The sequence below is a fragment of the Balaenoptera acutorostrata genome, chromosome 20, assembly GCF_949987535.1.
Source record: "Balaenoptera acutorostrata chromosome 20, mBalAcu1.1, whole genome shotgun sequence".
Taxonomy (NCBI): Eukaryota; Metazoa; Chordata; class Mammalia; order Artiodactyla; family Balaenopteridae; genus Balaenoptera; species Balaenoptera acutorostrata.
The window spans coordinates 37,517,170-37,585,619 of record NC_080083.1 but is presented as its reverse complement, the minus strand read 5'-3'; the positions used below and the strand labels follow the sequence as shown (position 1 = coordinate 37,585,619).

Genomic DNA, 68,450 nt, shown 5'->3' with positions numbered 1-68,450 from the left:
GATCCCAATTTACCACCAATAGTTTCTTTCCTTAGTTTAGTGCTGCTTATGGCTAAGCTGCTTTCAGGTCTCCGCTGCAAGACAACAACACTGACAGTTTAAAAATAATAAATAACATAGTTGCCAATATTTTGGGGCACTTACTATGTCCCAAGCCTGTGTTAATGGTCTTACCTGGTTACCCAAGAGGCAGATACTACTGCTACTACTAGTAGCACCACTACTAGTACTAGTACTACCTCTACTACTACTACTACTACTATTATTATTTCTGTTACACAGAAATAATAATAAACCGAGGCAGGTGAGACAGCCAGGTAGAGGCAGAGCCAGAATTCAATCCAAGCGGTCAGACTTCACAACCACGCTTAATTTTTTGATTTACTGTCAAAGAGAAGCAATAACCCCAGGCAATCCGAAGATAATTCTAGTCAAATTTCTCCTGTTTACTTGAGAGAATTGTAATTTATGTAAATCCAGAAGATTTATGTTGAAATATCAAGTATGGAATGAGAATGAGCCTCTCTTGGGCTCATATTAAAAGGGATAGAAAGAAATAATCAAGACTAGGGTTTTCAAACTGCGGGTCATGACTCACTGATGCGTTGTGTAAAAAATTTAACGGAGGGCTTCCCTGGTGGCGCAGTGGTTGAGAATCTGCCTGCCAATGCAGGGGACACGGGTTCGAGCCCTGGTCTGGGAAGATCCCACATGCCGCGGAGCAACTAGGCCCGTGAGCCACAGCTACTGAGCCTGCGCGTCTGGAGCCTGTGCTCCGCAACAAGAGAAGCCGCGACAGTGAGAGGCCCGCGCACCGCGATGAAGAGTGGCCCCCGCTTGCCGCAACTAGAGAAAGCCCTCCCACAGAAACGAAGACCCAACACAGTCAAAAATAAATAAATAAATAAATAATTAATTAATTTTAAAAAATTTAATGGATTGTGAGCAGAACTTTAAAAATTGAAATACAATAATAGATCAGGAAAACACTAGACTGCACAACGACCCAGTACATAGTCTCCCTCTCTCTCTCTCTCGATATACACACATACACACATAATATATCAACACATAATATATATTTATATGTATATGAGAATATACATAGAGGACTGATCAAAAACGTTTGAAAACCGCTGATCTAGCTATCTTCCTGTCTGCCCAGGACTATAGTCAAACCATTTCATCCAGGTGAAGCTGCCTTCTCTTTTGAGACCCCAATAATGTGACTTCCATTTCTCTTCCCTCCTCTTAGTCATTAGTTTTCTTGGAGCGACCCACGCTTCCCGGAAGGTCATCTCGGGTCTAAATTAAATTCCTCAGGCTATAGCCACCCCTCTTCCTTTTTTTGGAGCTAAAGAATTGAGATTTCTTCTTTTTGTGACAGAACCTGTGATTAAAAACAGTAAGTTTATTTTAAAAATCTAATTTGCTTATCCAATCATGTTTTTTTCTCTAAACTTCAGAGGTTGGAGTTACATTGAAAGATGATAGACATTAACTAGCCCCAATTTGTATTTGAGTTTTGGAGAAGTTAAGTAACTTGTCTCAGTTCACACAGCTAATAAGAGAAAGACCTGGGAGTTTAACACAGGACAGTCTGACTCCAGGACAGCAGGCTTTCAACCACTATGTTATGCAAAAGAAATACCCCCTCATCAGCCAGGGCTGAGATCACAGACATGGTGTCTGGGATGCTGATGAATTGGGTAGACAGGAGTGTGTGTTGAGTTGTATTCTAGGAGCTGCTACATTACAGAGATGTTTGAGCTCCAGAGCGTCGGAGGTCCCATGACGATGAGTTTGGAGGTGGGTCCTTGGTGTTTGTGCCTCATCTGTTATGCTGAGGGTAAATGTGTTTCAGTGTGAGACACTGGGCTAGGTCTCAAAACAACTCTGAGATGCTTACTGTCATTATCCTCACATAGCAGATGAAGAAATTGAGGTTCAGTTTGGTCCACAGAGAGTAAATAGCTGAGATGCAAATCAGGTAGTAAAAATTATCATGAACAGTTAACTGAAGTCTCACTGCATGACAGGCACTGTGTTAAACTGCTTGCATATATTATCTCATGTAATTGTCTCAAAGACTTATTCGCTGAGTTTTCAAATTAAGAAAAGATTAATGGGCCTAAGGTTACACAGTTAGTGCAGGCAGAACCATGAGTCAAGCTTTGGTCTGTCTGTCTCCAAAGACCGTGCTCTTCACCACTCTAAGATCTAACCAGGGGGGACTTCCCTGGTGGTCCAGTGGTTAGGACTCGGTGATCTCATTGCTGAGGGCCCAGGTTCAATCTGTGGTTGGGGAACTAAGTTCCCACATCCCACAAGTCATGGAGCTCGGCCAAAAAAAAAAAAACAACAACAAAAGTTCTAACCAGAGAATGTCTGACCTTTTCCTGGGTCACAGACGCAAAGTGAATCTAAAAACAGAAAAAAAAATCATAGCCATAAAATAGTCAGGATGGTGTGGTTGTCAGTACTTAATAAGTGTTGGCCCTTATTGGTTCTAACTACCTATTGCTACATAACAAATTACCCACAAGCTTGGCATGGTTGTTGATGTCTCCTTGCTAATGAAAATGGTATCTAGAGGACAGAGCCAAACCTGGTCCCATAGCATATCACTCCTGAAGGAGGGGGTGGCCTCCCTGTTCTCAGTCCCTGGCCAAATGCCACAGTGCTGGGGGAGGTCATCTCACCCCCAGATCCCTTGGCCACTTGGGGAGCCCCTCAGGATCAGTTGAGTGAACAGTAAAGGGAGTTCATAAACTTTAAGGATGATAGCGCCACCGTCACATCTGATGAGGCTTGCTTTCTCTCTGTGCCTTCCATTCCTTAACAGACATCTCTGATAAAGGACAGGACCTGAGGGTCTACACAATTTGCCAAATGTCAGCAGTCGTCTTAGCAATAAAGGATGTCTCGACCAACAGTTGGCTCCTTCTGCACATTTTTTCAGACTTTTAGGCCATAGTCAATGGTCTAGCCATTTGGTCCAACCAATGGCAGCAACAACAACTCCTTATTCCAAGGTCACCCCCTTTGGGATAAAGAACTCTGGGAATGTTCTTGCTTCACAAATGCCCAAAAACATGATAAGGTCAGACATGTCTCTGCACATACTAGTGCCACAATACAAGGCTTCACCAAGACACTCTTCATCCCCTTCAGAGTTCCTGACATTGAGAATGACCAAGGCATTCATTTCACTTCTAAAAATACATAATACTGCACTCTTGAACAAGGCATTCCGTACAACTTTCACCTCCATAACTGGCTTCAGGCTGTAGGCTCCTAGAGCACCATAATGGCCTACTTAAACGAATTCAAATTTAATTAAATGAAATGACACATTTTAGTTATGAAACATTAAGGGTGAATTATAATCCAGGTGTGATAAGGGCTTGATCATCTTTTCATATGATTATTGGCTCATAATCTGACCAATAAAATAATTCTCAATAAATTTAAAAGGATTAAAATTTACAGAGCATGTTCTCTCCAAAACAGAATTAAACCCAAAATTAATAACAACAGAGCCGATAAATCATCAAAATTTCTGAAAATTAAGCACCACACTTCTTTTTTTTTAAAAAAAAAGCTTTTTATTATTATTTTGGCCGCACTGTGCAGCTTGTGGGACCTTAGTTGCCCGACCAGGGATCGAACCTGCACCCTCAGCAGTGAAAGTGTGGAGTCCTAACCAGTGGACCACCAGAGAATTCACTAAGCAACACACTTCTAAATAACCCACAGATCCTATTAGAAATCATAAAGGAAATTAGAAAATATTTTGAGCTGAATGAAATTGAATAATACAGTTTATCACAATGGGTGGATACAGCTAAGGCAGTGCTTAAAGGGAAATTATAGCATTAAATAGTTTTATTAGAAAAGAAGAAAGGTCTAACAGTAATGCTCTAAGCTTGTACTTTAGAAATTAGAAAAAATAAAGGATCAAATCAAACCCATAGTAAGCAGAAGGAAGGAAATAATAAAGATAAGAGTGGAAATCAGTGAAATAGAAAATGTATAAACAATAGAGAAAAATCAGTGAAAGCAAACACTTTCTTAAAAGATCAATGAGGTGACTTCCCTGGTGGTGCAGTGGTTAAGAATCCGCCTGCCAATGCAGGGGACACGGGTTCGACCCCTGGTCCGGGAAGATCCCACATGCTGTGGAGCAACTAAGCCCGCGTGCCACAACTACTGAGGCTGCATGCCACAACTACTGAAGCCCGTGCACCTAGAGCCCATGCTCCAAAACAAGAGAAGCCACTGCAAAGAGAAGCCTGCACACCGCAAGGAAGAGTAGCCTCTGCTCGCCGCAACTAGAGAAAGCCCACAGACAGCAACAAAGACCCAACGCAGCCAAAAATAAATAAATAAAATAAATTAAAAAAAAAATCAATGAAACTGATCAATGTCTAGGCAGACCGATCAGGAAAAAAAACCAACTGAGATGACACAAATTACCACGATCAGGAATGAATGAGGGTACATCCCTACAGATCCTATAGACATTACAATATTAGGGAATATTAGGAACAACTTTATGCCAGTATGTTCAACAACATAGAATACATGAATAAATTCCTTGAAAGACACAAACTTTCAAAGCTTACTCAAGAAGAAATATATAACCTGAATAGTCCCATGTTCATAAAGAAATAGAACTTGAGGTTAAAAAAAAAAAAATCTTCCCACGAAGAAAACTACAGGCCTAAATGACCTCAGTGGTGAATTCTACCAAACGTTTAGGAAAGAATATCAATTCTACACAAACTTTTCCAGAAAATAGGAGGCAATCCTTCCCAATTTATTTTGTGAGGCCAGCATTGTCGTGATACCAAAATGAGAAAAAAAAAAAAATTAGAAAACCAAACCAAACAACTACAAATCAATAATCCTCATGAATTTAGATACAAAAACCATTAACATTTAAGCAAGTCAAACGCAGTAGTAAATAAAAAGGCTAATACATCAAGATCAAGTGGGGTTCATCCTGAGGATGCAGGGTTGGTTTAACATTTGAAAAATCAATGTAATTCAATTCACTATATCAAAAAACTAAAAAAGATAGAGACATAAAAACCACTTGATGAAATTTACCATCCATTCATGACAAAAACTCTCAGCAAACTAGGAACAGAAGGGAAATTCCTCAACTTGATAAGGAGCAACTAAGAAAAACTTACGTCCGGCATTATACCTAATAGTGAAAGAATGAATGCTTTCCCCATAAGATCAGGACAACACAAAGCTATGTGCTCTCATCATTAGCATAGCACTAGAGGTCCCATGCAGTGAAATAGGCAAGAGAAATAAATAAGAGGCATATAGATTGGAAATAAATAAAGCTGTCTTTGTTCACAGATGAAATGATCATCTATGTTGAAAATCCTAAGGAATCTACTAAAAAAAAATCTACTAGAGCTAAAAGAGATATTAACAAGGTCACAGGATACAAGCAAAATATACACCAACTATATGACCCATCAATCCCACTCCTAGGTATTTTGCCAAGAGAAATGAAAACATCTGTCCACATGAAGGTTTGCAGTTAATGTTTAAGGCAACTTTATTCATAATAGCCCCAAACTGGAAACAACCCCAATGTCCAACATTTAGTAAATTGATAGATAAATTGTGGTATATACATAAAAAGGAATAAATACACCCAGTGACAAAAGGAAACCAATTACTAAACATACTATATGAATAAATCTCAAAATTAGCATGCTAAATGAGAGAAGCCAGACAAAAATACTACATTCTGAATAATTACATTTCCATGAAATTCTAGAAAAATCAAGTTAATAGTGACAACAAGATCACAGATCAATGATTGATTGGGGATGGGTGAGGAGCAGATTGACTGCAAAAGGACACCAGGAAACTTTCTGTGGTGATAGAAACGTTCTGTATCATGATTAGGGATAGTAGTTATGTGGCTATACACATTTGTTAAAAATCATTGGATTATACACTTTATTTATTTTTTAAATAAATTTATTTATTTTTGGCTGTGTTGGGTCTTCATTGCTGCGCGTGGGCTTCCTCTAGTTGCAGTGAGCAGGGGCTACTCTTTGTTGCGTGCGCGGGCTTCTCATTGCAGGGGCTTCTCTTGTTGCAGAGCACGAGCTCTAGGCTTGCAGGCTTCAGTAGTTGTGGCACGCGGGTTCAGTAGTTGTGGCTCCTGGGCTCTAGAATGCAGGCTCAGTAGTTGCAGCACACAGGCTTAGTTGCTCCGCAGCATGTGGGATCTTCCCCAAGCAGGGCTCAAACCCGTGTCCCCTGCATTGGCAGGCGGATTCTTTTTTTTTTTTGTGGTTATCATTTTTTTAAATATCTTTATTGGAGTATAATTGCTTTACAATGGTGTGTTAGTTTCTGCTTTATAACAAAGTGAATCAGCTATACATATACATATATCCCCATATCTCCTCCCTCTTGCGTCTCCCTCCCACCCTCCCTACCCCACCCCTCTAGGTGGTCTCAAAGCAAGGAGCTGATCTCCCTGTGCTATGCGACTGCTTGCAGGCAGATTCTTAACCACTGCGCCACCAGGGAAGTCCCTATACACTTTAAAATGGTGAGTTTTATTATATATAAATTATACTTCCATAAAGCTGACAAAAAAAAATACTGAAGGGCAAAAAAACCACATTCTGTGAATCTGAGTCTCCTATATCCAGACTAAATGACTTGTTATAAAAATAGTTTCAAAATTATACAAAATTAGTCTTTAATTAGCCCAATACACTACCTCAGGATCTTTGCACTAGCTGTCCTCTGCCAGGAACACTCTTGCCTTCTACGCTTCTCCTAGATAACTCTTCACCTGTCCTTCAGGTCTTAGTTTCAATATCATGTCCTTATAGACAACTTCCCTGAACCACCCTTCCAAATTATGTTCCACCATTATTCTCTATCATAGCACCTGGTTCCTTCTTTCTTCAAGCACTTTATGTGACTCTGTAATTAAATGTTGGCTTCTGTGTTAATAAATTTATTTAACATCTATGTTCCCCCAGAATGTAAGTTTCATGAGGTTAGGAACTGTGTCTATTTTTGTTCAATGAAACAAAAGGCCAGGGCTTCCCTGGTGGCTCAGTGGTTTAAGAATCTGCCTGCGAATGCAGGGGACATGGGTTCGAGCCCTGGTCTGGGAAGATCCCACATGCCGCAGAGTAACTAAGCCCGTGCGCCACGGCTGCTGAGCCTGCGCTCTAGAGTCTGCGAGCCACAGCTACTGAGCCTGCGTGCCACAACTACTGAAGCCCGCGTGCCTAGAGCCCGCGCTCCACAACAAGAGAAGCCACTGCAATGAGAAGCCCGTGCACTGCAACAAAGAGTAACCCCCGCTAGCTGCAACTAGAGAAAGCCTGCGTGCAGCAACCAAGACCCAATGAAGCCAAAAATAAATAAATAAATAAATAAATAAATAAAATAAATGTTTAAAAAAACCCCAAAAGGCCATTGTCATCATGGTTGACAGATAAAAGGTTGAAGATTAATATTTACCCAAAACTAAGAGCTCTCTCTAAGTGACAATGAAAAGACCAATGCTTAAAATGAGCTTAGGTTTGAAATAGGCAATTTACAGAACAGCCAATAATCATATGAAAAGATGATCAACAAACCTGTTAACAAACCTGTACTCTCACACCATATGTACAAATAAATCTCAGGTATATATATATGTATCTTTAAAAAATATTTATTTATTTGGCTGTGCCAGGTCTTAGTTGCGGCATGTGGGATCTTCGTTGTTGCATGTGGGATCTTTAGTTGCGGCATGTGGGATCTAGTTCCCTGACCAGGGATCAAACCTGGGCCCCCTGCATTGAGAGGCAGAGTCTTAACCAGTGGACCACCAGGGAAGTCCCAAATCTCAGGTATATTTAAAAAAATAAAGAAAAATAACATTTAGGTGTTGTGGTAGAAAGAATAGTGACCCCACCACCACCACCCCGCACACAAAGATGTCCACACCCTAATTCCTGGAACCTGTAAATATGTTATCCCACACAGCAAAAGGACTTCATAGATATGATTAAGGACCTCGAGATAGGGAGATTATCCTGTATTATCCAGGGAGGACCAATCCAAATACAGATCTTTAAAACTGAAGAATCTTTCCTGGCTGAATCAGAGAAACAAACCAGAGAAGAAGGAAAAGAAATTTGAACATTAGAAGAACTTGACAGGCCACTGATGGCTTTGAAGATAGAGAAAGGAGAGAGGCAAGGAATGTGGGTGACCTCTAGAAGCTGGGAACAACCCTCTGTTGACAGCCAGCAAGGAAATAGGGTCCTGCAGTGCAAAAAACTAAATTCTGCTAACAACTCAAATGAGCAAGGAAACAGATTCTCCCCTAGAGCCTCCAGAAAGGAATGCAGCCCTCACAATGCCTTGCTTTCAGCCCAGTGGAACCTGTGTGTATGACTTCTGACCTACAAATTATAAGATGACAACTTTGTGATAGTTTTGTATGGTAGCAATAGAAAACTAATACAGGTGTCTATATGAACACCTCGTGGAGTGTGGAGAACTTTCTAAATAAAGCCAGACACCCCAATTTCTACTTCAAAAAGATAAGCATCTTTGATCTTATTTTTAAAACACATGGAAAACATACCATAAACAAAATTGAAAATAAGTTGGGGAAGTATTTGCAATGCAGATAACTGACAAAAGGTTAGTAACTATAACACACAGGATATTTTGTAAATTTCTAAAACAGTAGAAAAAGGGGGAAAGTTTTCAGAAAGAAAATATTCAAAGAGCACATCTAAATCATCAATAGATATAAGAAAAGATGGACAGCCTCTCCAATATCCGGTTTAGGCAAATGAAATAAAGAGGGATAACTTTTCTCTATCACATTGGCACATACGATAAAGGATAAAAACACTATTGGTGGAAATGAGAGTTATTGTAGCTATTAAAGAAAGTTGTCTGGTAACAGCTATTGAAATACCCATACCCTTTGACCAGCTCCTAAAAGCAAGCTGGCTGTAAAGTTATGTGCATATATATATATTTCTATCTCATTAAAAAGAGACAAATAAGCAACCAAAGAAAAATTCTGTGTGTATTGTGTGTTTATGTTTGTAAAAGCAAGAGAGAAAGGTATGGGAAAATACAACAATAATTTGTATTATTATAAATCCCAAAATTTATATAATTTTGGGGAAAAAGTGATGGATATTTAAAACACACATAAACTTAAAAAAGGCACAATGCTTGAGTCATAAAATTGTGTTGAAGAGTAAATATATTTTTTATTTTTTTTAAATTGAAGTATAGTTGATTTACAATGTTGTGTTAGTTTCATGTATACAGCAAAGTGATTCAATTCATTCTTTTCCAGATTCTTTTCCATTATAGGTTATTACAAGATATTGAATATAGTTCCATGTGCTATGCAGTAGGCCCTTGTTGTTTATCTATTTTATATTTAGTAGTGTGTATCTGTTAAGAGTAAATATATTTTAAATGAACAGAAGACTCCCCTCTCCTGCCCCCCGCTCAGGTCAGGGGCCTCTGCAGGGTCCCTGGGCCTGTTTCCTGACAATTTGCAAGATGGCTTCTGGCCTCCTCTCTGTCTTCCCCTCTAGAATGTGTGCTCTCTGACTGCAGGACCTGCCTAAGTCTTAGTCACCACTATCCCTCCCAATGCTTAGCAGTTAATGATTTCGGAATGAATTCTTTAATGAAAAAGACTCTCACAGAGGAGGATATCCAAACTGCCAATAAACATATGAAAAAGTGCTCAACCTCACTAATCTTCAAAGAAATGCACATTAAAATCACAATGAAATATCACCTCTTACCCATTAGGATGAAAGCTATTTAAAACAAAACAAAGCAAACCAGTAAATAACAAGTGTTGGTGAGGATGCGGAAAAATTAAAATCCCATGCACTGTTGGTGGGAATGTAAAATGGTGCAGCCACTATGGAAAACAGTATAGAGGTTCCTCAAAAAATTAAAAATAGAACTATCCAGCAATTCCATTTCTGGGTATATACACAAAAGAATTGAAAAGCAGGATTTTAAAGAGATATTTGCACACCCATTTTCATTGCAGCATTAATCACAACAGTCAAGAGGTAAAAGAAACCCAAATGTCCATCAATAGATGAGTGAATAAAGAAAAGGTGGTATATACATACAATGGGATATTATTCAACTTTAAAAAAATAAGGAAATCCTGTCACATGCTGCAACACGATGAACCTTGAGGATATTATCCTAAGTAAAATAAGGCAGTCACAAAAAGACAAATACTGTATGAGTCCATGTACATGAGATATTTAAAGTAGTTAAACTCATAGAAACAGAAAGTAGGATGGTGGAAGGGGGGGGAAGGGGGAGCTGTTGACCAGTGTATATTTTGTGTTATAAATTTTATGTTATAAATTTTTAGTTATTTGTTTTTACTACTTTTTAAAATGCATGCACACACATAGACACATTGCAACATCATTGCAACCCACCAGAATAACTAAAATGAACAAGAGAGATAATGCCAGGAATTGGAAGGGATATGGAGCAACTGGATCTCTCATACATTCCTGGTGGGAGCGTAAACTGGTCAACCACTTTGGAAAAGCGTCAGTATCTAGCAAAGATAAACATACCCCTACCCTATGACCCAGCATTTCTACTCATGAGTCTCTAAGTGCAGGTGTCCATCAAAAAACATGGGCACAAATGCTCATAGCAGTTTTTTTTTTTATAGTACTGGAAACAACCAAAATGTCCACCAAGAGAAGAATGGATAAATATATTGGTATATATTCAACCAATGGAATATGACATTAAATGGAATAAGGCAATAAAAAAGAATGAACTACTATAATACACAGCAACACGGATAAGTCCCACACACATAATATTGAGCAAATGAAGCCAAACACAAAAGAATACATATCATGGGGTTTCCCTGGTGGCGCAGTGGTTGAGAATCTGCCTGCTAATGCAGGGGACACGGGTTCGAGCCCTGGTCTGGGAAGATCCCACATGCCGCGGAGCAACTAGGCCCGTGAGCCACAACTACTGAGCCTGCGCGTCTGGAGCCTGTGCTCTGCAACAAGAGAGGCCACGACAGTGAGAGGCCCGCGCACCGCGATGAAGGGTGGCCCCCGCTCGCCGCAACTGGAGAAAGCCCTCGCACAGAAACGGAGACCCAACACAGCCAAAAATAAATAAATAATAAAATAAATTAAAAAAAAAACTATTAAAAAAAAAAAGAATACATATCATGACTTCGTATATATGAAGTTCAAGGACAGACAAACTTATCTATGGTGACAGAAGACAGAATTATGGTTATTTCTGGGGGCTATTGACTAGAAGGTTATAAGGGGAGGCTGGAAATATCTTGATTTAGGTACACTGTACATATGCAAAAACACAAGGAGCCACACACTTAACACTAGCACCCTTTGCTGCATTATCAATAAAAAATGTAGAAAAATAGACTCATTCATGAGAGCAAACTTAAATTTTGTCATATTTCTATATTCATATTTCTACATTCATATTTAAGTGGCTATAGAATAAAATCACCATTTGGATGCCTTTTTCTCTCAGCAGTGTAAGCTCACCAGAACCTGCGAACTAGTGGAGGATGCAGAGGCAAAACGTAAATCATCCTGCCTGCTCCCCCATTTTACAGGGGAAACAAACTGAGTCCAGGGGTGGGTGGGTGGGGAGGGCTGAAGTTAGTGGCAGAACCAGGCCTAGAACTCAGATCTGAGACACAACTTACATGCCTCCCCCCTCCCCAACCATTTGCAGGAAGGGGCTGGATTATGACTGGGTCCCCAACCCCATTCTGGCTGTGGAGGAAGGCTTCCAGTATGAGGCCAGGCAAGCAGGGTAGCTCCTGGGGACCAGCCAGCTGGGAGTCAGGAAGGCTAGAACTCAGACTGGGCAGTTTCACTGATAATAGGTTAAGCTGAAACCTCTATTTGGGTCTGAGAGAAAAATAACGAGAAGAGCCTGTGGTTTCAGGATGGTCCTCAAGTAACCTGAAGGAGCAAAACACAAAGAAGCCCTAAGGGCTGGGAGGGAAAGTGAAACTTCCAGGCTCTTCCTTTGACCTTGGCCAAGGTCGTTCCCTCAGGGCTCACCTGTGCTGTTCATTCAATGGGGGAAGATCCCATTTACGGCCCAGGGAATAGAAGAAAGGTAGAAGCGCAGCTCTCAGCCTGGTGCCGAACCCCCAGGCGGCCCGAGCCCCAGGCAGGCGGAGCAGCAGGACGGGTGCGCGGGAAGTCGCCCCGGGTGCTGCAGCCAGCGGGAGAAGGGCTGCAACCTGGCAAGGGACTGGGTGGAGGTGAGGGGTCGGAGGAGAAGCCCTCTGCCTGGATCTGTGGCCTCCAGCCGAGAGTCAGGGCGCCCCCTCCTCTTCTCAGACTCCTCAGACCTCGCCCTTCTCTCTCACATTCCCAACTCCCAAAGACAACTTGTCGCTCACTTCAGAAGCCCGGGGCTTCATTCTGTCCCCCAGATTCTGCTTTCTCCCACTTCTTTTGTCTGTTTCTCCATTTGACGGCTTCTCTGGGAAGCGTTCCTCGGATCCTCTTCCCTCTTGTCTGTTAACCGCCCCCCGCCAACCCCGCGCCTTTGCCTTTGCCTCCCCCCCTCCCTCTCTCTCTCTCTCTCTCTCTCTCACACACACACACATACACACACCCTCTCTTTTCTCTGCCGGCCATCTCGGCGCCTTTCCTCCGCGGCCCTGGCCTTCAAGAAGCGCGCAAGGCCCACTCTGGGAACCGCTGCGCGGCGATCCGACAGCGCCCCAGGGAGGGGCAGGTAAGACTGGCGGGATCCCCGCCCGGGCGAACGCGAAGGAAGGTGCCCGGGCCCTGTCCTCGCCCCCCAGCTCGCTGGCGCCAGGGGGACGAGGACGCCCGAGTCCCTTCGCGCCCCCGCGCCGTCGGCGCCGCTGCCCCAGACCTAGACGCCTTGCCCAGGCCTCCCAGGGCGGGGGAGGGGGCGGCGACCGGCAGCAGCCTAACCCCTGGCCCCAGCGCCGTCACCTCCGTCCCTAGGCTCTGTCGCGCCCAAAGCCCCGGGTTCCTGCAGCCTAGGAAGACGAGCGGAGGACGGCGCGGTCCGGAGAGGTAGGTAGACGCTCCCTGCCTCCCACCAGCCGCTGGGGGCAGCGACCACGCAGCTCAGGGCGGCGGCGCGGAAGACCCCTCTGGAGCTGGGCAGTCCCCCAGCCGCACTTTGAGCGCCGAGCGGCCACGGCGGGCGTGGGCCACCCGGGTCCACCAGCTCACCTTGAGCTCCTGACCGATCCAGCCTCCCGGGTGGGACCTGGGGCGTACCCGCAACGCCTGCCCCCCAACCCCTGCCGGCTCCCACCGGACTCTTGCTCTCCAAGCGAAGGTGTGTATAAGGGGGCAGAGGGTCGCCTCCCATCCTTCCCTGCGCAACTCTGGCTCCCGGGAGCTGGGTGCTGAGGGCAGCCTTGGGTCCTCTCCGCCGGGTCTCCCGGCTCACAGCCCCGGATTCCAAGCGGTTATAGCCAGAGAGTCAGGGGCCGGCGGCCCTCAGGGGCCTTGTGGGTGGGCGTCGCTTGGAAAGGGACAGTGGTTATTCTTTCTCCACAGAAATTAGAAATTGGCCTGGAACTCTGCGTACAGACGGGAACCCCCAGGCCCCCAAGGTGCAAAATCAGCTCTCTCTCTAGCGGCCTCCTGGAAGGAATGGAGGGAGAATGTTTGGGGAGAGTCTCTTGCTTCGGACGGCCTTTCCACGCAGTAAAAGGGACCTAGATTTCGTTGCCCTCCGGACTGCGCTGAGGCTTGTGTGGCCTTCTGCCTGGGAGAGCCTGTATCTGAATATGAAGGGATGCCAGGCGCCGCCATCTTACTTGAAACTCACACTCACAAAATGATGCGTGTGCATTTTTGTAGAGGGGCTTGTTGTTTATGGGAGGGGGCAGAAGGCAGGGAAAGGATCTCTATCTGTATGGACTGGGCCAATACAAAATTACTCGCCTTTGAAAAGGCATGTAGAGAGAAGCAGGCATAAAGGGACTGCATGGTGGGTATTTCAAGGTCTCCTAGGAATTAGTAATCCTCAGGAGTCAGATAGCAATCCTGTATCAGGGCAGCTGTGCCTCTCAGAGTATTAAGCAATCGTGTAAAGGTTGAGGATTAAGAATTCGTGAAAACATGCAAAAGAGACAGGAAATTATGTTCTCCCAATTGTGCTCAGTAATGTAGCAGATGGGAAATTAATATTTTCACCTATTACTCTCCCCTTCCAAAGTAGAACAGCAGTACACAGTATATTTCACTTATTCCATGTATGGTAAATGTGGAAACATACAGCACAGAATTGTACTTTCCAGTATCAGTAGAAGCACAAAGACCCATAATGGGGAGGAGGTGTTCCCTTAGAGAAAGTCCTGATCCTTGGAGGAAGAGAGTTTGGTGGAAGACAGACAGCTGGGGGCTTTTCCTGATATGATCTTCCCTCTAACTCCCCCTTTGGAGCTGCAGCTCCTCCCTTTCTCTAGACTCTGGAGCACTCGGCTCCAGGTCCAGAGAGGCCTCCTCACTCCCCCAGCCCAGAAAGGATGAAGCCTCCTTCTACTCCCAGTCACATTGCCCTGGGCTCCCCAGGAGGCAGTTGCCCGCAGCCATCTGCCAGGGTTTAGAACCACCACCCGGACACACACATACACCACACACATGCACTCTGCCCCAGAGGAAATGCAAGGAAAAGCTTTACTAGTCCCAGGTTAGGCACTGTGGGAGACCTCAGAGGCCCTTAAGAAGAGCCCCTCACTCTTCCACACTGCAATTTGGGAGACCCAGACCCCCACCCTCACCCCCAGAGTATGGTTGGCAGTTCTGCCTTCTCACTGCCTCAGAAGCACTGACTCCGTGACTCAGGCAGCTGAGAACTTAGTCTCTCACCCACCCTGCCTCCAGCTTCTCTTCCTGGCCTGATTAAAACAATCGTCAGGCTTCAAATGCTGTTGGATTAGAAAGAGAGTCTGATTGTTTTAATCTGTTGGAATCCTCTCCCTCGTTTTCTCCTCTCTCATCACTCTCTTACTCTTGGGTTTTGTCTTCTCTTTCTCCCCAAACATAGAAAGACAGAAAATCCATGGCTCTTCTGGATTTGGAGGGAAGGGACAAAGAGAAAGGAGGGACTATCTGACCCATCCAGGCAGCACCCAGAACTGTGATCCGAAGCACCAAGTCATCATAGGAGACCCTGCCCTCCAGTGCTTAGAGGTTATTTGATTCCACAATCCCCCCTCACCCCCAGGTCCAATGGCACCATTTTCTTTACGAGAAACTAAGGATTTGGGCCTTCTGCAGTTTTCAAAAAATAGGAAGAAGAAAAAAATGCTGTAGTTATTTGGGTGGCCAGATGTGGAGGAAGCAGGCCTGGGCTCACAGAGAAATGAGTCCTCAGAGCTGACAGGGTTGCAGGGCCAAACCTGCCACGATTGAGACTTGGCGAGGGCAGGCTTGGCCCCTGACCCAGCCGGCAAGGGACCCTGGCCTTTTCACCAGGTGGAAGTGAGATCAGGGGGCTGAGGGTCCAGGTTCCTCTCCTGCCTGGCTGCCCTATGGGCTCCAGAGCCCCCAAATCAGGAATAACTGAAAGGAAAACATCCCTGAAAACATCCAGATTTGTAATCTACTTAGGCACCCAGACCCATCCTGAAAACAGTGGAGAAATCTGCCTCCTTGGCTGACTTTCAACTTTGCTCGCTCCATGTGGATGGGTCAGCTTGAGGTTTCAGATCTTGGGGTCCAGAGCTAACTGTCTAGGGAGCTAGACTGTGGGTTGGGGCCTCTCACCTCCTTTCCTCATGCCCCCCTTGCTTCCTTCTCCTCCCAGAGCTTCTCAGAAGGTGACTTGGGCTTTCTTGTAGAGCCATGAAATCGCACAATTTCAGTCCTTGAATGTTGGGTTAAGAACTCCTATTTGGATTGATCAGAGGAGTTTGCGTGTGGAAAATGCTGAGACCAAATATGGTCTGTTAACATAGGTCTTCACTTTTTCCCACTCAGCTGATACCTTGGTGCTTACCAGGTCCACCCCCTGTGAAAGCACCCAGGCGGCTGTGTTCCTCTCTCACCACTGTCTGTAAAGAGAGGGGCAAAAGCCAGTGGGGCCTGAAAGCTGGGACAAATCCCAAGGAGTGGCTGTCCTCAGCCCACTTCCCATCCTTCCCCTGCCTTCTTCTGTCCCCTCCTCAGCTCCAGTTATAGGAATAACAGCCTTTACCTTGCGGGGGTAATTAAGGCCAAAGCACCCCCAGCCCATCCCATTTTGGGGTGGCTCTGAGTCGCCTCCTTCTCATCCCTCCGCTGTTGAAGTACTCGGGCTACTGTTCAAGGCTGAATCTCAGCTGGAGTGGAGGTGAGGGCTTAGTCCGAAATTAACTGGATAGTAAGTAACAATAATGAGAAACATAGCCATGACCTCCTGAACCTCCACCATCCAGAAAAGTTCCTCCTTAAACTATGGTTGAAGCCCCCGCCCCAGTCGGACTAGAAAGGACTGGTCAGAATGCCCGGAACTCTTACAGAGAGAGGAGTCAATATCCAGAGATCTTGTCCTTTAAAACAATAAAAAGGGAGAGGGTCCAAATTTTTACTCGTTAAACCTCTTACCTCTTCCTCAGTCCGTTAGCTCCTTGCCCCGGGTGAGCCGGGATCCTGGGCTCTGGTGTGAACCGGAGGGAACAAGGCTCCTCTGGATGCTGAGATGTCCCTGACTGCCTTGTGCACTGCAGTGGGACCAAGACTCCTGGGGATTGGGTTGGTTGGAGAAGTCTTGGCGAGGAATTTGGAGCCGTTACACCCCTCAGTCCCCGACTCCGGACGTGCTTGGGACTGCGCGGAACACCGCAGGTCCTGCCTAGGGCTCCCTGGCGCTGGGCCAGCGCGGCAGCCCCCGACGGCGCGCACCCTGCGGTGCTCAGCTGGGGTCAGCACCTTCGCCTCCGGGCTGCGCGTGGAGTGAAGATCTCAGTGCAGGGCGCTGGCCTGGCCGTGGGCAGGAGGACTGGAAGGTCGCCAGGCAGGGAGGCGGCCGCCCCGGAGCCGCAGAGTCGGCGTCCGGAGGAGGCTCAGGGGCACCTCAGGACTCCGAGCGCCTCCAGCCGCAGCTTGGCGCCGCAGGGGTGGGATCTGGAAGCCTGGGAGGGTCTAGCACCGAGCCCCGGCCCTCCGGAGGCTGGAGCCTGGCTGAGGGATTAGAAGTGAGTCTTTCAAACCTGGCCGAGGTGTCGGGAAGCGGCATTTACGGAGCGAAGGGAGGTCGCAATTACAAGGTGACCCCCTTCCCCCCGGACGCCGCAACGCCAAGGGCCTGTAGACTCACAACCTCTGCGGTCTAAGGGGAGGAGATGGGGTGGGATGGGGGCTCCGTCCAGCCTCCAGCGCAGGGAGCACCTCGCCCCAAGCGGGATGTCGGCGAGCGGGGACCACCGGAGGCCAGGGCGGGGCGCCCTTTCCGAGGGAGAGTCTTCTTGCTCTCCTGCTCCGAGGGGGCGTGGGCCCTAGTCTCTGGGTCTCGGCGCTCGGCAGCCCCTCAGGAACAGTCCATTTGCTCCCTCCAGGCCGCCCACGCCATGTGCCCCCATTTCCCCGCCCTGGATTTCCCCTCCCCGCGCCCTTCCTCCCCACAATTAACCAACTGGCGAAACCGGTCAGTTCCCAGCGGAGGGCCACCTCTCTCTTCCCAAACCAGCTGATTAATTAATCAGAGCCTTAAGGAGACCTAGGAGTTGTAAAAGGCAGTTTGGAACGAGGGGCCGCTGACTGGGTCAGTAACCTCTCGGTAAAGATGGGAGGGAGGCGTGCCTGGCCGCCTCCGCGCCTCCTCTAGGTCCTTCTCAGCACGCGGGTTTCGGCCTCTCCACCTGCCGCCCCACTCCACCTCCCGCCTTCCTGTCCGGCTGTTTCACTTCGAACTTTGTCATTCTCCATCTTCTCTCTGGCCGCCTTCGAGGGCCCCTTTCTTTGTGTTTGCTTCTGTCTACCTGTCCAGCTGTCTCTCGCGCCCTTTTCCGCGCCCAGCCTGGGCCAAGAGAACTTTAAGGTCATGGCGAGTGGCCCCGGCTGACGGTCTCGGCTCCCGGGTTTCAGACACTGCACTGTAGGCCTGGCTGGAGCTGAGGGAGCAGGAGATCCGGGGAAAACAGGTCCTCCCCCCACCCCATCCCCCCAAGAGCAGGGCATTCGTGAAGGGAAAACAGATCCTGAAACTTTCGGCTCGGACCAACTCAGGACAAGGCAGCAAATGGCTGAAGACCCAGGCTCCAGTGGAGAAAAGCTCCATTTCATTTTCATTAGAGACACAGAGACCTTGCACATCCCTCTACGTGGGCAAGGGTGCATGAGGTGGGGATTGGGCGTTGTGGGCTGCTTGTCTCAGTCCTGGGGTCCTCAAAACCTGTGAGCAGGTGCCTCTTGTTCCGGAGAGGGCTAGGTGACAGTATCCATGTGACCTTGTGATACACATAATTGTTGGCCGGCTCCTTTAATTTATCTCGTCGGGTACCCAAGTCTGTTTCACTGCCTCCCTCAGCATCACATTTGTGGTATTTGTATGTGAATAGTGAATAAAAAGTTCTTAGCATTTTGGGGATCACTGGCTCATACTTTAAAATCTGATGAAACCTATTGAATTCCTCCTCCCCACGGGGAAAAATGCACTTATGTAGTACTCACCAAATCCCATAATTTCAGAGGGTTTCAGACCCTTTGGAACCCAGGTTATGAACTCGTATTTGGATCAATTAAAGAAGTTGGTGTCTGGAAAATGCTGAGACCAATATGGTCAGTTAACTTAGGTCTTCACTTTTTTCCCTGTGGCTGGTATCTTGGTGTTTGCTAGGCCAGCTTTCACCTTTACGAATGCCCATGCAGCAGTGTTCCTCTCCCCACCACTAATGGTGGGGTCTGGGTTCCCAGTGAGAGTTGGTCTTTCCTCCCTCCCCGGGACCAGGAGGCTTGAGTAAATGGGAAGAGCTTTTTGGGGGTGGGGGGAGATGATCTTGGACCAGCCAAGAGTGGCACCAACTGCTAGAGGGAAATCGGGCATGGGCAGCCTCCCAGGGAATAAAAAACATACTGGAACTCCTGGGAAGGGAAGGTTATTTGGCAACAACCCCCTAGATAATGCTGTCTGTGAGCCAAGCAAATGGGGATCAAGCAACAGAATGTTCTTTTGTGTCCCTTATTGATCTACCTATTTGGTTTCCTCAGATACCCCAACTCTTTGTGGGGCTGGAGACTTAGCCAAGGTTAGAAGCTGGGGGGATACTGAACTCTGGGCTAAAAGGGAAAGATGTTTGCTCCCAAACATTTTTGTAATCTTGTTAGTAGGAGCCAAACAGCAGGTGGCCCCTGACATGCCTGGGGGACCTCCTAGTTTCACCCAGACTCAATGCTGTGGCTTGTTTAGACTTAATTCTTTCTCCACAGCCTAGTAAAAGCTTCCTGGCCTTCTCTCCACTCCTTTAAGTTGACCAAGTTAGACCTCCCAGAGTAAAAGTCAGGTTTCTTTGGGGTCTGAGAAGTGAAGAAACTTTCTTCTTCTTGGACTATGTTCAGACAAATTAGGGCAATTAGAACTTATCTGGCTTTATTGCACCCTCCCCCTACACACACACTCCAAACCCCCTCAATTGCCTACACATTTCAAGCAAATGTGACTGGGGGCAGGAAAGACCCCAACCCATTCCTGGTTGCCCCTCTCTGAGCCTGGCACAACTGACACCTACCAGTGCCAGCAGTTCTGGGCCGTAACAAGAAGCCAGTGGTTGGCTAGTAGTATTCAGACCCCTGCCTGAAAATAAAAAGAAAAAATAAACCATTTTCTGCTTGGGACAACTTAAACTGAATAATTCTGGCTGTGAACACCTGACCTAAATGCTTTTAATCAGAGCAGAATATATGCCCATTTGTTCCCTACTTTACTAATTAAAAAAGCTAGTTGGTGTTCTTAGGAATTTCCGACTGAGGGTCAGGGGCCTGTAGACATCTCTCCTCCCTTCCTCACACCCCTCTGCCCCACCCCTCCCCCCACAAGACTATCCCCACCGTGGAGTTGGCCTCCTTCTGACAGAGGATGGGAGGGAACCATCTTCTGACCATCTTGCTCCTCCCCTGCACTGGGACTTTGGCCCTGAAAAGGCGATGCTGCCATTGGCCAGAAGTTCTTGCCCAGCAGGGTTGTCCCCCTTCCCGGGCCTCTGGACTAGTTTCTGGGAGCAGAGACTTCTCATTGGCTGCAAGTCAGCAAGACTAACTGGTGGGGTGCAGCTCCTGCTGGAGCCCCAGAGCTCAGTCCAGTGCTGGGCACACAGTAGGCACTCAGGAAATGTTTGTTGAATGTGGAAGGAAAGTTCCTACCAGACAAAGGTCTGTGACTTGTCTGGGGACCCTCTGAGGCTGGTGCATGGAGAGCTCCAAGGCCTCCTGGCTGCCCAGGAAATGAGCAAGATCTGGTTTTTCTCAGGCATTTCTCAGATGTTCTGTTTTAATTCCAGCTTTCTGGGGTCCCTATTTCTTTTCTACCCATTCTCTAAGGCAGGCTCTTGCTCACTCTGGCAAAGGGAAAAGGCTCATTGAGAAGCTGGATAAGAATATACCACCAGTCCCCAGACCTTTCCCCCAACCAGATCCAGGTACTTCAGGCTAAAGGGAGTTTGAACCTGAAATGAGCCAGATAATTGCCCCAATTCTCTGTTCCTTATTGAAGAGGTAGTTACAGGCCATGAGGTTCAAGGGGCCTCACTTTTATAGACATGGCTCTAAGTCAAAAGAATACATTATACATAGACAGGCTGAGACACACACCCTCCAACCTAGACTGATTCTCTGAGAACAAAGCAGGCTTCCTCCTCCTTCCCCTTGCCTCCCTCCTCCACCTCTTTTCTCCTCCCCCCCTTGTTATTAATAGTTACTTTTTACTCCGTGTTCATCAGGCATTGTGCTAAGTTCTAGATACATTGTATGTTAATTAATCCTTACAACACACTAAGAGTTAAGACATCCAGATTTTGCTGATGCAGAAACTGAGTTACTTTTCCAGGCATGAAGCCTGCGTGTGTGTGTGTGTGTGTGTGTAAAATAAAGTCGATGTGATACTGGCAGACCTGAATGCTCAAGTGGCATAATGAGGATGGAAATAAGGAAAACTGATAACGAGAAGATCTTAAAAGTTTTTGAAATATGGAATATTTTAAGAGAACGCAGTTCCTCCTGCCCTAAAATGAACAAAGAAGTGCTGCAATTAACTGGCTAATTCCGAGCCCCAAATGCTTTCCCTTGAAATGGGCTGATAATGAGGCCGACAGTATGTTCGCAGTTGAATTCGCCTGATGTTGCTCCATTTTCCCCCCCTTACTTTTGCGAATCGATTGGGCAATCACAGTGAGATGCACAGATGCCCCCGGACATGCACAGACTCACACACACAGGAATGCTGACACACACAGACCCAACTTTATCCTGCCTCCGGAGTCTTTTATGACTCAACCCTGGGAATGAAAATAGAGTTTGGAGCGGAATAATGTGCCCGAGACCGGGTAGGGCGCAGCTGCTCCAGATGTGCGCTTGATATTTAGGCTTCCTCGAGAGCCCCTGCCTGACTGGGAGAGGAGCATCTCCCGGGGCCCAGACCTGGGCAGGCGCTGCATCCTCAGTAACCCCACGGTAGGCACGTGCCCTTTGCTGCCACGGCCCTAGTGGCCCCCTCGCCTCTCTTCTTCCCTTCCTTTCCTGCAGAGGATTCTCTGGGACCCCTGTCCTAAGGATAACTTTGGACAAACTTCTCTTAGAGGGCTCTGAAATATAAAATGATGTCTCTGCCTTGGGGGAAGGGGAAGAGCGACCCGTTTCTCCCAACCTCTTCTTCTCAGGTTCTGGATGTCTCTGAGCTCAGACTCAGAAGGACTGGGTCCTGAGCAAGGCTTCTTTTCCCTTAACCCACCCTATAACTTGACTGGCCCCGTTCAAGCCAAGGAGAGTGACCCAACAGCCTGCCCTAAGGCCCCTTTCTTTGGGGTTTATGGGACAGTCGTATATCAGGTACCTTCTCTTAGCCATGGGGTCTCTTTTACAAAGTATTCAAACCTTACAATATCCCCATCCAGTAGATCGTTTTCATCTGGGCCTTTGAAGGCCTAAAGCACTTGCCCATGATTGCACACAGCTAGGGAGGTTATAAGCAGCTTGAGCTGGCCAGTCCTGGAAGGGAAAGGGCCGGACCTGTCTTGGCTCCCGATCTTGGCCAGCCTCTCCTATATCTGGCTCCAATTCCATTATGTGGCCCCCCAAATCTTAAATCCAGAAAATACCAAACTTCCACCATAGACAACCTCCAAAGGCTGTCGTTCTGGAAATGAATTTTGCTTACAAGAAAGACATTTTTTGCTGGGGTCGTCAGAATTTGGAATAAGAACATTCCATTTGGAGTAGAGGACACGTCCTCCAGCCCTGCTTCACCACTTTTAATAACTACTCTGATCTTGGGCTAACCACTTAATTTCTTCGGGCCTCAGTGACTTCTTTTGCATGTTATGGGAGGGGGTTAAAGATTCTGGCGCTGCCCCTGAGCTGGCTTCTGGAGAGATCAAAGGCGATTTGGGCTGTGGAAGGCTCCCCAGAGTCGGGGATGGGGTAGGGGGTGGGGAGCGCATGGAGCCATGATTAGCTGTGGATTCCTTTCCCAGCCCTCACTCGTTTATCGTGTTTCTCTTGCTTGGCAGAGGGCGCCAAAGGCGACTGCGCGGGCGGCCAGCTCCAGGCCAAGCCCAGTGCGCCTGCAGGAGCCGGCCCCTTCAACCCGGCGCGGGACACAGAGCTGCGGGAGAAGGATCTTCAGCGCGGACTCAACGCCAGGGCGCCGCCTAGAGGTCGGCAGCTGCCCCAGCCTCATCCGCCGGCGACCACAGCTGCTTCCGCAGCCACGGCCAGAAATTGGGGGGGAAAAATCCAGCTCGGGTTTCAGGAACACGGCTTCTGGCACCTTTGACTTGTCTGAGACACTCCCCGCCCTTAATGAACCCTAGGAAGGGACGCTGGCCTGGAAGGTCCAGAAATATTTATTCTTGTGACTCTCACTAAATGGGAGGGGGTGGGGGTGGGTCTCAATTTTGGTTTCTTTGAGGATCCCGTGTTGTGCATCTGTGTCTGCACTGCCTCCTCTCACCATCCAAATTGTCCGGCCTCCTTCAATTATGCTAGAACTCTGCTTTATCTTCAAGGAGGGAAGGGAGTAGGGAAAAGTTGCCCCTAAATCTAACGGCTTGGTCATCTACATTTTCAATTTTCAGAATAATTTGGAAATGGACGTGCTTTTGGAAAAGTATTCGGAAAACTTTTGAGGGTGAAAAGAAACATTGCCTAAATGGCCTTTATTCACTAAGTGACCATTAACTCGTGTATGAGTGACATTCAGGAGTGTGCTTGTTGGCACCAGCGCCCCTGTTGGTGGGTGTCTTGTGCTGAGCATTTGAAAGTTGACTGTGGGGCCAGGTGACCTCGGATGAAAAGGCTGCCGGCATCCATGGTTTCAGGTGCTGGAGGCCCCGTGCAGAGAATTTTATTTGTTAAACTGGAATCCATGGCCTGGGTTCTCAGGATGGGGTAAGGGGAAGCCACAAAACTCCTGAGAAGTGTGTGAAATGTGTGTGTGCTCAGGTGTGTCATTCTAAGGCTGTGGTCTCTTCCTTTTGTTCAGATTCCACAGAGACCCAGGTCAGCAGTGGGCAGGGAGCCAGCACACTGACCTGTGTCTGCCCCTCCCCCAGCCTAGGAGGGCAGGGGTGGGTAATAACACTCTTGAATGGTATGGAAACTGCTGCCCCTCAGGTCTGCCCTCCTCCTGTCACTAACTCCCAGAGGCAAATCCTCTCTGATGGAAGGAGTGACTCTTTAAAAATATATAGAGCAAGATGAAGAGTGAAATGAGGGAACTGGGGCACATAATGGGGAGGGGAGCTGGAGGGGTGTCCCCATGCATATCCTGGAATATGAATGTTGGGATGGCAACAAGCCCCTTCCTGTCTTCCGGTTGTTAATGAGCTCCCTGATTCGTCCTTCTTGGTGAAGGGAAGGGACCAGAGGGCATCCCCCACCCCTTGCCAGCTGAGGCAGAGTGGGACTGCCTGCAACATAGTTAACCTTTCAGAAAATTTGGGAACTGTAAACCACAGCCTAGTATTTTCCCGGTCCATTCCACTTTTTATCCATTTTTTAAAAATTCCCAGTAGTGCTTTAGGGCCTTTTCTTGGAGGGGGAGGTGGTGGAGTTGGCTGGTCACGCAGGTCCACACCTGTGTGTCTGTGTGAGGAAGGTGAGGGTCAGTGCACCAAATTCCCACCTGGGCCTGCAGCTAGGCCTCAGTCCTGTACCCAAGACTTGCCTGAGCCTCTTAGACCCGAATCCTTGGTTGTTTTGTGAAGAACTGGGAGGCATGGTGCAATTCCTTTGCTCTCCCACCCCGAAGCGCACCTAACCAGGCCCCTCCAGCAGACAAAGTGAGCAAGAAATCAATAGCTTTACTCTTAGTTATCTGGAGCCCAAGGCGAAAAGGGATTTTTCTTAGTTTTGGTTCACATGGTCGAATTGCGATTCCAAATCCAGATTCCACAAAGTTTTGTAAAAAAACGAACGGCTCAGAGCAGAAAAGAACTATGGAGAGGATTAGTGGAGGTCCGGGTAGCGGTCATTTTTGTTTGATTTTGAGGCTTTTAAGGAGCCGGAGAGGAGAGTAGACGGTGGCAGAGCTCGGCAGAGGCCAGCTTGGACACTACTAGGCCCTGGCTGTCACTTCCACTTCGGCGAAGACCGGCCCCTCCGTTTCTCCTCTGGGCACCCTTGCCGGGCTCAGCCCCCTCAGACCTTCGGACTCCCCTCTCCTCCCTTCCAGCAAGTACCTGGCAATAAATGGGGCGGGGCAGGGCAAAGATCTGGTGGCTAGAGACGAAAAAGGAAAAAACCCGCTTTCGGCGGAAAGATGCAAAGAACGGAGGTCAGGGCGTGGCTGGCAGAGCCCGAGCTTTAGCAAGCAAGGACCGGGGCGCCTAGCTCTGCCTCGCGAAGAGCTGGGAGCCGAGCCGAGGACGTGCGCGGGCTCGGTGCGTTTTCGGTGCGGGCGGTGGCCTCCAGCCCTCGCGAGCGCCGAGCAGGCCGACCGGGCGGCGGGGAGCGCGGGCCAAGTCCGAGGCCAGGCCGCTTCTCTCCACGCGGACACGGTCCGTCCGGCGAAAGAAAGGGGCCGAGCGGGGCTTCCACGGCTCGTAAACTGGTTTCCCCTTCCTTTAACCCGCCCCCGGCCGTCTTTCTTTTCAGGACAGGAGGGGATGTAAACCGTTTGAAGTTCATCAACACGGTGAAGTTTTATTGTATTTCCTGTCCCCAAGATTTATACCCGGGAGGGGGAGAGGGCGGCCCCGCAGACTCCTCCGCTCCCTCGGACTTCCCCGTCGGACACGTGGCCGCTGGGACCCTCGCCTCCGGGGCGAGGCCGAGAGGGAGCCGGGCCGGGCGGGATGGGACCGCTCGCTCCACGCCTCCAGCCCCTTCCGACGGTCGCTCCCGCCCAGCGCTGCCGCCGCTGCCCAGGTAAGTCCGCCGCGCGGCCCGCGCGGCCGCCGCCGGGTGCGGAGTGTGCGCCGGGGCACCTGTGAGGGTGCGGGGTCTGGAGGGGCGTAGGTGGCAGTAGGGGACATCAGTGGGGGCGGGGAGCGAAGGGCCCAGGCCGAAGGTCCGGAAGGAAGGAGCAAATTTTCCGGTTTCATCTGTGAATTCAGAATAGCTTGTCTTACCTGGGACAGCTCAGCCTCTGTGGAGCCAGGGCAGGGTGACTTCCTGGCGACCGCTCAGGTCAACCCGCTTTCCCTTCCAGTCCTGGGTTTCTGTTTGCTCCCTAGTGTTCCTGATACTTTCTCCCGCTCTGCTTTTTGGCTCCCTCTCCGACTGTCAGTTTTTCTCCGCTCTCTTGTCTATCCCCGGTTCAAAGTTGGGGTCTGATGTAGGGCTTGAAGATTTGGCCTCTCAGAGCTACCCTGGGTGACTCTGGAATAGAGGCAGTAGCCAGATGGTGACCATAGACATACCTTGATAACAGTTTGAAGTTGAGAGAGAAATCTTTTTGGCTGTGGAGACCTCCAGCTGCAGAGACAGAGGCTGAGAGGCAGTGACCAAGCAGGTATATCCCCAGGGCCCTGCCCAGGCCTGAGGCTGGGTCTAGGGTCCCCTCTGACCAGGGCTCCTTGGAGAGAGTGAAAGTTCCTGGAATCTGAGCTGCCAGGACCAGCTCCAGCATGTTTTTGCCTGGAGTCCTGCCTCCAGTTCTTTGGACATGTTGTTTACTAGCAACTGTGTTCTGTTTGGGAAGAGGTGGAGGAAAATGGAGTTAGCTGGCCACCCCTTTGGGCCCACAAAAATGGCTGCAGGGGCCTGCCCCCAGTGAGCCCTTGACCCAGAGCGTGAACTGGAACTGCTGAGTGAATTAGGTAGTTTCATGTTGTTGGGCCTGGATTTCTGAACACAACGACATTAAACCACCCGACTCACGGCAGTTACTGCTCCTCGCTTAGCTGGAGGAGTGGGGGTGGGTGGGTGGGTAGTGAAGCAGAGTCAGGACTACTGTATCACCCTTGCAACATGGTGAAGAGGTTTGATGTCCCTAACCCAGGAGCAGCAAGAATGTTCCCTGGAGAAGAGAGCTGGGATGTTCTAGGGTGTCTTCCACTTCTGTATTTGTTTACATGTGTGTTGGGAGGGAAAGGGGGAATGAGGAGCATTGCACTCTCCAAAGGCACATTTCTGGGCTGTTCTACAGAGTCAGAAGGATTTGAGTTGGGGCTTCAAGCTTCCGGCTTGGGCTCCTATGTACGTCCAGACTTTCCAAAGAAAGTCTCCCCAACTTGGCAAATGCTTGATTTCAACAGAGAAACAGGGGGTCCTTGAGGTCTTTGTAACTTTTTGCGGGGTAGACAGGGCTCCACCTCAACAGGAAGCTTCAGGTCCTTGAAGAGGGCTCAGTCTGTCCCATTCTGAAAGGGAAACATCAGAATCCCTTGCAGACTCAGCCTACAGGCCCCCAGGGTCCTTTCTAGGGCCCCCTAGTGGGACAGAGGTGGGTCCAAAAAAGTCCTCCCTTTTCCCATCCCTCAGCTGGCCCCTTCCCCACTGAGTGGCTAAGCCTCCCCTGTAGACCCTTGGGCTGGGCTACGGGTATACGCAGGTCTGGAGGGCCACCTCCCCCACACAGAGGGGCCCGTCTTGCAGGCTAGTGGGGACCCTAGACTGTTCGACAGTTCAGCCCAGACTGATGGAGTGGCAGGAGATGGCACAGGGGCGGGTGGGACGGGGCAAAGCTGTGATACCCTCTTTGACCCCAGCCCTCTCCAGGCTGCTAGCTCTCTGCCCAGGAAAGGAGTAACTAGAAGTGCTGGCAGAAGGAGGGGTACAGTACAAAGCATAAGCTTTTGTTCCCAAACTTGTTCCCCTGCTTCAGCCAGAGGAAAGGCGGAAAGGGGCCTGGGGAAGAGGCTCGACCGGGTGGGGCTCTGGCTCTGGGCTGACTTGGAGGGCGAAGGGTGTCTCTGAATAAGTGGACCCTGCTAGGGTAGAGGAGGCCCTTGGGAGACCCACCCTCAGCCTGGGAGGAAATGCAGCCCTCAACCCACTGTCCTGGTGAGCAAAGGCCAACAATGCTGTCCCTTGGCATTTTCTTATCCTCTGGTCTGGGTGAAGATGGTCTGGAGTGTCCTGCTGCCTACCATCCTTCTCCTCCGGCCTCTCACAAAGCTGCCCAGCCACTCAGAGCCTGACTGTCTTCCATCACTGGCGTCCCTTTGCCACCCCCTCCCACGAACAGTGCTGTAAAAAGAAAAAAGGGGGATGTTAGAGAGAAAGGAGGAAATAAAGTCTTTGGAAAGCAGAGTTTTACAACAGCCTCAGGTTTTATGGAAGCAATTCCGTAATAACCTTCTACCTGCTCAGCTCCTTTCCGCCCCGCCTGCCGCCCACCCCGTTTGGCCTCCTGGATGCCCCCTCCCGAAAAGTCAGCCACCCCCACCCCAGCATTCCATATTCCTGGTGGCTGATAGTTGGTAAGAAGATTCCCGAGTTCTGCTTGGGCCGCTGAACTCTCCGTCCTTCCTTTCACCTCTGACATCCTGGGAGGAAGGTTTGGGAGAAGATTTCGTTACTTTACAATTAAAATCCCCACTTGGAGGGTGTGGAAGCACTAAGGATTGAACCCATGTGTGCAGATTTGATGTGATCCCTTTTGGAGTCTGTTGTGTGTAATGGGTGAAGATTCTGGGGGCCTTGATTTCTTCACCCCTGGAGCAAGTGTCCCCACACCTCTTTCTTTCCCACAGTGGGTCTGGACTCTGATTCTGGGTCAGAAGACATAACTCCAGGTGCTTGGGGACATAGACGTGGGGACTTTTCTAATTTCGTTGTACACAGCAGTGCTTTTGTTATGACCTCCACAGTTACCTGAGAGCTTTCACATTCAACTCATTTCTGTCCACTGGTCAGATTCACACTTGTGTGGGACACGCTTGTGCACAAGTAACGGTGCCTTCATCCCCGTGTTCATTGCTACCATGAAATAAGCATCACACGATGTACTCTGTCCCTGCGGTTTTGGGTAAGAGACACAGTAAAGGATTTCGTGGTCAGACAAAAAAGTCACAAAATTTCATGACCTGCCCTGGGCCAGGAATTTCTTTCACCTTCCAGAGAAATATTTTAGAAGGAAGTTGTAAAAGAATCCAGATTTAAGTCACATGTGTTTGCGGATACGGTATATATTTTGCTTGAATATCAAGTCAACAGGCAGATTTTCAAGTGAAGCTTCTGAATCAGTTGATGTTTTATAGCCACAATTCAAGTACGCAAATACTCAAGTTTTTTGCCCTTTCTGTAAGTGTGTGATGGTTATAAAAATGTACACACAGGCTTTTGGGTCATAGATCTTATATGAGCAGAATTGTAAGCCCATATCATTCAGAGGGGTTATACACGCATCACGTATGCACCATTAGATCTTACATACAAATGCCCAAGCACAGTTAGTATTATAGTTGCGTGGATTTATTTATTACATATTCTATACACAACATAGAGCACAGCACATGTGCACACTGGGTTCCCCATAAAGAAATATTGATTTGAAATATAGGTACAGGAAACACATCTATTCAAGTACGCATGCATAAATTTCAGCTTAGCTTATCGATTAAAAAACGTTCCCCCTTCTCCACTTATTGTTTTTCTTTTTCTTTTTTCTCCTTGCTTTTATTTCCTTCCCTCTGCTTAGATTTTCTCTCTCTTCTTATAGTGAAGGGCCTTTCCAAAAGCAGACCTTAAACCACAGGCACTCACCGGCTGGTCCTGGCCAGGGCTGGCCTCTGCTTTCCCCATCTCGGCATCCTTCTTGGTTCTTGGCTGCTCTGGGACCTACTGTGGCCAGAAGCTGTAGCTTTTCCCTGCCTGCCCTTCCTGGAACTATCAGCTCCTGGCCCCAGCTGTGTTCAGGCGCAGTGCTGGTGCAGGGAATGGCAAAAGGCTTCGAGAGGGTTTTCCTTCTTTCTCTTTAGGACTGGGGGGAGGTGGGGAGCAGTTTGGTCTCTCAGGGCAAAGTGACTCCCACTCAAGCAACCCCTCTATTAAGCAGCTCTAGAAGCTGGGCTCCAGGGGCCGCAACTGTTTGCTTCTCTCTGTCATGGTGGGTACCATTGTCTGGGAGAGAAAAGTATGTTTTGGGGGGTGGTCCTCAGAGTACCCAAACAAGGGGCTTCCTCTCAGCTGACCCTTTAATCATTTGCCTGAGCTGGAATTGAGCTTCAATTTGAGGCAGCAGTGCTTTCTAGAAAGCCTGGCTGAAGTGGGACTCCTTGCTTGCTGTATCTGGGTCCCCACCTGGAGGAGATGAGAGCTGGGGCACAGACTCCAGGGCTTGGGTGCTATTTCATTCTCTTCCCTCCAGAGCCACCTCTCCTGAGAAGACGACGAGACCTCCAAAACCTGTCACTTTGGAATTATTTCCACCCTCCAGCTCGTTTGTGAGCAAAGACTAAGTTCTGGTCTCAGAAAAGAGGCCTGGGTCCCCTCCTTACCCAGCGCACCCAGGAGCCACCAGGGGTTAGGGACAACTCACCAGACAACCAGCAACCCACAAACCTGAACCCTGTCTGCTGGGACACTCCACCCTTGTAGAGCACAAGTCATGAGCCTGAATGTTCTTCTTCCTCTAACTTCTTCCCTAAACTAAGTGGCTCTCTCAACTTCTCTCTTGTTGCAAAGAGAGACAGCGGCAAAGCCAGGGCCAGAGTGGGAACCAGAAGGGCTGCAGCCAGAGCCCAGCGTCTGCACAGCCTGGGTCTTAAGAACAGCCCAGTGCTATGACTTTGCCATAAATAAAAAAGCCCTTGCCCACAGCCCACATGTCCTTTTGGGCCCTAATTTATATACTACAGAAAGTCATATACTCAAGCCCGCCATGCTTCATAACACCATTATTTACAGCAGGAGAGGAGTTTTTGGGTTTTTTTTTCTGAAGAAGAATATATTTATTACAGGTAAAGCCAACAGCAGACTCCATAGGTCTGGCAAGTCGAGAACAGGTGCTTTGCCTTAACTGTGATTCATTCACTAGGCGCCCAGCTTTTTCCGCTGGCGAGTCCGGGGAGCTCCCTAGACTTTCCCAAGCGTCCATCCGCTACTTAGAAGAATTTGCATCGGATTTCCCACTTGGGTCCTATGGAAAAAGCAGATCTTCACGATGTTTGGTTCCGGATCTGCTGGGCTGTCGCCCTCGGAGAGCTGGAGTGGAAAAGGAGGGGGCCGGCTGGGCGCCGGCATTGATCTTTAAAAAATCATTTTGAAATCGCCATAATGTGAAGAAATATGGCGCTTTGCCCTCGTATTTCACACGTAATGACACGAGATGGCTTCATTTGGAAAGAAAAGCGGGCGGGAGTGTGTGCGTGTGCGGAGGTGATCTGCAGCTTTCTGCACGGCAGACGGGTACATGGCCAAAAAGATAAAACCTCAAATTAGAATGCTTCCGCTTTTGTTAAAACGACAGGACTGGGGCAGCCTATCTTATAAGGACCCAGGGTCGGAGAATGCTGAGAAAATCGGCCCCATCCTGCCCAAAACCCAACCGGAGAGGATAGGGTCTGTCCAGGGGCTGCACCTCCCTGAGAGCCCACACCACGAGAAGCCACGGCACCCGGGGCAGAAGCCGGAGGAAAGATGGCTGGAGATGGGCCAGGAAGCCCGCCGGTGGCCCCGAGGGAGCCCCAGCGCAGGGCCGCAGAGGAGATACTAATAAAGCCGGCTATTTAGAAGCTCCTGCGAGAGAGTCTGCAGGAGGGAAAGTGGCGGGAGGGCGGGAGACTGACCCTACAGGCTCCCTGTCTATGCTGGTGTCCAATACAGCGTGTTTGGAAATACTTCCGAGCAGGAGAGGCGAAAACTCCGACTCACCTCCTTCCCCACTGGGTGGAAGGGGAGATAACTCTGGACCCCTTCCCACACCTCTGCTCTGCTGACACTTTAGGGAAGTTCCCTTAACCCTTTCTCCTGTTCAGCTCCCCAATCTGGGCAATTTTAAGGGTCTGTTATTCAGTGGAGGAAAGGAGAAATGGCTATGCACCCCCCTTTCCTCTGACCAGGGCCAGAGAGGGGCCCAAAAAATTTAAAGGAGCTTTGACTATCTGTATTAAACTCGTTCAGAGGCTCAACTTCCCAGGGGCTGATGAATCCCTTTAACCTCATGTGGGTTCTAATTTCAGGACAGCTAAATGTTAGGACAGGATCTTTGGACACGCAGGCCCTTTTATTCCCTTCTCTCCTCCCTCAGCCACTGAAGGGTCAGGAGAAACTCCCAGGCCTACAAAACTCCCAAACTAGTTACAGAGTCCCCTCCAAAGCAGACAACATCCTATAAAATCCCAACTTCTCCCCCATCTCTTTTACTTCATCTCCAGTGGCTTGCTGCTGCGCTGTTGTTTAATAAATATCTGGTGTCAGGGGACAGAGAAGAGGAAAGGAGAGCCGGCGGGGTGGAGTGGAGGTGTGTTTGTGGGGGGGACGGTACCACCTCCTCTTTCTTTAATTATGCCCTGGGCCTCTCCGGCTGCTCCCCAGGCTGGGGCTCGCTCCCTCCCTCTGTCCTGCGCTCCCTCTCTCCCTCCCGGACCCGTCTGGGGAGAGGGCTCCACAGCCGGCGTCCCTCCCGAGGCAGCCCGCTGCTTTCCCTCCGCCTCTCCTCCGCCCCCGCCGCCCCATGTCGAGAACGGCCCCCCTTCCTGCAAAAGGGGGGGGGCCGGCCGGCAGCTCGGGCTGAGGTTACGTGGCCGCCGGAGCCCTGACGTGATAGCACATTGCATCAGCATAAAACAATCCATCCTCGATATGGAATGCTGTGCGGATGGATGACAGCGAGAGCGCAGCCCCCTCGCCCGATTGATTTATGTCGGAGCTGACGCTTTATCAGGCAGTCGGAAAAACTTTGACCAATCATTTTGCAAGGAGCGCTGAGCCAGGCTGCTCCACTGTACTTTGTTGGCTGAGAAGTTGAGCAGGGGTGGGGGTGGGAGGGTGGGGGGCTGGGGGGGTCGCGTCCGAAAGCCCTCACACCGGTCCCGGTGCCACCTCTCCCTGCTTGGGCGCCGCGCGCGAGCGCTTCCCTTCCCCCTGCGAGCGCCCGGATAATGTCTGAGAATGTCCATTTCTGGGACGCTTAGCAGCTATTATGTCGACTCGATCATAAGTCACGAGAGTGAGGACGCGCCTCCAGCCAAGTTTCCTTCCGGCCAGTACGCGAGCCCCCGGCAGCCGGGCCACGCGGAGCACCTGGAGTTCCCCTCGTGCAGCTTCCAGCCCAAAGCGCCGGTGTTCGGCGCCTCCTGGGCGCCGCTGAGCCCGCACGCGTCCGGAAGCCTGCCGTCCGTCTACCACCCCTACATCCAGCCCCAGGGCGTCCCGCCGGCCGAGAGCAGGTACCTCCGCACCTGGCTGGAGCCGGCGCCGCGCGGCGAAGCTGCTCCTGCGCAGGGCCAGGCGGCGGTGAAGGCGGAGCCGCTGCTGGGCGCGCCTGGGGAGCTGCTCAAGCAGGGCACGCCCGAGTACAGTTTGGAAACTTCGGCGGGCAGGGAGGCCGTCCTGTCTAATCAAAGACCCGGCTACGGGGACAATAAAATTTGCGAAGGAAGCGAGGACAAAGAGAGGCCGGATCAAAGTAAGTTATAAAAAGTGAGGAAATACCCAGGCCGAAGGCCAGGCGAGGGGGAGGGGAGGGGAGGGGAGAGGCAATAAACTGCGGACAATGTGAAGGGAAACCGCGGCGACGGCCGGAGAGCGAGCGGGGGCGGAGGGAAGATGGAGGGAGGCAGCTGAGTGCCCCAGAAAGGGAGACTGAGGCCGCTGGAGGAGCGCCGCCCCCACTCCTCCAAGTCCACGGGGGACCCGGGGCGCAAGGACCAGCTCGCCGCTCTCTCGGCCTCCCTTCCCCCACGCCCCCGAGGCCCGGGCTGAAAGCCCGGGAAGAAGCCGACCACCGCCGGCTGGGAGAGGAGCTGGCGGGGCCGGGGAGGCAGCCAGCGAGGCCGAGAGCCCGCGCGGGCCAGGGCGGGAGCGCACCGGGCTGCCGGGCACCGCACGGCTGGCAGAGCTCCCCGCGCCACGCGCACACCGTAAAAGCCGGCCAAGGGGTAGAGGGAGGGGGCTCATTAGGATTTTATTTGCGATGCAACAGCTTGACGGAGGATTGTTTTTAGCAGATCTCGGTCAGTAGCCGCTCAGGGTCCGCAGCCGGCGCCGGGAGGGGCGCGGGAAGCCCAGGACCCGGAGACTGAGCCCCCTCCCCGGATGCGCCGGCCCCTCCCCGGGAGCCTTCCCTCCGGTCGCCCCCTCCCCTCCGTGGCATCCTCGCCTGGTTTGCAGCTTCCTTTTCTGCGGCTCCCGCTGCTCTCCGTGGGGCTCCCTAGCCCCAGCCAGAGCTGTCCGCCTCGCAGGGAGTTGGGAAATCGCTTCCGAACTTCGCGGCCGACCGGCTGCGTGAAGGAGAGATCCCGAAAGGACCCTGGGGAGTAGAAGGGTGGGGGGAAGAGAGGCTTGCCAGAGAGGCTAACTTTATCCTCGGAACGTAGTTTCTCACCATCTCCCACCCCTCCAAACGCACCCGCGCCAGGAACCGAAGTCTGGCTAATTTCCAGGATGTGCTGCTCGCTAAGGGCGGCAGGAGGGGAGTCGGCGGATTTTTCGTTTTTTAAGGTTGAGAAGGGCAAATTGGTCGGGGCTCTTAGCCCCCAAACAATAACCTTCAGGATGGTGGGCACAAGTCCTCACCCCTTACTCTTTTTGGAGAGTGAGGGTCAGATCTTTTAGTCTCTGCTTGCCCTGCCGGATTTCCCATCAGCAGAGTGGCCCACAGGCCCTTTGGGGGTGCCCTTGCCTGCTGGAGGGTAGAGAACTGCCCAACTCCCCTGAGGTCTCTGTGAGGTCCCACCAACTCCAACCTGCCAGGTTGAATCACAGGAGTTGGCATTTGGGTAACACACGGCTCTTCCCAAACCCTCCCTGCTCACACCCAAACAGAACCCCCCCCACCCCAAGCCCACAAACTCTACCTGGAAAGTCCATTAGTGCAAGGCAGCAGTTTGGCTAGGATCAATTATTAACAGTTTTTTTCCTCTTTCATATTTAATGCGGCTGTGGGTCCCATCCCAGGCAATCACATTAAGGAAATAGCGCTGCAAATTGGTAAGACACGGTACTTAGCGCAGGATGAACCAGATTTTTTTTTTTTAATATTCAGTGCTTTTCATTTGGGGTGAAGGAATCTAGTAGAGGGTGGCTGTTATTTTTAATTGGCTCTGCTTTATTTGGCAACTTTTCTGAGTTCAGGGGTAAGGAGAAGAGAAGCCTGTATATATGTTTGTTTCCTCTTTTTCCCCCTCTTCTACTCAGTCACCCCTTCCCTTTCTCTTTTCCCTCTCACCACATGGAGCCAGGTGGAGTTAGCTATGCTCTGAAGGACTTATGTTACCCCCACATGATCCATGGCTCCCCCCCTTAGGACTGGACCAATCTTGCATCCCAATTTCCCTGAACTTACTTTAACCAAACTGCGAGCTGAGCAGGAGTGGAAAAGAAGACTATTGCAACCATAAGTTATCTGTGAGCCTCCAGCACTCCCTTGTCCACAGGCTGGAGTTGATAAATGGTTGCAATTGGGTTGCATGTGAATTGGAGTGTGCTGGATGTTTGTGTCTCTAAATGTGAATCCCTATTTGTGGTGTGTGTGGGGGGGTGGGCAGTGAGATATCTGCACAGACACACATGGCTGCTGCCATGTGGCCAAGAGATGCAAGCTTGTGATCAAGGCAGGAGGGTGCACTCAAACTGGACCGGAGGGCCAGGAGGTCTCTTGGCTGTGGCTGAGCAGAAGCCACTCTCCTCTCCCCCAGCCCAGTCCTTCTCTCACCTCTCAGACCTAGAGCCAGGACCCTTCAGTCAGCCACCACTAGTTAGTCTGGTAGAGCTGGTGGGGGAGAGGGCTTTAGCCAGGCTGGGCTCTGACCTAAGTCCTAACCAGTTCCGACCCAAGGGGAGAAAGAGACTGAGTGAGGACCTGGGGGCAAGCAAAGCTTTGCAAGTGGTGAGAAGCCTGGCACACGTTTGGCTCCATCCTGTCCAAATAACGCACCTGGAGTACCTATAGCAACTCTTGGCCCATCTCTGGAAGACTTTCTGGGAACCTGAAGGCCCAGGTGCCCCTTTCTCCAATGTAAGATGGGGAGTGGAGACCAGGGGTGCACCCTCTTGGAAGGAGAATACAGGGGCCCTTCACCCCCTTTCCTTTCTTTGATTCTATTGCTGCTTCTCTTTCAGCCAACCTCTCCGCCAACTGGCTGCACGCTCGCTCTTCCCGGAAAAAGCGCTGTCCCTACACCAAATACCAGACGCTGGAGCTAGAGAAGGAGTTTCTGTTCAATATGTACCTCACCAGGGACCGTAGGCACGAAGTGGCCAGACTCCTCAATCTGAGTGAGAGACAAGTCAAAATCTGGTTTCAGAACCGGCGGATGAAAATGAAGAAAATGAATAAGGAACAGGGCAAAGAGTAAAGATTCCCCCCAGCCCTCCCCACCCCTTCCCCATCTCATGCTTATTTATAAGGGATGGCTGTGGAGCCTGTGCTGTCTGGGATGTGTTCAAGTGAATGGGGAAGGGGGTCTTTTTCTTCAAAGTCCTTTTCTGCATCTAGAGCCTCTCTCCTTTCCTTTGCCCTCACCTGTCCTTCTCTTCTCCCTGGGCCTCAGGAGGGAGTTTTATTGATTTAGAAGGTAGATATAGTTGGTTCCTAAGAAGGTGATGGGCCCCAAGGAAAGAGTGCCCCTAGTAGAGCCCCTAGCAACCCTCTTAATTTTCCTGGGAAACCCCAGCCCCTCACTTCCAGCCTGCTTGTTTCCCCCCTGCACCTATCCCAAAGTCACCCAGGGACACTCCAACTGCACACAGCCCAACAGACGTCCACCTGCAAAAAGCCTGGAGCCCACAGTAACAATGGGAAGCACTCACAGTCAACACTCAAATGAAGTGGCACCCTAAATGCAGACCATCACACCCCAAATCTGGTGGAATAGCCCACAGACCATCAGGCAAGTCCAGGGTCTGCCCCTGATGCAATGCACACCAAGAAGAAGTCTATTGACACACTCCTGAATGAGGCGCTGCAGCTCAAAAGGCCCAGCATCACACCACCATCCCCACGGAATCCTTAACTATACCCGGCATGGACTCAAGGGCGAGTGGGGTAAATTCAGCTCCCAAGCTGGTGGGTTAGAAAGGGCAAGGAAAGGCAGCGGTGGTCTTATGAGAGTCTCTTAGGTTTTATGAAGGTAGTCCACATATACACATTTTGCTGCAGGAAATGTTTAATTCTGCATGTTGTTTTCCTCTCCTTCCAACAAAAGGAGGTCAGATCGTGGGTCGTAAGCCTTGACAATGTCGTCCTCATGTTCATCTGTGCCCCGCTTGACAGAGACTGTAGCTTCTCTTGCTCAACACCAGCCCTGCATTCTTCCGCATCCTCCCCAGCTCTGAAATCAACTCTGTTCGGCCAATCCACCTTGCACCAGCGAGTCAAGTCACCCCTGTAGAAACCCCCCTCCACCCTCCATCCTCTGCTAGCTCTACCCCTCCATAGGCAGAAAAGCCAAGTCAGGAGAACCCGATGGAGAATTTATTGTGAATCGATTCCCGGGCTCCTCTTCAGAGCAAGTTGTGGAGGATAGGGAGGAGCAAAGTCTCCCCGGGTGCGCGGAGCTTGACTTCTTCCTCCCGTCCTGCCCAGTCTGACCCCTGCGGAGGAGCCCCGGGCTTGTCAGCTGCCACCCCAGCGCAGAAGCGCAGAGACCAGCCCCAGTGCCTGGCTTTGCCTCCCGAGACTCGGGCCTGGATGGCGATATGCGCGCGCACGCTTCTGGGGAGCAGTCCCGCTTGCTAAGGAAAGAGGCGAAATCGCACCTAAGTATTAGGCTGGAGCTTACTCTCGGCTTTCTTTCCTCCCCCTGCTACCCCACCTCTCCAATCCCCTTCAATTCATGGACTCTCGCTCCTGCTTCTCCCAACCCTGCAAGGGGACATTCCAGTAGAACTTCTTTTGCTTTGTCGGTGGCAGTCGTGAAATTGTGCTGTGTTTTGTGATTTCTTTGGGGGTGACTGTCTCGCCTGTTTTCAGTTGTTGCTTATATGGGAGGGTTGTGGGTGGGAGTGGGGAGGGCGAGGGGCTTAGAGCTGATTGTTCGTTTTGGAAGGAAAAAAACAAAGAAAAAGAACAAAAAATATATATCACTCTAGAAAATAAATATCTCCTGTGTGTCATTCTGTGTTGGCTCGCCTCACCTGACCAGAGGTAGAGATGCTAGCTCCAAGAGGGTGGCTTGGAATAAAGAGAGAGTCCTGTGCCCAAGAGGTTGCAGGGTGGGCTTCCTAGTGGAGCTGAGAGCTGGTCCAGACCAAGGTTCCCAAGACCACTGCTTAAACTGAGCAAGAGCCTTCCAACAGGAGAGCTGGGAGACTGGAGGGGGAGAAAAGGAAAGATTAGTGGTTTGGAGAGGGGTCTGGGTCTGCAGGGGGCAATGAGAATCGTCCTCTTAAGTTGCACTAGAGACTTCCCCACCACCTCCAGAGCCAGAGGAAGGCAAGACCTGCCCTGCCATCCCTGGAAGCAGGTCCTCTCTCAGCTGGCTGAGAAATCCACCTTGCTTTGGCTACTTTAAAATATCATGCAAGTGAAGAAGGCAGTAACTTCGTTCTGCTATTCCCTGCAGCAGAGGGATGGGATGCAGATAGAGGCCTCCAGAAGGCCAGGCTGTCCTTTTTTCCACTCAGAAAGAGTGAGCCCCTTAGGGTTTTCAATCCCCACCTGGAGTATGAGGCTCCAATTTGAGCCACAGGGTAGCAGCCTTGGTGTAAGGCGGGTGGAGTTTGGTAGGGGTGGAGGCAGCTCCGACAGGCTGGGAGAGATGGTTGAGTGTGAAACAGAAATGGTTCAGGAGAAAAACAAACAAACAAACAAAACCCTTCCCGGTCGGACCCCAGAATTAAATTCGGTTTCAAGGCACCTTTCTGTCCCCCTCAGACTGTGGCGTCCCACCAAAGCCTCAAATGGGCGAGCGCTGTTCTCGGCAGCCCGGCCGTTCTCATCCAGCCGCTGGGATTCTGCTTCTGCCGTGCTGGCGCTTGGGAGCCGGCCTCCTGCCAGAGCCTCCCACCGGGCCCACCCAGCAGCGCTGCAGTCCGCGGAGACCCTGAGGTTGGGGTAGAGTTGGGGACAAAGCCTGACCCTCGAGAAAGCAGCCTGGAAGCGAAAAGGCCCTGCCTACCCCTCTCCGGCGAACGGAAGGATGAGCTAATCGGAGAGACAGCAGGAGGCAGGAGAACGTGAAGCTCCTGATACTGCTGGGCCCCAACCCGCCTCCTCCTCCGAGGGTTCCAGTCGATATATAAAGTGAATCTGCCTTTAAAGCTTGTGTAGAATGGGCTCCCTCCCCATCCTGGGCTCCCAGCAGCCAGCCCGTGCTGAGAGTGAGCCGAAAAGGCCGGATTCCGCCCAGAGGAAACGCAAGAAAGTGAGGCAGGAACTGAACGGAGTGCTGCGGAGTAGGGGGCGAGGGCGCCCCGGGAAGCCTCCGGCGGCGTCTGGGTCCCCAGCCCGGGGTGGCTTCTTTAAAAACAAACAAAGGCGAAGATGCGGAGGCTAGGAAGCCGGAGATGGGGAAATCTGCTGTCGTAAAAGAGAGATTCAGAGAGGGGGACCGGGAGAGTGCGAGACAGAGGGAAGCCGGGAGAGGAATTCAATGCCGTGTGCGCAGCAATAAAAGAATATGACCGCTATAAAAGTTTATAGCGTATAAATTTCTGAAGGTTAAGAAACTAAACAGCAGCAAAGCAAACAGTGAGGGGAAACTTTCCGGAGCTGAGAGAGCCACAGCTGGGCCTGGGCTCCGGGCCTGGCGGGCGAATGGGTGGGCCTGACTGGGCCGCCTCCATCCTCACCCTCCCGAAGTGCGGGGCGCGGGGTTTCCGGGGGCCCCAGGGGGCAAAGAGGGGCGAGGAGGGAGAGGGGAGGGAAGAACACTTTTGTTGTCACAAATGCTTCACGGAATGCAACTGGGACTCGTCTTTGTTCTTCGAAACCGCACCCCCTTCCAGAATCGGGCGTCATAAAGAGAAGCCCCCTGCACGCGCGCGCGCACACACACACACACACACACAAGCACGCAGGTCCGGCGGGGCCAGACGTCTGGGCGCTGGCAGCCTCTTGATCCTTTTACAGTCTCGTCCCACCCTCTCAGGCCTCCTCTTCCCCCACAAAAAGCCCAATTGTTTCCCCTCAGAATTTGAAACAATCGTGTTGGGTTTGAAATGTGCTCGGCTCCCCCTTTTACGGGCCATAAACGGCGCACTGCTCGGCGGTATCTGCCCGAAATTAGGGGCTTGAGGTGGGGGGTGGGGACGAGAGAGAAAAGCCTCTGGTTTCTTTTTCGCTCCTTATCCCCTCTCCTTGTTTGTTTGTTTTTGTTTGTTTGTTTTGTTTTGTTTTTAAAAAAAATTTTTAGCTTATCTGCACAATTTTATGAACCACTACCTGATTTCCGACGCCTCTTCTCTCGCCCGCTCTCGTTTCCCTCGTCCTTTTCTGCTAATACTGAAAGTTTCTCCGCATTGTCGCCGCACTGGCTGGCTCGCTGAGAAGCTGGAGGAGCCGGTGGCGGCGGCGCCTTTTCTCAGCATGGCCGCTAGATGGCACCCTTGCTCCACGTGAAAATCCCCCCGTGCTGCGGCTGCCGGCGCCCGCGGCTGCACCTCGCACTTCGGTCGGCCCTGAATCTACGAATTGAGCGCTACCAAAAGTCATGAATAATTTGCCCAGAATAAAACTACAGGGTTCATTGTGGCCATTTCCCCCATTTTGTAGATTTCAGATATAGTGGTGTTGACCCCCTCTCCTCAAATGGTCAATTTTCTGAATTTCCCCCAGGAGCAGGGCTCAGGGCTTCTCACCCAGTTTCTACGTTCGGTGGGACAACAAATGCAAGAAAACGGGGAATAATAGTAATAATAGGATTAGTGGATCCAAATAAAAGAGGAGGATTGGTTCGGAAAAATGAGATTATCAGGGGAGGGGGGCGAGAGGAATGTCTGCGGATACGGGTGAGCAGGTCAGGTGAGAGGGGCGAGCCAGCAGAAGGTCGGATACAGAGGAAGCCGCCCCAACCTGCTGCGGGATCGGCGGGAGAGGGAACCGGGTGAGCCAGTCCGGGGTAGGGGTGGGAGCACTTTGGGGGAAACGGATCCGTGGCTTTGGCGGGGATTCGGAGGTGCCCAGAGCCGGCGGGGCGGCTCCGCACGGACCGAGGCTCTAGAGCCTTTGTATGTGGCCGGGGCTGGGCGGGGCGGCGCCGGGCGACCCGGGCTCAGGGCAGGGGCTCCCAGAACAGCGAGGTGCGAAAGGCTTGGATATTTCCTCGGTTGATCTGGGCCCTCCAATTTGGGCCGCCAAAAAAGAGTGCGTTTTCCGGATGGATGTGGGAACAGGCGCAGTGCAGGAAGTAGGGGATTGGTTCTCCCCGCGTCCCGTGGCTTCCAGGTGAGAGCTCGGGCTCCGTGCCCCGAGGCCCCGGCCCCAGACAGACCTGGGGAACACCGGTCCCTTCGCATCTTAGCAGCTGGAGGCCTGGACATCAGGCATTTCTCGCTCTGAGACCTGAGCGCTGTCAGCCTGCCCATAGCCCCTTAGATTCCACATCTCCCATTTCGACCCGGCCCGGCCGATCCTTGCCCTCCATCCGGACAAACGTGTGCGAGAAATAGATGCCCCCCCCTTAAGATTAGCCCCGCTGCAGCCTCGCCTCTCCTCCCCCAGGACCGGGGGCGAAGAGGCTAGCGGAGTTTCTCAACTTGAGTTTCTCTAATAAATCTGCGCTCCACTGGGTGTTTATAAATTATCTCCTCGCTCTTTCTTGTTTTTTCTTATAATAGAAACATTTTCCTTCCATCAGGAATTTCTGGCACGGTGTAGGGATGATTTAGAACAAGCCATTGAATTTCTACCTCACCGGTTAGTCCTCAAATCATGACCATAAAATCCCCGGCACTTGATAAAAATGTTCGCTTTGGCAACAACTTAACTTTGCCTTCCGCTGCCTCACCGACCCCTCAGCCTGGCGCTGAAAATTCAAGACCCTGGTCCTCTCCCCTCCTTTTCTCCTTTCTCTCTCTCCCTTTCAGCCCCTCGCCCATTCTCCAGATTCACTTTTGAAGGACCAAGTGGCCCCACCGGTACCTTCCCTTTGGAAAAGGTGATAATTTCCTTTTTACAAAGGTTGGGGTGAGTGGGATCCCCAAAAAGCACCCCTCCAAAAGGAAGCCACTCTCTCGTGAATAAACAATGGATCAGCTGTGGATCCAATGTATTTGTAAAGGCTCCACCTTTGTTGCTAGAAGATTTCTTTATCTCTCTCTCCCTTCCTTCCTTCTTTCCTTTCTTTTCCTTTCCTTTCCTCTCCTTTCTTTGCCTTTCCTTTCCTTTTCTTTCCTTGCTCAGTGAGCCACTTCAGGAAGCCATTGGTTTGGACACTCAGATTGGGGCCTTCTAAAGCCTGGCCACCATTGTCACTAGGCCCAGTAGGCCGGGAAAGGCAACTGGCAAGAGAGTGTGGCATCCAGTCAGCTGGGTCCTGCAGTCTGTTTCAGGACCTAGGTCCTCAGGTCTGGAGGGAGAGCAGGGTTTAACTAGAGGCTCCCAAGGGAAGAAGAGAGAAAATGGGCGACTCAGTGACCCTGCTGCATCCAAATCCCTTTTACCCCAAAGTCAGTTTAGGTAGTGACAGTGGCTCAAAGGACAGTGAAGGCTAAATGGTGCCCCTCCCATTCATACACTCTGCAGTCAGTGTCCAGGGCAGAGGAGGGCACAAGACAGTGGGCACCAAGGCCAGGCACCAGGGCAGCAGCCTCCACTGCTCTTCCCTCCCTCTGATGTGCTGATGAGCCTGGAACTGCCCTCTCAACCGAGGGTGATGCGGAAGGTGTGGAGGACTGGCCTGGGAAGGTTGGGAGCCAGTTGGGCTTGGTTACTGGGTCCCGAGGCCTGGGTGCAGGACTGGGGCGGCCCAACTGAATGTTATCCTGCTGGTGGCATCAGGCCCCTCTCCCATCACACAGAGTTGGTCTACCAAAGGCTTGCTGACTGGGCTCCAGTACCTTCTAGAGACTCCCTCCCCATTCCAGCAACCCCCTCCCAGGCCACCCCAGGTTGTGTAAAACTGCAGAATCGCAGTTGCAGGGTGAGCTTTGGTCAGGACTTCACCACTGCCCATTAACCAGAAAGTTTCAGCTCTTCCTCCTGGTGCCTCCTCAAGCTCTCCTGGATCCCTTCTCCAAAGAAAAGCCTTGTTTGTTTGTTGGAAAGTTGGTGAGTGGCCTGGGTGGGGCAGAGAGTGTGGTTGGGGGCTCCGGAGAGGGAGTGGGGGCAGGTGCTTCAACAGCTGAAGGAGGCGGAAAATCTCCGAAAAGTCACCGTTTGCGCCGAAAAAACTCATAATCATTCTCATTTCGGCTTTGTCACCCCCACCGTGCTGCAGTCGGGCAGCGGGGGCGATCGAAGCTGCAGTTTTATAGCTGTAGAGGAAAGAACTCGTAAAATGCTAACAGCTTTTATGCGCTGCGGCATAAACAACAACAGACTCGGCTTTATTGCGTTTTATAGTTTGTTAAAGAGTTTACAGCCGTTTTTGGGGGCCGGTTACCCAGCCAATTCCCTCCACACGATAGTTAAACCTTTATCAATAATAAGGAAATTGATCATTAAAGCTTTAAATATGACTACCTCGTTTGTTTGAAAATATGTTTAGGAGAGGAAGCTGTATGATTTGATAACTTGTATTAAAATACCAATTACATTTATAGGACCTTTTAAAACTCGGTGCAATTAAACCGTGTTCTTTTACATTTTTCCGAAGCGACCCTGACATTTAAAAAGACTCCAACTGCCTCGTTAAAATCGCGAAATTAACAGCGTGCCTACGCCTGGCGCGTTGTGTATGTGTGTGCGTGGTTTTTTCCGTGCGCCCCACATCAGTCTTTGGGGGTGGTCTGCGAAGGTATTTGATTTGTTGTGAGGCGAGAGATATCTCATTAATGTAGGTAGTTAAACAGATTTAATCCGTATTCATTCTCTCTCCCCCCTCTCCTCCCCGCTCTCTCCCCCTCTCCCCCTCTCTCTCCCTGGGTGTTTTTTTTTTTTTTCCTTCCCCTTCTTCTTTTTTTTTTTTTCCTCTCTCTCCTCACTCCCTGGCGCTCTCTCGCTCTAGCTCTTGCTCGCTCTCTCTCGCTCTCACCCTAGCTCTGCGTTCTGTCCGGGAGGAGTACGGAGAAGCCAATAGGATGCGGGGTCTCTAATGGATGCAAATGATCATGAAAAGACAGTGCAAAATATGAAACAACTCATTTGCAGGGAAGTAAATCACCGAAAACTGTTTATGAACTGGCATCCCTTCTTCGAAATGTAAAGCGAGGACCTCTTTAAGTGGCGGTATATTTTTGGGGGGGGTGGGGGGTGGGGGAGGGCGAGCGAGCCGCGGCTGCCATGCAAGCTTAGACTTTTGGAGGCTTCGCTGTCCTTTTCTATTCCTGGAAATCACAAAAAGTGTGGTGGCTTCGAGATCTTCTTCTCCTTTTCTTTCTTTTCTTTTTCCCCCCTCCTCCTTTTCCTCTCCTTTCCTGGCGAGGGTGACCAGGAGCCGGCGAATCCGCGTTTTTTTCTCTCTCTCTCCCTCCCTTTCCCCCTCCCCACCCCCTCCCCAACAGCCCCCAACTACAGCCGCCGCCGCCGCCGCCGCCTCAAAATTCAATAAAATGAGTTCTTATTTCGTCAACTCACTGTTCTCCAAATACAAAACCGGGGAGTCCCTGCGCCCCAATTATTATGACTGCGGCTTCGCCCAGGACCTGGGCGGCCGACCCACCGTGGTGTACGGTCCCAGCAGCGGCGGCAGCTTCCAGCACCCGTCGCAAATCCAGGAGTTCTACCACGGGCCGTCGTCGCTGTCCACGGCTCCCTATCAGCAGAACCCGTGCGCCGTGGCGTGCCACGGGGACCCGGGCAACTTCTACGGCTACGACCCGCTGCAGCGGCAGAGCCTGTTCGGTGCGCAGGATCCAGACCTGGTGCAGTACGCAGACTGCAAGCTCGCCGCCGCCAGCGGCCTGGGGGAGGAGGCCGAGGGGTCCGAGCAGAGCCCGTCGCCCACACAGCTCTTCCCCTGGATGCGCCCGCAAGGTGAGCTCGCGTCGGGGCCGGCAGGGGGAAGGGAGACCCAGGGCCCAGGCCGGCACGGGGGGCCGGGTAGGCCAGGCGCAGTTCCACCAGCCCCTGGAAGACTTGCTTGCTCCGTTCAGATAGGCTCCCCCTTCTTTCCTTCCTTGCTTCCTCCCTCCCTCCCTTCCTTCCTTCCTTCCTTCCCTTTCCTTCTTTCTTTTTTTGTTCCCCTTGAAGGAGGTCGCTAAGCGACATTTCCTGAATCCATAAACCCCTCACCCTGCCTGACTTTTTTTCTTCTTCCCCTCCTTTTTTCCCCTTTTACTGTTTTATGGGGGGTAGTGGAGAAAGGGTGGTGGGAATGGGGCGCTCAACTTTTGCACTTCTTAATTGCTTTATAGTTTAATTACCCTGAAGAAACTTTTCTTCTGGGGCAGAGGCTCTGGGGGCTTTTCAAGGTGGGTCCATTCGTCCCCATCCCGGCTTTTTTATTCTTACTTTTCCCCCTCCTTCACATCCTTCCTTCTAAAGTTTATGGCACTTTTAATAGATTCAACCACCCCCGCCCAACTCTCTGGTGCTGGTTACCAGGGGAGGGGGCTCCCCTTTCTGGCTCCCTTAGATTCAGTGGTGTCTGATCCCCCTCACCCGCCCCCCCTCGGCTGACCGCGGCCTCCCAGCGCTCCCGCCCCTGCACGGGGTAGAAGGTCCCCTGCCCTTATTATACTGGTCTCCTAGGCTGGTTCACGAATCTTCCAACCTTCTCTGTCTCTGCCCCCTCCCCCACCCTCCCCTCCCCTCTGTCTCGCCCTTTCCCCCATTCCCAGCAGCCGCCGGACGCAGGCGAGGCCGACAGACCTACAGCCGCTACCAGACCCTGGAGCTGGAGAAGGAGTTCCTATTTAATCCCTATCTGACTCGCAAGCGGCGGATCGAGGTATCGCATGCGCTGGGACTGACAGAGAGACAGGTCAAAATCTGGTTCCAGAACCGAAGGATGAAGTGGAAAAAAGAGAACAACAAAGACAAGTTCCCTAGCAGCAAATGCGAGCAGGAGGAGCTGGAGAAACAGAAGCTGGAGCGGGCCCCGGAGGCGGCGGACGAGGGCGACGCGCAGAAGGGCGACAAGAAGTAGGCTCCAGCTGGGACTGCCAGGGCCGCGGCCGCCCTGCCTCCGCGGGTCACCCGACCGCGCTGCCGTCGCCCGCCCCCGCCCTGAGAGAGCTCTGGCCCCGTGAGCGGGGCCCGGAGCCTGGCCTCCCACCGCAGCGTCCCCGCCGCGCCAGTCCCCGCTAGTGGTAGTTTCTCGTAATAGCTTCTGTGTGTGAGCTACCGTGGATCTCCTTCCCATCTCTTGGGGGCCGGGGGGGAAAGAAAAGGATTTTAAGCAAGGACTTCCTCTCCCTGCTAGGGTGAGCGGCTGCGGCCTGGCTGAGCCCCACCCCCACGCCCCTGCCCCGTGTAAAAAGCCTCCTTGTGCAATGGTCTTTTTTCCTTTGAACGTGCTTCTTTGTAATGACCGAGGTACCGATTTCTGCTAAGTTCTCCCAACAACATGAAACTGCCTATTCACGCCGTAATTCTTTCTGTCTCCCTCCCTCTCTCTCTCTCTCTCTCTCTCTCTCTCTCTCTCGCCTCGTCCTCATTTCCCCTCCCACCCACCTCCCCGCTGCCCTCCCTAGCTCGCTGGCTTTTTCTCTGGCTTCTCTCTTTTCCTCCCCCCCCCCCACCGCTTTGGTTTGACAATTTTGTCTTAAGTGTTTCTCAAAAGAGGTTACTTTAGTTAGCATGCGCGCTGTGGGCAATTGTTTAAAGTGTTCTTAGGTTTACTGTGAAGAGAATGTATCCTGTATCCGTGAATTGCTTTATTGGGGGGCGGGAGGGCTAATTATATATTTTGTTGTTCCTCTATACTTTGTTCTGTTGTCTGCGCCTGAAAAGGGCGGAAGAGTTACAATAAAGTTTACAAGCGAGAACCCGAGACTTGCCCGGCCCGCACTCCTCATTTGCTCCCGGCGCCTTGCAGAGCTGCGGAGGTGGGGAGCCGGTCACCGGGCTCCTGCGTCCGCCTGGCCGCGCAGCGGAGGGGGCGGGGGCTGGAGGCAGGTGGTGCGAGTCCCTTGGCCCAGGGGCGTAGGGGGTGAGGGAGGCGGCTGCGCGTGATTGGAGGAGAGACGAACGAGGGAGGGGAGCCGAGAGAAACCCCATCCCCTTCCCTTCGCGTTCCGAGGTGGCGAGGTGGCCGGCCCCGGAGACCCCCGCGCCCAGGCCATGCGGGATAGATGCGCCTGGGCTGGTGGCTTTATCTCCCCAACCTCCCCCTTTGTTTTTGTGTGCCCTCTCCTGTGTGTGTGTGGGGGGGGTAGAGGTGGAGTGCGGAGCTGCTGAACAAGCTGAAAAATAAAAAAAATTTTTTTAAATTTTTTTCGTACTTTCGTGGGGGGGAGCAGGAGGAGAAGGGAGATGCTCTTCCCTGCCTCTCCCTTTCTGGGACTTGACCACCTTCGCCCAGCTCCGAGGTGGTGGCTCGCCGCCTTCCTTCCTTCGCTCCCTCTGCTTCTCCAGCAGCCACGCTCAACTGAGGCATCCGCCTCCGGGAACCAGGAGAGCAGCATACCGGGCCACCCTCCTCCCTTCCTTTCTCTTCCCACCCACTCCGCCCCCTTCCTTTTTAAATTTTAAAACCTTTTTTTTTATTTTTTATTTTTTAGCCACCAGAAACCGCAGCATCCAACGCCCATGGGCTGGATTCCGCGCCTCTGGGAGCACCCAGGAAACCTCACTCCATCCCTGCCCGTCTGGGGCAGAGAGAGAGCGAGCGAGCCTTGAGGCCAGGCTCACCTCGCTCCTCACCTCGGGAGAAACGGACCAATTCCGGACCAAGTTCCCCCAAAGGCCCAGCCAGGCTGAAGCGGTCCGGATTAATAAAGACCTGGCCTGCCCCCACCCACCCACTCACCCGGTTGTATGCAATCCCTGCGTTTGTTTCTGGCTGGGTAACGGGCTGGGGAGGAGGGGGTGACAACAAGGATCGCTCTCGGAGGTTATTTATTTTCCGTTCCACTCAATCCCTTCTTCCCCAAATCTCGCCTGCAAGCTGCCTCCAGCCCACGGGGGTCGACAGCGGCCCTTGAGCCCCCAGCCCCAATCCACAGGGCCTGGTTTTCTCATTCATTATTGATCATATTTTATAAATCCAACGCCACACAATTTTTTCCACATTACCGGGAGCCGTGGGGAGGCTGCCCGGCTATTGGCAGAGGGGACGTCACGTGGGCGGGGTCACGTGGTCCAGAGAGGAAAAAGGGGGTCCTTTTTGGTGTAAATCTGGACTCTAATTCTGTAATATATCAAGGAATCTCGTAAAACCGACACTAAAACGTCCCTGCCTACAAATCATCCGGCCAAATTATGAGTTCATTGTATTATGCGAATGCTTTATTTTCTAAATATCCAGCCGCAAGTTCGGTTTTCGCTACCGGAGCCTTCCCCGAACAAACTTCTTGTGCGTTTGCTTCTAATCCCCAGCGCCCGGGCTATGGAGCGGGTTCGGGCGCTTCCTTCGCCGCCTCGATGCAGGGCTTGTACCCCGGCGGGGGGGGCATGGCGGGCCAGAGTGCAGCCGGCGTCTACGCGGCCGGCTACGGGCTCGAGCCGAGTTCCTTCAACATGCACTGCGCACCCTTTGAGCAGAACCTCTCCGGGGTGTGTCCCGGCGACTCTGCCAAGGCGGCGGGCGCCAAGGAGCAGAGGGACTCGGACTTGGCGGCCGAGAGTAACTTCCGGATCTACCCTTGGATGCGAAGCTCAGGTAACGCCGCGCACCGAGCAGTCCCGAGCGGTCCCAAGCCGCAGTGGCCCGGGCACATTCCCCGGAAGGCGCCCCCTTCCCGGCCAAGTGCCCCTCTCCGTGTCCAGAGTGCTCCTGGTAGGAGGTCGGCCCTGGGGACGCGGCCCCCCACCCCGAGCCGCGACCCGGCGCACCGCCCCCATTCCCGTTTTTGCTTGGTGCTCTCAGGCTCGCTCTGCTTCCCTAGCGGATCCCTCTCCGCCGACGCCGCGGCGCTCTGAGCCCCCAGCCCCCCCGCCCCCCCTACCCTTCCTCCCGTCCTTTTAGCTTTAAATATTTATCAGCCGCGCCGGCACGGGCTGGAGAGGAGGCCGTTTGTCTTGCGGAGGAAGGCTGGGGTTTTCAGAGAATAGCCATTAGGGTCTCCCCCCCTCCCTTCTCCCTTCCCCAGCCGGGGATCTCAGCTCTGGGTGTGTCCCCCAGCCCCAGCTTGGATAAGGTCTAGGGGAGGGGGCTGCAGCGCTGAGCAGTTCTCCCCTCCCCCTTTCTTCCCAGCCAACCCCGCTCCCCCATTATTCCCTTCTGGACAATTAGAGGTGGGCTCTAGAGGCCTGGTGGGAGGAGGGGGTGTGAGAGGTGATGAGGATTCAGCCAGGGACACAGAGCCAGAGAGGCAGGTGGAGAGAGGGGGGCTGAGGCCAAGAGAGAGCAGGCTCCTGACCTCCAGTAAACTTGGGAAGAGGGAGGCAGGCTAACTAGAGAAAGGAGCAGAGGCCTCAGGGGAGTACAGCTGGCTTCCTCAGGTGCCCTTCCTAGCTCCCCTGGAGAACTGGCCAACTAGTTTGCAAGTGTCATTCCAGAAGGGTGGATGTCCTTTTGGGGGAGACACTAGGACTCCAAGGAGCCAAATCAAGAGAGAGTGCAGGCCACCGAGGAAGCTGCTGCAGGAACCCCAAGAGACCAGAGGCTCCGTGGGGTCTCCTGACAAGCCTGTCCCAGACATCCTTCATAATGTTGTTCTGGACTCAGAGGCCAATCTCAAGGTCCAGAAGACCCAAGACTTGTGGTCAGACGCTCCCAATCCAGCCAGGGTTGAGGGCCAGGAGGAGCCCAGCTCTTACACTTTCAGTATTAGTGGTCACGGTCCCCATTACCTGCTTCATAATTCAACTGTCTTTCCAGCTGATTTATTAAAGCCCCAATTTTTCTGCTCATAAACATTTCAGCTTGGCTTTTATCTGACTTGAAATTAGGGCCCCTAGCCCCTCCTCCCACTGTCTCCTTCCTAGGAAGGCTGGCACCAGCACCTCCCCCAAGCCTCCTCAGGGTTTGGGGCCTAACCTGGGAAGCTCTTCCCTGCCCTTCAGCCCCCACCAGCCAGATACTGAATGTTCTACCCCAACCCAGGCTGCTGTCTCTCCTCTCCCTCTGTGCCTTCCTGGAGGCCCAAAGATTGCTTTGGAGGGCTGGGTTGTCTGGACAGGTGGGCAGGCAGGACAGCCTGGCCCTGTCTGAACCTCAGCCACTCACTGGAAAATAGTCATCAGAAGGCAGCTGCTCTCCAACTGACTCCACGCTCCAAGGAAATCTGCAAAGTCTCACCTCCTCCTCATTCCACAACAGGCTGGGGGAGGGGGGAGACTGGACCTATGAGGCTGTTTGTCTCCTTTTCTTTTTGGGAAAAGCCCTCAGGCCAGGCCTAGAGTCCCACTCCAGGGTCACTTGCATGGTTTCTGTTGTCCTGTACCCCCAAAGACCATCAGAGTCAGCATGCAAAAGGGGAGACTTGGGGTTCCTGGTCCCGGAGGATTAACTGCCTTTCATCCCACATACACCCCTTTCGGCACAGGGCCTTCAAGAGCCAGCAGGTTAGACCTTGTGTTCAGAAGCCCTAGGCTAGAAGACTTCCTGGGTGGAAGATGGGAGTGTTTGCCTTGGGAGGTCTGTAGAAAGGTCTGCACGTTGAGGAAAGATAGCAGGCATAGGCTGGGGTATGGATAGTGACAATTTGATGTAATGGGAAATAGGCTCTTCCAACCACCGATGCCAAACCGCATACAGGGTCCAAGAGGGAGGTTAGCACTCTCATGGCTCGTTCCTCACTCACTGATTTTTCTCCTGCAAATAACCTGCGCAGGGACCGACCGAAAGCGAGGTCGCCAGACCTATACCCGCTATCAGACCCTGGAGCTGGAGAAGGAGTTTCACTACAATCGCTACCTGACGCGGCGGCGGCGCATCGAGATCGCGCACGCGCTCTGCCTTACCGAAAGACAGATCAAGATCTGGTTCCAGAACCGCCGCATGAAGTGGAAAAAAGAGAACAAGACAGCAGGCCCCGGGGCCACCAGGCAGGACAAGGCCGAGGCGGAGGAGGACGAGGAAGAGTGAGGGACAGAGGAAGGGCAGAGGAAGAGAGACGAAAAAGGGAAAGAGAGAGAAACCCAGCTCTGGGAACTGAACCAGGAAACTCAAGTCAAATAGGGAGGGAAAAAAAACCTATTTAAATGGAAAGCAGTTAATTTTTTTTAAGGAGAGAAGGTGAAATTTTGGTTTCTTAACACTGAAAAAAAAATACTACCTATAGGAAAGTCCATCAGGTTTGTTTTGTACAGTATGGGAAGGACATCATCTACCTGTTCTGTAGCTTTCTGGAATTTGCCTCCCCTTTTCTATGTCGCTAATTGTTAAGGTCTTTGGTAAAATCTTGCTGTTTTGTAAGCCCCATCTTTGACGCCGTCTGTGTGGTCTGTGGGTCTGGAATAACATGTGTGGTTCCCCAGCTTCCTGAGCAACACCCCCTTCCCGGTAGCGGCGCTGAAGGGGCCTTAGGGAGCCCCAAGGACCCACCAACTAGCTCAAGTGTCCCCTCTGTGCACCTGGCCTGCCCGCTGCTCCTTGCTCCCACCAGCCCCTGTGATCCTCTTTGCATTCTATGTGTATCTGAAGGATGAAGAAATAAAAGCAATTAAAAATAAACAGATCCCCTATTTTCTGTGTCTCCCTAAGGCTGGGAGGGGTGAGGGATAGTCATGCATCCCAGTACCCCTTTGCTCCAACTTCTGCTGCTGGCCCATTTCTTTCTGTGCTGGAGCTTGCTCTTTTTTCTTGTGCCCCTTGCTCTGGGGGCTGCCAACTAGTGAACCTCAGATACCACACACACACATTCCCTTTACATTTTTTTACACATATTGACACACAGATGCACCCAACCACACCTATTTACAGGCTGACACTGCACAAAAAATAAATATATACATTGTCACACACAGTCACAAACACGCATATTCTTATGTTCACAAATAAACATACAGGCATTCACACATCCCAAACCCTGCCCAGGACACATAGTATTCACATTCACTCACACAAGTAACCCCACATTCATACTCACAGACATTTATACATACCAGGGTACACTCACACATTGGCTCATAAAACACACAGATTCACATTTGCCCCCAAGTAAACATGTCCTTGAGTCCACATGCCCAGTCGCACACATTCACAAAACAAAACAAAAAACAAACCCCCCACAGTTCCACAAACTCTTCCTCATTCAGGCCTTCACACCAGGCTCTGGCTCGGCACCGCCGCCGAGGCACAAATATAGAGCTGAAATCTTAAGTGCTAGGCCTCAAGCGAAGAAGGAGCGGAAGGAAAGGGAAGGTGACCACCCAGATCCACTCCCCCTTCTCGCGCCGACGGGCGGGCGGCATTGGGCAGAGGCCAGGCCGGCGAGCAAAACCTCCCGGCCGCCCAATCAGGCCTCCAACGTCAAGATGCTCCTGGCTTGCCGCTCGGTCGGCAAACATTTTCCGCAAGAGCTATTCGGTTATTTTATTGCAATTTATTTTACTTTCATTTATTTTAATTTATCTCATTCTAAATTGACCCAGCGACCCAAGTAAAACTTGAAATTGGGGGAAGAAAATGAGCGCCGATAGCGAGAAGCTGAGCGGTGCGAACTACCCGGCTGCTGTGGCCGCATCCCTGCTGCTCTGAGCCCGGCCGCCCGCCTTCCGCGGGCTGCCTCTGAGCCTTTCTGCCTGCTGTCCGCGCTGCCGGCAACCTGGAATCTTCTCCGGAGTGCAGAGAAAGAGAAAAAAGAAAAACATTTGTGTGGGGGGAGGTTATTTCCTTTCCTGCATTTGGGCGCTGGTAGCTCAATTCAAAATTCGGGCATATTTCAGGGGACCTGGGAAACCTGGGGTGAATCTGGGTTGTTGTTTGTCTCCAAAACACCCCCTTGATTGAGGGATAAATACCTAGAGGACGGTGCCTACGTAGCTAGACCTGCGGAGTTGATTTTTAGTATCTATTCGATTATAAACCCTGGATTATTTAAATTTAAAGATCGGGCGTTGGAACAGAGAAGGGGAAGAGGGTTGGAAGGAAGCGTGTTTTAGGAGAATCTGTTTAATCTGAATTTGTAAGTAAAAGGCTCCTAAACCTTCAGTTCCCTCATTAATGACCGCAACCCCCCCCCCCCCCGCAGAGCACAGGGAATTGTCCCTGGGAACCTGGGCGTGTGGACATTTGGGTGGGAGAGTCAAGGGTCCGGCTTTACCCTCCTCCAATTTCTGGGGTGCAGAGGCAAGCATCCAGTGGCTAGAGTGTCCGCCTTGGCCCCCATTAGCCTCTTTGGGGCAAAAAGTAGGCCCTAGGAGATCTAGGGCCCCACACCGGCAGTGCTACAAGCTTCACAGGTGGGGTTCCCGCCATCTATAGTGCTGGGAGTGAGGGGGTCATTCAGAGGTGGGAAAGGGGGCACTGAAGCTTTCATTTTGCCCTGATGCAAGTGGTAGCTCTGGACACTGGCTGCTGCTCCTAACTCACCCCCAGATTGCCTTAGAACGGTCCCTGTGTGGAGGTTTTGGGGTGAATTTTTACTAGAAGAGGGGGACAGAGCTCCTGTGAGAATAGGGAGGTTCCAAAAAGAACCCCCCTCCCAGCTGGATGCTTGTGCCTCCTCCGCCTGATTCCCCACACCCCAAATCGCACCCCTTCTCAGATTGGGGTTTCCCCAAAAATCGAGAAGGAGAAGAAAAGAAGATGGCGACTGAGAAAAGCGTTGCTGGTGGAGCAGCCATGAAGAAATGCAATAAATTCCTTGTTGTTTTATGAAAATTTACAACTTTGTGATAGAAGTTTATGAGTGGTTGAATCCAGCGATTGGCCAGCGCCGGTCATGTGGCCGGGCGATCGTGAACATGAACTTTTTATCATTTCCCTGGTGGTTATAATGCAGCATTCTTTTGGACACCACACCTAGGTCGGAGCACTGTCGTCCTTCAGGGCTCCAGCCTCTTGATATTTTTATACTTCAGTATCAGCTCGATAAAGCAAAAGAGAGAGAGGAAAAGCGAGGGGGAGAGGAAAGAAGAGAGAGAGAGAGAGAAGGAGGGGTGGGAATTACACAAAAGAGAAAACCAAAAATAATTTTAATTTCTAAGTTAATTTGCTTGCTGATCTGGGATTTTAGTCATAATGGAGGGTAAATGGACAATCTGCCCAGGACTGCAACCTGATACCATTTTTCAAAGCCAGAACTTACTCCATTTTCTATGCAAATATCAGAAAAGCGAACACCCTCTCTTCCCAAGTCAGAGAAGGGGAAGCAACGGCTCTCAGGTTGGGACAATATTATCTGGAAGATGAAGAAGAAGCCGAACGCTCTCTCTCTCTCTCTCTCTTTTTTTTTTTCCTTTCTCTCCACCCCCTTCAATCGGAGGAAAGAAATCCCAAGCTCTGCAAAGGTAAGGGAGATTCTACAATTTCTTCTTATTCTTTTGCATCGATTTTATAGGGGGTGGGGCTTGGGTTTGTCTCTCTCTTCCCCCCCCCAAGACGGGGCTGAACCCCACCTCTGGGCGCTGCAGGGAGAAGCTTCCCAGGACATTCGGTGGCCGAGAGAGGGGTGGCTGCTTCCTGGAGGGGGAGCAAGGCAGGGACACGGGAAGAGGAACCGAAAGGGGCCACGGAGGCGAGCTCTAAGTCGCCTTTTTAAGCTGGGAGGAGAGGTTTAAGCGAGGGGGCTGCAAAAGAGAGGATGGGGATGTCTGGGCTTCGGACGCCGGCAGAAGCCGGTTGCGACGGCCTCTGTGGGTTTGCGCCCCCTCCCCCTCCCACCATCCTTCCCTTGTTCCGGCCTCCCCCAATTGCCCCCGCGCAGTTCTCTTGCCCGGTGCGGGTATCGGGTATCGGTGGTTTCCCGGCAGCACTGGCACAAGGGGCGGTGGCGCTGAGGGACGTCCTGGTCTCTGGAGGGCCTGCAATCTCCGCAGAGCCAGCGAGGGCGAGGAGGCGTCTAGAGGGACACAGAAAGAACAATTCACAGAGAAATACTCATTATCTCCCTTCGGAGATATTTCTGAAATTAAAGGGCTGTGGGTGGAGGCACCCAAATCGAGGGAGACCTCCCAGGAAGCATGCCTGAAAATGCCCAGGTCGTTTGCCACTCCCGCAGGAGGGAGCCTCGCTCTGCAGGGAGACAATTTTGTGGTTTTTAACGCGGTAGGTTTCAGCGTGTTGATTTCTGTGCAATATTGGTTCTATTACTTGTGTTTTATTGGTATGGATTTTGGTGGAGGAGAAAATTGCCGTGTGTGTCTTGATGTGGAAACATTTCAAACTTTCCTAGATCCAAATGTGGTGATTGTGAAGAAGCTGTTTAACACGTTGTTTTAGGCGTGTAAACAAAAGAGAAAAACAAAAACAAAAAAGAGAAAAATAAAATTAAAAGAAAATCCCATTAGGGGACCTGATGGTGTCCGGGCCAGAAAGCTGCCTGGCACTGAGCTCAGACAGCTAATCCTGTCCCTCCGGCGCCTGATTTCATTCCCCAGCCAGGCCTCCGGGGGCGGGGGTAGGGGGGAGAAGAACCGTAGGGCGGGAGGCCGAGATTCCTAAAGTAGCTGCTGGGGTTGAAAAAGGCACAAGTCGCTAGGTGAGGACTTAAAAATAGAGAGGGCTTCTGGGGAAGCTGCCAGACGACCGATAAGGGACTTAGGGCGCGGAGGGCAGGAGAGACTGTGATTTAGTTTGGTTTGCAGGAATAGGTGATTGCTTTCCTCTTTTTGAAGACCAGATGCAGAGCATTCAGCCTCGGGCCTCTGCTTGCCCAGGGATTGTGGGGTCTGGGTGTGTGTAGGGGGATATTGGCCCTCTCAATCCTGAGCTGAGAAGAGAGAAGCAGCCACTTGTGGCGCTGGAGGGGGGCCCCTGGAGGCACAGGTAGATGCCCTCGAAGCAGGCCCGGAATGGGTGCCTGAAGGGACTCCTAGGCTGCGTAGCCAGAAAAGTTCTCGGCCAGCACCCACGGCACTAAGAGCCTATTCTCAAAGGAAAAATTCCCCAAACTCACCCAGACTAAAGGTCTTTTTCTCCTGTAGTCTTGGCGGGGTATAAATCATCCCTTAGACAGTTTGCTCTGACCCAAATTATGCGGTTTGCTGCCATCTACCGTCCGTTTGGAGACATGCGGCTTCGGCGCCGAATGCCCCGCGACACTGCCTGAACCATGCCCGACGACTGGAGCCTCCGCCGCTCTGGTTCGGCGGGATTCTGGGGACGTCGGCCCAGATTGACGCTTTCCGCTGGATCTTGGTTCCCGCCTGCCCGCGTGTGCATTGGAGAACAAGCGTCCCCTCCCCCTTGTCAGCCTCATCCCAGCTCCAAACCTGGCGGCTGGCTGAAGGAAGCGGCGTTTTCTAGGGCATATTTAAAAAGGACTAATACTTCATCCCGCGGGCAGGGGGCCCTGAATCAAAGGATTGGGGGATCAGAGTTGAGAGCCCTCTCCCCGCTATCCCCCTCCAAGATCAAGAGGGGATCACCAGGGCCGCTAGGGAGATCCGAGGCCAAGGCTGTTCAAGGTTTATTTGGTTTTCTTTTCGGCTAAGGGGGGCTCCCGCAGGGGAGGCGCTGGCCCGGGCAGTTCCACTTGGTTGTCAAAAGACAAACCGAGTCTGTGTTCTCCGGGTTGGGTGGTGGGTCTTGCCAGTTTCTTGGCCATTTGAGTCTGTGGTGAAGGAATTGAGCCGAGTTTTCTGGAAACTGTTGGTGTCTTGCAAGTGAGTGTGGGTCCCCTTCCCCATTCCCGATCATTTCAAGCGAAATCGACACAAATATGCTTTGGGAAAAAACGGGGAGTGGGAGTGGGGATCAATCAGTAAGGAACCCAACCATTGTAATTTCCGTTCCTGCCGGACCCCTCACACCCGCTTAAGGCGACTGCTTTCCCAGAAGCGGGTGGCGAGGGCGGGGGTACGCACCGCCGCCGCCGAGTTTGAATATTGGCCCCTGTTTCACGGGTTACTGATTAGCTCGGGCTTTCAAGCCGCAGGAGGAAGCTCTGGCCGCCCCTTTCAAGGTGCTGTGGCCCCAGTTCCTGGGCGGGGGCTCCAGGAAATTGCCTGCGGTGCCAGGCAGGCCGAGGTGTTAGTAGGGTCTGGCCCGGAGCTGGAGGAGCTGCCGAGGTCGAGGGGCCCAGCGGTACTGGGGGCAAACGCGGGGGCTGCGGCCCGGAGCCTTTGGCGCCTCGCGAGTCTGGGCCGCAGGAGCAGCCCTTTCAGCTCTTAAGCAGAGAGTGACTTTCTGGCGGCTAGAAGGCCCGGCCCAGTGCCGGAGGCCCCGAGGGAGCGCTCTCCGAAGGTCTTGGGCCCCTCGGAGGTTTTTTCTTGTGGACAATCCGAAGGACAGATGGGGAGGGGGAGGTGGCTGGTATAGAGGATTGAAACCCTTAAGGGCTCTTAGGGTGCCCAAGGACGTGGGGAGAGGGAGCTGAACTGTCACTGCTCCCCCCTACATCAGAGAAGATGCCGTTCATTTGCATAATGGAAATGTCTTTGTACTGTGCTTTGGACTGGCCAATTTTAAGGCAATGTTCTCTCTAAACAGCTCTCAAAGAGTGGGAGAGGCCACACTGCTCCCTCTGGGAACATTTGTGTTCCCCAAAACCAGAGAATCACAGAGTCTAGGGGAAGAACTGGGTTGAGATGTTTGAATTCACCCCACCCCAATCACAGTTGGGAGTGCGGTGGGGGAAGGTGCCCACAGTCCTAAGAGCTGGGGGTGGGGGGAGCTTTGCAGCTGAGAGGAAGTGGGAAGCCTGGACAATGTCTCAATCCCCTCCCCTCCACACACCTACTGGCAAATATCCTCCCTGATATTACCGGTGCAGGAGAATTTTACTCCAGAGCTGAACACAACTTACACTTTTCTCTGGGAGCTGGAATGTGTGTACGTCCACAGGACCACAGAGTCACAGCTCAGAAAATTACAATTATAAATCCTGCCTGTGAGATTTCTATGCAATCCTTCTGTTGTGTACTCAAGACTTAGTACACATTTATATCCACCTCTCCATACACACATTTCCTCGTTGAGCAGGGGGAGACACCCCAGACCTGCCGATGGCTGTGCCCACTGTGTATTTACCTATTCCCCCTTGGAGACAGACAGACGGCAGTGGACGGAACCACAGACAGATTCATAGAGATCTGGCTCCAGAAGCCAGGCGGCCTCTGGCCCGGCCCTGCCTGCCTGCTCTTTCTCCCAAACAAACGGATCAGACGAATAAACGCTCATAAATACCTCTGGGCTTAGATAAGAGCGATGAGGCGCTATTTCCTTTCATGCCGGACTCCAGGCGCCCAGGCTCTGCCTTTGCGGCTCCATCTCACGACAGGCAACCTGCAGAGGTGAGGTTAATTTGGGGCTATGACTCTAAAGATAAGGCGATTATTCTCGTGCTTCTGTCACAGGGGAAGACTTCCTCCCTCACCAAATCTTATGTTATCCAGGCTTCATGGAAAAGCCCACACCATCCAGTCCTAGTATGAGGACATTGTGGCCAGAGAGGAGGCACAGAGGACTGAGGCCCAAGGCCCCACCTCAGTAGCAAGGAGGAGGGAGGTACACAAGGCACTCTCCCCACCTTGCTCCTCCAGCCCAAATGTTCCCCATTCCTCTCCAGGAGTGGGCCTAACCACAGCTGGATTAGAGCACTTATGACTCTCCGTCATTAGGAGGCTTGAGTTTATTTTCTTAAATCTTGACAAAACCTCCCAAAGAGTTGGGCTAGGAAGTGGTTGATGGGACAACTGGGAATAGCCACTTAGCCATGAAGTCGCAGCCCAGAAGTTGTCCTGAGTTCAGGGATCCTTGGAGGCCACTTTGCAAACAACCAAGTTCCCACCCTTGGTCACCAACTTCAGCCCTCTACCTCTTTTCCTAATGTCTTGTGCCATCTTCAGTGGGCAGAATTGTCCCATAAAAAGGAGCCCAAAGAACAAGTCAGGAAGGGTCAGCCCAGCCCCTTCATCATCAGGTTTTGTCTCCCACCCTGGCCCATTCCTGGCCCCAGGTCCGAAGGTTGTCACCCTTTATGCCTGACCTCCACGTGCACATTAGAATGTTGAAAATACACCATGGCTGAGTCTTCCAGCCTGCCTCCAATGCTCATTTGCCTGCCTCCAATGCTCATTTTCCTTAGATGAGAGAGAGAGAGAGTCAGAGATGTACACACTCTCTCACACCAAAGCTTGTAGGCAGCAAGCTGGTGATACAAACATGAGATGTGGTAGGGATTGTAGAGATGCTGAGAGACAAACAGAAGGGTAGTGAGCATCTGGAGAGGGGATATGGAATGATAGTTGTAAGCTGCCTACTGCAACCCCAGGAGGACCCAACCCCCCTCCCTCCTTATAAAACTAAACAAAAACCAAGTCTTGAGAAAGAATTAATTTTGAAAAGAACTGCCAGCTTCTGGAGAGACCTGGAAAAGGAGCAAGGGCTCCTCTCTTCCCGTTGGTCTCTGATTGTCTCCAATATCAGGAGGGTTTGAGGACCCAGAACTGGAGGAGGGAACAATTTCTTCCCTGAACCCAGACTTACTGAAACACCTTTGATTCCTAAGAATCTATAGCCCAGTATATTCTAATGTCTTTTGGGGTAGGAGGTGGGGTGGAGGGAGGGTTGCAGGCAGGATAGGGATCAGACAACCTAGGTTGGAGGATGCCTTTCACCCCTCCTCTCCCTATCCCCCTCTTCCTGGTGCCCCTTCCTGTGCCAAGAGCAAGCAGTACATACTAGAACCAGGCAAGATGTCTTGGGCAGGGGCAGCGGCAGCGGTAGCCTTCCCAGAAGCTCCTAGCCTAGCTGCACAACCAGAGGGAGAAGCTTAGCCTCAGACCCTGCTCCCATTTCCCAGCCTTCTGGGTCCTCTGGGCAGCAGGCTCTGGCCTGTCTCTCAGACCATAAGAGTTGCAGAGAAGCAGGAATAATAAACCCAGGCTTGGAGGAGATGGAGTAGATCTGAGAAACAGGAAAAACGTTTTTCAAAACCTGAGAAGGAGAGGGTTTCTTCTTCTTTGCTTCTCGCTTTCTGAAAACAACGCTGATCAGTGGAGAACTCTTCTCCCCTTCTACCAGTACAAAACCCGAGAAACCAGCCTTTTCCTTTAGTTCTCTTCTAAGGAGATTGAGGTTCAAGATTCGGAGACATTTACCCACCTTCCCTGGAGGGAATAACCCCTGCCTTGCCTAACCCCAAGCAAGGCAGGGGTTAACTTTTCTGAAAACACAATTAACTTTTTCCTATTCTGCGTGGGGAGGGGAGGGATATATTTATTTGATCACTGGGGGATGGGGTGGTATCAATCCAAGTGCTCCCTCCTCCCTCAAAGGCACAGACTCCTCTTTCGCAGATCCTACGTAGGTGGAACAGGACGCGTTGTGCTGTTGGGGAGAGAGAGAGAGAAAGCAGAAGGAGAAGAAGGAGGGGAAAAAAAGGTTGATAGGTTTGTGCGCGGGTCCCTAGCGCGGGCTGCGCTCCTCCTGGGTGCTATTTGACAATTCCTGCCTCTGCCATTGGTCAGTGTTGGATCAGATGGTTGTATTTCCTTCTGGCCCTCACTGGCACCTCGCCATCCCCCCTCAGCTAAAACCCAATCTCAGATATACTACTAATAGGCGCGGCGCTCGGACTATAAAACACAACAAATCATAAACCCGGAGGAGCAGCAGCGGCCGCGCGCGCCTCCCCTCCCAATGAGTTCCTATTTCGTGAACTCCACCTTCCCCGTCACTCTGGCCAGCGGGCAGGAGTCCTTCCTGGGCCAGCTCCCGCTCTACTCGTCGGGCTATGCGGACCCGCTGAGGCACTACCCCGCGCCCTACGGGCCCGGGCCCGGCCAGGACAAGGGCTTTGCAGCTTCCTCCTATTACCCGCCGGCCGGCAGCGGCTACGGCCGGGCGGCGCCCTGCGACTACGGGCCGGCGCCGGCCTTCTACCGCGAGAAGGAGTCGGCCTGCGCGCTTTCGGGTGCCGACGAGCCGCCCCCGTTCCACCCGGAGCCGCGGAAGTCCGACTGCGCGCAGGACAAGAGCGTGTTCGGCGAGGCGGAGGAGCAGAAGTGCTCCACCCCGGTCTACCCCTGGATGCAGCGGATGAATTCATGCAACAGTGAGTGAGACTTGCTGCGGCCGCCGCGACCCCCACGGGCCCCCCTCCCGGAGCCAGAGCTAGAGAGCACCCCCTTCTCCTCCAGAGAGAGCGTCTCGGGTCGGAGCTTAGGGAAGATTGGGCGCCTGCACCGGTCTCCCGCGCTGCCCTCTCGCCCTCAGGAGTTGCAAAGTTTGCAAAGTCCCAGATGCACTCCGAGTCAGGGGGAACGAGTGGGTTCTCCCGGAGCGCCAGGCCGCAGCCGGGATTCTGGGTCAGGGAGGCGGGCAGGGGCCGCAGTCACTGGCTGGGCTCTCCCTGTCGCCCCCAGCTCTGGTCTGATCCCCCACTCCAAGACTGTTCATTAAAAACGGAGTGCGTCATGGGAAGAGGGGCGGCGTGACGCTGGCGAGGGAGGGTTGAGTCTGTCCCGGACTGGTTTTCCCTGGGGGTCGGGGGCTGGGGAAAGATGAGGCACCAGGAAAGGGGTGGTAGTCAGAGAAGGGAGGGAGAAGAAGAAGAAGAAGAAAGAGAGGGAGCGGGCGGAGGGGAACAGAAGGAGAAGCAGGCGCCGGGATCTCAGGTTGGATTATTTGTCGGCCTTAAGTCCCAAATTGATGTCCATTAACGGGACACGAAAGTGAGGCGCCCTTAATGCCGACTACGGATCGATCTACGTCATTACGGATTAAGGGCCGGAATCTATCACAGGATGGTGGGGGAGCCAGATGGATGGAAAGAAAAGATGCGGCTAGGAAGAGACACACCTGGCCAGTGCTTTCCCAGCCCCTCCCCCTAGGCTCAGGTGGGATTTAAAACTGCTCCTCCCATCCCCCCACCAAGAATCTAGACAGAAGGCATAAGCCTAGGAGACCTGGAGGGAATCTGGAGGGGGCGCTGGAGGAGTGAGGAAGGGTGGGGGGCAGGGAAACAGGGAGAGTGGAGGGCATCCCGGGACAGGCTAGAGTCCCCGTTCGAGGGTCGAGGGGGGGAGGGGGGCTCTGGCCTTGGTGACCCCAGGCCTCAGCATCTCTCTGCGTAACAGGTTCCTCCTTTGGGCCCAGTGGCCGGCGAGGCCGCCAGACCTACACGCGCTACCAGACACTGGAGCTGGAGAAGGAGTTTCACTACAATCGCTACCTGACGCGGCGGCGGCGCATCGAGATCGCGCACGCCCTGTGCCTGACGGAAAGGCAGATCAAGATCTGGTTCCAGAACCGGCGCATGAAGTGGAAAAAGGAGAGCAAACTGCTCAGCGCGTCTCAGCTCAGTGCCGAGGAGGAAGAAGAAAAACCAGCCGAATGAAGGCGCTGGAAGGGGGCGGGGGGACGCGAAGGGAGAGGCCTTTGGGGAGCCGAGGGCATCGGAGAGCCCCGAGAAGGCTCTGCGGGCGGGGGAGCCTGGGGACCTGCTCTCCAGCGCGCGACAGGCGGGGCCACTGCTCTCCTGGACGCCCCCGCCCGCAGAGCTCTCGCTGGGCGCTGGGAGGCCGCGCTGCCTGAGCCCAGCCAGCACCCCAGCGCCCCCTCCATCCCCGTGGAACCTCCTGAGCCCAAAGAGGCTCCCCCGTGAGAACTGAGGACCGGACTCACTTGATGTTTCCTGGAAGCAGAGCAAAATGCTCTCGTCCGTGTCGCGTCTCATTTCGTCCATGTCCCCCGTGCACGGTTCAATGGTAGATTTGCAGTCCCCTCAGCGGGGGCCTCGAAGACTCCCTGACCCCAGACCTCTCTCCCAGCCCCTCCCCAAAGCCACTGGAAAGAGCACATACTACCTAGAAGTAAGAAGAGGAGCCTCAGAAGAAAACAAAGTTCTATTTTATTAATTTTCTATGTGTTGTGTTTGTAGTCTTGTCTTAGCTCTGGACGTGAAATACTTCGGTAATAATATTAATATTATTAATAATGATAATAATAATAATAAAGACGTAAAACCTTGCTGCTGGGTCACCTCTGCTCCTCCCCTGCCACTCCCCCACCCCCACCGCCACCCCTGCGTCCCCGTGCCGGAAACTCCGCAGCAAAGGCAGGAGCCCTGGTCGGCCCCAGAGGGCCAGACGCGGCTCGGAAGTTACAGTTGAGATAAAGGCTACAGCGGTTCGGCCCAGGCTCCAGCGCCTCGCCTCGCCGGTGCTGAGGCTCACAACGGCCTCTCCTGGTGCGGAATTGGGGGACTGAGAAGGGCCGTTTCCCTCTCAATCTCTAGCATTTCCTCGTTTGTCCGCGGCACGAGGGACGCCACCGAGGCCCTCTAGCTGGGAGCTCTTGCAGAGACTGAGCCAGGCGGGTCTCAGTGCCTCAGCAGCGCTGTTCTGTCCGCAGGATCGCCAAGGCCCGTGGTCTTTGGCCTGCCTACATGGCCTGGTCTCCGGCGGCCTTGGCCCTCGGCTCCTGGCCTAAATTGGGGCCACCGGGTATCTCTCTCTCTGCCCTCAGCTGAAGGCTCCCGGCACCCCTTCCTGCCTCAAGTAGTAGCTCAGCGACAAGTAGGGGAATGTGAAGCCGCTGGCAGGCGCTGGGCGAAGGGCAAGACTTTCCCCCGCTCTTTGGAGACCTGAGGGCAGGAGGCCAGGTGATGGGGCAGTTCGGTCTCATCCCATCAACCAAAACCGACCCATTCTGTCCCCACCCCCACCCTCACCCTCACCCTCACCCTCACCCTCACCCAGGCGGCAAGCTGCGGAGACTGTTTTCCTTTCTTCCTCCTCCCTCTCTCTCCCTTTTTTATTTTTAAAGAAAATAGCCGCCTGGCAGAAGGGGCCCAGCTGTGGCGGTCTTTGGCCGCCCAGCGCGCTCAGCAAGGGGCCGCGGGTCCTCGGAACCCTTTTCCTGGGAAGGAGTGGGCCGCTGGGCAAATTCTGAAAGTACCCAGATGCCAGCAAGGGGTCTCAAGTGGGGCATCCCAAGGCAATAGCGGGCAGCTGGTGAGAAGGCGAAAGGATTCTGCCTTGGTCCCAAACTCTCAGGACCATGTTTACACCCAAACCCCAGCCCCCGACGCGGTTGCCTCCACCGTTTTTCTTGCAACTAGGCCACTTAGCCCCAGCCGGCCTCTTCCTTTGGGGTCACTGTCTTGCTCTGCCCTTCTTACGTCCTGGGCTAAGGATGACGAAGAGGTCAGGAAGAGGATTTCAAACTTCTAAGGGAACAAGGAGAAGCGAAGGCTTCTCCTTCGAACCCTCGGCTTAGCCTTACCGGCTTGGCCTGGATGCTGTGGATGGGCCACTGCATCCCGGTCAGGAAGCAGGCCAGGCTGAGCTCACAGGGGAAACCCTTTGCAATCATTGTTTTTCACAGACATCTTCCAACCTCTCCCCCATTTCCGTCCCCAACTCGGAGACTTGCAAAGCCCGAGTAAGGGAAGAGCAACTCAATTTTTGGTCATCTTATCCAGAGTTGTTATAATAGTAATAATAATAATAACGACAGGGAGAAGGACCGATGCACAGACGAACTCCACTCCCGAGAAGGCGGGTAAAGGCTCAATCGGGTTTCTCCTCTAAAAGATTCAACCCTGTGGGTGAGCCGAGCCTAGGCCGGGTTTCTTTCTAGCCCCGCGGTTGCACAGAGCCAGCAGGGAGGCAGCTGTCGCCGCCATGGCGGTCTGCGGCCCGCGCTCCCGCCGTTCGCCGGGAGGTGGCGCGCTCTGCTCAGAGGCCGCCGCCAACCTTCTCCCTGTTTCTCCCCCTTCTCCTTTTTCCCCCTCTCTCGGAGGCTCGCATTGAATCGGCCCTAACGATTCTCGGATCGTCATTATTTGTAACCATAGAGCATGAATTACCTCTTGAGGTCATCAGCGAGAATTTACGACTGGTCAACAAAAGCACGTGATTCCCTAACGCCCCCCCATCCCCCTTCCACCCCCCCCCCATATTTGGCCGCATACATAGCAAAACGAAGTACAGTGCATCGCTATAATTCATTAATACATCATAAATCGTGAAGCACAGGGTTATAACGACCACGATCCACAAATCAAGCCCTCCAAAATCACCCAAATGAGCTCGTACTTTGTAAACTCCTTCTCGGGGCGTTATCCAAATGGCCCGGACTATCAGTTGCTAAATTATGGCAGTGGCAGCTCTCTGAGCGGCTCTTACAGGGATCCCGCTGCCATGCACACCGGCTCTTACGGCTACAATTACAATGGGATGGACCTCAGCGTCAACCGCTCCTCGGCCTCCTCCAGCCACTTTGGGGCGGTGGGCGAGAGCTCGCGCGCCTTCTCTGCGCCCTCCCAGGAGCCCCGCTTCAGGCAAGCGGCGTCGAGCTGCTCCCTGTCCTCGCCCGAGTCCCTGCCCTGCACCAACGGCGACAGCCACGGCGCCAAGCCCTCTGCTTCGTCCCCCTCCGACCAGGCGACCCCGGCCAGCTCCAGCGCCAATTTCACCGAAATAGACGAGGCCAGCGTGTCCTCGGAGCCCGAGGAAGCGGCGAGACAGCTAAGCAGCCCAAGCCTAGCTCGGGCGCAGCCAGAGCCCATGGCCACCTCCACAGCCGCGCCCGAGGGGCAGACTCCGCAGATATTCCCCTGGATGAGGAAGCTTCACATCAGCCATGGTAATTCTCGCTCTCGCTCCCCTTTTTGTCTTCTCGGCTTTCCTTCTCCGCGTTTGGGGGGGGCGCGGCGAGGAGAACTTGGCTTTTCCTCAAATATAGATTTCTTTTCTCCAGAGGGGGAGAAGTCTCTAAGAGGGTCCTCACAGCTCGGGGGACAGAGCCAAAGAAGGTCTTTAGCTGGGGGTTTGGGGAGGAGTATTTTTAATAATTTGTTCCCAGATTCGCCTTAGGTTTTATTTGCCCAGCTTGAACTAGCTTTAGGATGAAGGATGAGGTTTATGTAACGTGGGGAAGGGTCCTGCTTTGCCCCCGAAAATTTGAGACTGTTTCTAGCAGAGGAGGGGCGAGCAGTAAAACGAGCCTTCCAGGGCAAAAGTGCAACCGTTCTCCTCCCTCCCGGGGTGAGCGACCGCCTGAGCCCAGCGAAGGGTGAGGCACAGGGAGGGAGCAACAGACAAAGCCGGGCGCATTCGCTGCCGGCAGAAGTGGGGGCTGCAGGAGAAAGGGGTGCAGAAAGCGAGCTCGGATGCGGGCGTCTGGAGTGGGGAGAATTGGAGCTGCGGTGAGCTGGGTGCCGGGGACGCCTGGGTCCTGCTCCACGCCCCCCTCCCACCCAGGGCCCCCTCCCTTAACCGGAATAACGTTGCCTCGCTGCTCTGTCTGCTCCAGATATGACCGGGCCGGACGGGAAAAGGGCCCGGACCGCTTATACCCGCTACCAGACCCTAGAGCTGGAGAAGGAGTTCCACTTCAACCGCTACCTGACGCGGCGGCGGCGCATCGAGATCGCCCACGCGCTCTGCCTGTCCGAGCGCCAGATCAAGATCTGGTTCCAGAACCGGCGCATGAAGTGGAAGAAAGACAACAAACTGAAAAGTATGAGCCTGGCTACAGCCGGCAGCGCCTTCCAGCCCTGAGCCCGCCGGGAGGAGCCCCGGGCGGCCCAAGAGCCCGTGCTGCTCCCAGCCCTGGCCCCTCCAAGCCTCCCCGCGCTGCCGCCGCCCGCTGGGGACCGGTTCCCACGAGCCTGCCTCGCCCGGGCCTTGTGCTACGATTTTTCGTTTGGTCTTAAGTCTTCCTGTGGCTCCCTCTCTCTTGGACTGGTTAATCTTGTTATTATTGTAATAATAATGATAATTATTATTTTCCCACCATGCTCCCCACTCCCCTCTGCTCACCCCAAATCCGCCAGTGTTTCTGAACGTTCGTGTCTGTGGTTGCACTCCTTCCCCCAGGAAAAAAAGAAACTCGCATGTTTAATGTGAACTTTCCCCTCCCCATCTGTGTTCTTCTAACTTATTTATAAAAGGATGATCGCTGTATTTTGAGTTTCAGCTAGAAACTTCTCTAAAAGGGGCAGCAGTTGAGGTCGGATAGTGCCGCAGCACCGGGCCCAGCTGAGCTGGCCTCGGAGACCGGAGTCCATGACTGTGTCTCATTCCACCTTCCTATTCCTCCTCCCTCCCCACTCCCAGGCCCAAGTCTCCCAAGACTTGGTCCTGGGGTGGGAGGGGACCTGGGAGGACCAAAGGGGTGATGTTGAGAAGAGGGCCGGTAAATAATGAGATTTAAGTTCCTGCCGCCTGGGTAGGCCACACAAGGCCTGGTCTTGGAGCATCCGGAAACAAAAATAATCCTCAGTGTAAAATGTCTTGTGTATTTCTCTGTGAATCTATGGGTCTGGCATAGAGGGCCCAAAGCTTGTAAATATGGGGATAGTCTGGGTCAGATCTATCCTCTCCTCCCTACCCATTTCACTTACAAGACCATTTGTAGTGAGCGAGTGGATGCTGTGCTACATGTGAAATCTGTCTTTGCCGGGCGGGCCTGTCTCAGTGATTCGCTTTTGGTATTTGTTTGTAGCTTTCCTTGAAGTCAAATAAATATTTCCCCTCCTCCACTGCCCTTCCACTTGTCTTTTCTCTGGGGCCTGCCTCTCCCATCACCGGGCACACCCTAGACTATTCTTGATAGACCTGGGGTGTAGGGAAGGGAAAGCAGGATGCTCACCAGCAGCCCCTCTCAACCACCTATGTCTCTGCTTGGTCAGCGGTACTTGGGCCAGGGGACAGGCTTTCATGCCGGGGGGGCTGAGAGACCCAGAAACCCCACATGAGCCTGGGGCAAGGGGCAAGGCTGGGGCAAAAAGCAAGCCTTTGCTGAACTGGACTCCACCCTGGCCTTCCACCAGCTGGCCAAAAAGTCTCTGGAAACCGCTTAGCAGAAAGTAATTTGGGCCTAAGTCCTGAGCAGGAGGCTCCTGGCCTTTTGGGAGTGATACAGGCCTGCCCAGTGCCACTGTCCCCTGGTCCAAATCCCAGTTCAGCTCTGCCACCCACTAAGGCCAAAAAAAAAAAAAATCAGCTCAATTTCAAAGGTTTCCTCTCACCCTCAGTCTTCTCTACACTTATCAAGGGCTTCCTCTCTCCAGGGGCCCAACTGACCTGCCCTCTTGATTAGGAGCTGGGGTCCCTCCTGGAAGACCCTTGGTTCCCCCATCAACTGGACTGGCTCAGGGCCAGGGGCCAGTCCTCCTCCATCCAAGTCAGCCTCCACCCTGAGCACAAGAGTCAAGTCTGGACACTTACCCGATCAATCCCTTCCAGCTTGGCCCAACTTCTTACAGGACTTGTGGGGGGAGGGGGAGCTGGTGAGGAGGCAGCTGAGGGTCTTGATGGCTCTACTGGGCCTTCCTTCCCCCTTCCCCCTTGACTTTGTCCCCCTTTGTCCATAGCAAACTATCCCAAAAGTCGCTATGACATTT

The 68,450-nt window shown here is 52.4% G+C and overlaps 5 protein-coding genes across 6 annotated transcripts; all 5 read left to right on the top strand.

The window, feature by feature from the left end:
• Positions 1-32,674: 32,674 nt before the first annotated feature.
• HOXB9 (homeobox B9) lies at positions 32,675-37,844 on the top strand. Its single transcript, XM_057537044.1, has 2 exons — positions 32,675-33,300; positions 35,955-37,844. The coding sequence occupies exons 1-2, from the start codon at positions 32,784-32,786 to the stop codon at positions 36,188-36,190; spliced, it is 753 nt and encodes a 250-aa protein (XP_057393027.1). The 5' UTR covers positions 32,675-32,783; the 3' UTR covers positions 36,191-37,844.
• Positions 37,845-44,148: 6,304 nt separating this feature from the next.
• HOXB8 (homeobox B8) lies at positions 44,149-46,850 on the top strand. 2 transcript variants are annotated; one of them, XM_007176393.2, is made up of 2 exons: positions 44,149-44,910; positions 45,720-46,850. In XM_007176393.2, the coding sequence occupies exons 1-2, from the start codon at positions 44,487-44,489 to the stop codon at positions 46,022-46,024; spliced, it is 729 nt and encodes a 242-aa protein (XP_007176455.1). In that variant the 5' UTR covers positions 44,149-44,486; the 3' UTR covers positions 46,025-46,850. The 2 variants fall into 2 exon arrangements, with proteins under 2 accessions (XP_007176455.1, XP_007176454.1); XM_007176392.2 differs by having other exon boundaries at positions 45,717-46,850.
• Positions 46,851-48,105: 1,255 nt separating this feature from the next.
• HOXB7 (homeobox B7) lies at positions 48,106-51,648 on the top strand. The gene is made up of 2 exons (XM_007176391.3): positions 48,106-48,700; positions 50,817-51,648. The coding sequence occupies exons 1-2, from the start codon at positions 48,301-48,303 to the stop codon at positions 51,068-51,070; spliced, it is 654 nt and encodes a 217-aa protein (XP_007176453.1). The 5' UTR covers positions 48,106-48,300; the 3' UTR covers positions 51,071-51,648.
• Positions 51,649-53,914: 2,266 nt separating this feature from the next.
• On the top strand, positions 53,915-63,065 carry HOXB6 (homeobox B6). Its single transcript, XM_057536738.1, has 2 exons — positions 53,915-61,148; positions 62,173-63,065. Exons 1-2 carry the CDS (start codon positions 60,734-60,736, stop codon positions 62,430-62,432), a joined length of 675 nt encoding a protein of 224 aa, XP_057392721.1. The 5' UTR covers positions 53,915-60,733; the 3' UTR covers positions 62,433-63,065.
• A 1,288-nt stretch (positions 63,066-64,353) lies between these two features.
• HOXB5 (homeobox B5) lies at positions 64,354-67,551 on the top strand. The gene is made up of 2 exons (XM_007176389.3): positions 64,354-65,686; positions 66,356-67,551. The coding sequence occupies exons 1-2, from the start codon at positions 65,125-65,127 to the stop codon at positions 66,601-66,603; spliced, it is 810 nt and encodes a 269-aa protein (XP_007176451.2). The 5' UTR covers positions 64,354-65,124; the 3' UTR covers positions 66,604-67,551.
• Positions 67,552-68,450: the final 899 nt, after the last annotated feature.

Excerpts from the sequence above, each read along its gene's own strand:
- HOXB9 (XM_057537044.1), top strand. The coding sequence starts at position 32,784 with ATGTCCATTTCTGGGACGCTTAGCAGCTATTATGTCGACTCGATCATA. Across the intron at positions 33,301-35,954 it reads CAAAGAGAGGCCGGATCAAA|CCAACCTCTCCGCCAACTGG; the intron begins GTAAGTTATAAA and ends CTTCTCTTTCAG.
- HOXB8 (XM_007176392.2), top strand. The coding sequence starts at position 44,487 with ATGAGTTCTTATTTCGTCAACTCACTGTTCTCCAAATACAAAACCGGG. Across the intron at positions 44,911-45,716 it reads CCCCTGGATGCGCCCGCAAG|CAGCCGCCGGACGCAGGCGA; the intron begins GTGAGCTCGCGT and ends CCCCATTCCCAG.
- HOXB7 (XM_007176391.3), top strand. The coding sequence starts at position 48,301 with ATGAGTTCATTGTATTATGCGAATGCTTTATTTTCTAAATATCCAGCC. Across the intron at positions 48,701-50,816 it reads CCCTTGGATGCGAAGCTCAG|GGACCGACCGAAAGCGAGGT; the intron begins GTAACGCCGCGC and ends TAACCTGCGCAG.
- HOXB6 (XM_057536738.1), top strand. The coding sequence starts at position 60,734 with ATGAGTTCCTATTTCGTGAACTCCACCTTCCCCGTCACTCTGGCCAGC. Across the intron at positions 61,149-62,172 it reads GCGGATGAATTCATGCAACA|GTTCCTCCTTTGGGCCCAGT; the intron begins GTGAGTGAGACT and ends TCTGCGTAACAG.
- HOXB5 (XM_007176389.3), top strand. The coding sequence starts at position 65,125 with ATGAGCTCGTACTTTGTAAACTCCTTCTCGGGGCGTTATCCAAATGGC. Across the intron at positions 65,687-66,355 it reads GAAGCTTCACATCAGCCATG|ATATGACCGGGCCGGACGGG; the intron begins GTAATTCTCGCT and ends TGTCTGCTCCAG.